Source organism: Epinephelus moara, chromosome 7, assembly GCF_006386435.1.
Source record: "Epinephelus moara isolate mb chromosome 7, YSFRI_EMoa_1.0, whole genome shotgun sequence".
NCBI classification, from domain to species: Eukaryota; Metazoa; Chordata; class Actinopteri; order Perciformes; family Serranidae; genus Epinephelus; species Epinephelus moara.
In genome coordinates, this window is record NC_065512.1 from 26,036,191 (window position 1) to 26,108,279 (window position 72,089).

Sequence of the window (72,089 nt, forward strand, 5' to 3'; positions counted from 1 at the left end):
ATGGGAAATATTCATTCCGAATGAGGGTTTACATGGGAGATCAGTGCAATTGCCTTTATTCAGATCTGCGCAAGGTTTGGAGCAGGGAAGGTTTCTGATTGGATAGGGGGCGGGGCGGATGTTACGTGTTTACGTTTACCGGAAGAAAACACTGTAGTCCTCGCTCCGGATAACAAGATGCTTGACAACGCCGTTCTTAGTGCCTTTTTCGGGCTTGTTTTGCTTATATTCTTGAAGCAGCAGTATGACAACAACCTTGTTCTGCTAATGCTTCATCTGTTGAGCAGGAGAAGGGAGGTAGAAGACCGTGCTGTGGCGAATGGAAACCGGTGAATGCAACAAGTCCGACTGCTCTATCTAGTCTGCCCGTTGCTATGCAGCCCATTGCTATGCGTGCTATATACGTCATCGCGCCAGAAGGTTAAGGAAACGAGCATGCGCAGAAAGACCGGAATGAACTTAAAGAGGAATGAGTGTATACATGCACACAAAATTCTTTCATTCGGAATGACAAACGGAATAAACCACCCCCTTTAATCGGATTTAATTTTCAATCGGAATGACCATTTTTCAATCGGAATGACTGTTTACATGACTACTTTTAATTGGAATGGCCTTTCATTCTGATTAAAAGTGGAATTAAACTGTCCATGTAAACGTACTGATTAAAGCAGTTTCACGTCACAAACCAGTGTTTTTCAGACATTGCCCATTGCAGATAGGCTTCTAACTATGATGGCCGATTGCAAAAACATGAATGGACATATTACTAAGAGCAAGTGTTTGGTTTGTTTGTTCTGGGCTACTGTAGAAACATGGCGGTGCAACATGGCATACCCCCTAAATCTCACACGTTTTATCCACAGATCCATCTGAAAAGAAAATCAACACCTGAGAGGCAAAAAAAAGTTTTGTTAATCGTCGAATTGCTTCATCAGCATCAGAGATATATTTTTCTCTCACTTGCTATTCATTTTTCTCTCCTCATTTCTTACCTTTCATCGGTGTGCATTCCCCTCACTGTGGGATCTAATAAAAGGTAAATATTTAGGAAAGACAACAGGAAGATTTATTATTTATTTCCTGGCCCAAACCCACATGCATAGTTGTCACATACCAGATCTGATTAGCCCTCTGAGACTGTGGCATGTGAGTAACAGTCTCGCCATTTTCCCTCATGTAACATTCACTTTGATTTCACATAGGGAGCGTGAATTATTCACTTGCAAACTGATGATGCGATTAGACATCATGGAAGTGGGGCAGCGTTTTGAAAGAAAAGTACCTCGACAGGAACTGCAAAGGAGTTTTGCTTATTTCAGGTGAGCTCAGCTGTGCTCATCAAGGTCCTTGATAAGAAGATTTTTCACTTAATATTGCCAAAATCTTCTCAGATGACACAGGTGCAAAGCTTGAATTAGTCAGAAGAGTGTATTTTGTGCTCTTTTTTAGATTTTTCTATTGTCAAAATTGCAAGTGCTCAATGTATCTTAACATTGTATTTAAAGAAAATGATCAATTATTCATTGAATATGCAATTAGAAATATGTCACAACAAACTTGGAAAACAGCAACTGGGAAAGTTTTCAATAAACCGTCAGTATCAGCCCCATGAATCATTCAAATCCTACTCCTGCCTGCATGTCTTGACCTGACAGATCGCTCACTGTGACAACACCAGCAGACAAAGAGACTGATTATAAAAATGTGCAGAGATGGCAGAGTTAGTCCGCATCTCCATCTAGTGTTTTCATAGAGGAAATCTCGTCCGTCGCTGCCTTCGCCTGCTGTGGAAGTGGGGCAGTGGAACACTCAGAGTGATGCCTCGAGACGGAGCAGGAAGTATCAGATGTGCAGGTTTATAGTGGTGCCACATACACACACATGCACACACTCATGCAATCATGCACTCTTGATAGTGCATATTACAACAGATAGACACACACGAGCTCTCTGACACAGACGCTGGACCTCAGGGGTTTTCCACCAAACATCTGGAGCAGCCTGTGCCTCTCCTCCTCTGCTTCTTAATGAGGCACAGAGATGATTATTAGTGGGTGTTTTAGAGGGGGAAACGGAGGGAGGAGAAGGGAAGGGACAGAAATTAAAGTGGAGTTGGAGAATTGTTTGCTTATACACCCTTCAAAGAATGAGGGGCACCTCCAGTGCTTTAGATCTAAAGAAATCTCTCATGCCTGATAAACTTCCACAGCTTTAGATCACAGACACATTTCAGAGGAACATTCTTCTCTGGGAGGAAGGCAGTTTTGGGGATACATCCCAAGAAACCAAAAAAGCAGGTCACAAGTGTTGTGTCCCAGATCTGAGTCTCAGAGGTAAAAGAAAGTTCGACCCTCCAAGTTAAGAAGCATTACCGCCAAGTTAAAAACAATCTTACCAAACATAAAGTACAATGCTTTTTGTCAAACTCCCCGTTAGCAGCAAATTGCAGCAAATTAGAAGCTCTACCTGTTTTCGACCTTACACTGCACTCCTGATGAGGCAGGTGTGAGATAACGCTGAGTGCTGTTGATGATGATATCTCACATTAAGCAGACTGCAGCATCATGAGTTTTGCAGTGCGGTTGCTATCATTCTTTTGCCCCGGGGAGGGTCTATAGAAATGCACACCTGCCTGAGCTGACTCTCTGGACGACCTGAAGCTGATGATGATGGTGATGATGCTGATGACACTGATGAGGACGATGAGCAGACTACTGTGCAGGCAAACAAATGAACACTACACATGCAGGTTGCATGCTTGGAAAATCCTAAAAAATACACTTACAGTAGAATTCTCATGACAAAGATGACTTAAATAATTTAGATCCACCGCTTATTCCATATTTCATTGTCATTGTCATATTTTATTGAGATGGATCTCTGAGATATTAACCCAAGAAAAATATGCCTAAAAAGCCAATTTCTGGCTAAATAATAACAGACACTGGTTAAACTTGTCCAATATTTTGCTCTTACACACTTGCTATTTGTTTGCATGTACATTCAGTGGGTAATTTTATGCAGTTATAGTGTGTGTGTGAGCAGTGGGGGAGGATTGCAAACATTAAAGACTAATTAAAGAACCATTAGTGCATCTTCAACTACATGGAGTGATGCAATATCAGAGGATTTTTAATCCACTGCCATATTCAGAACAACTCCACTTACTATATATACAACACAGTTTGCCTCTAATTCAAAACTAGAACATGAGTCTTGATGTATAATTCAGTTAAAATGAGACACCAAACAACATGAGGGGATCATTAGCACTGTAGCACTAGTGTGTTTTCTAATGAGCAAAAGACAGTCATTTGTAAGTTAATGGAAATGGAATTTCCATGTCAAGCCAAAGGAAAAAACTGTTACAAAGGCTTTTTTTTGTCAAACAAAAGCGCCACGGTTTCGCCTTTTCATTATCTCAGTGATCTCACATATTCAGTTTTAATTGCTCTAGCCATTATTGCGCATTTTGCAAATGGAAATGGGAGTTTTAATTGCAAAGACCAGACAAAGGAAAGTAGTTCCTTCACAGCGTGCGTGCGTGTGCGTCTGAAGGCCTGCACCCGTTACTGTCTCTTAAGAGTGACCAGTGGATATTGGGTTCCCTCAGAGCTACCATGCTGACCTTGGTTAAAAAGCAGATAATTACTTAGTCCATCCACCAGTTTTAACTCAAATTCTGCGTGTATAAAGATAAAGAAAACTGCCCAGGCTGCCCGGCACAAGTTAATGAGATGATGGAGACTCAAAGACAGGGTCATGATGATGGAGGGGTAATCCACTCGGCAGATGTGTCTCCCCCTCAGAGGGTCAAACTGGGAGGAATTTCCATTTAAACAAAAGCTGGACATGGATTTAAGTGTTAAATCTGAAAATCCACAGCCAATTGGAAAAAAAATGTTTTGTATATGCACGGTATTTGGCTTCATACCCTGGATAAGATTAAGCACACAGGTTCCCCTCCATATCATTTTTGCTCTATTGCTTTATGGAGCTATATTTTGATGTCTGGTTTAAACACTGACACGGGGAAGAATGCAGATTGGATTCATATTATCTGTGACATTAGTAATATGCTCTCCAGCAGAGGTAAAACGCAGCATGAATGAAAAACAGAGAGACATAAGTGGAGACACAGGAAGCTTCTGGCACCTTTGTGGGACATGACCAGTATTAGCCTTGGGTAAGATTTTACTTTGGGCCTCCCCTTCCATATCTTGGAGGCCCAAGCTTCTTTCCATCTTTACAAAATTACTGATATTACTGCAATATGATAAAATAATGTAAAAGCAGAATGTGTTTTTGCTTCTTTTTTTTAATCAGAGATGAATATTAAATTGAGAACATGCTTCAAAAAAGAATTGCATATTCCCTTGTGTTTCAGTCCTATCAGCTCTTTACTGCAATAAAATGTTGTGTTTGCAATGCTTGTGCTCATATTTTCACACCATAAGCCATTTACAAAGGGCAACAAATATGTGGAAATGAAAGGGTTTGAATTGTGTGTCACCCAATACTCAACATGAATTAATCTCAGACTAAGTATGTTTTCAAGAAGAATAAGGCGACCCATCTTATTTTAACATTTAATTGTTTATTACACAACAAACAAACAAAAAAAATCGACAAACTCACCTTACCTTCCATATGATATTCCACTGCCCTACATGGGCTACATGTCTAGAATGTGATACCTAGAATAATCATTAAAGCTGCATGTGACATTCAGAGGATTTCTACAATCCAGAGTCTAACCTTAGATTGCCTGCACATGGCTCTCAACATGGAGGAGCCTGAGGTGCTAACAACATGTACTGTGCTAACGATGGCAACAGCACTGACATAACTAATGGTGTTAATGGGAGGTGTTACGCTTCTGGGATGAAGTCATTTCGCTTCTGGGATAACGTTATTTCATCACTGTGGGTCAGGATAGCATTGTCAGTGGTAATCGCTGTATGAGAGCTGTACAAAATGGCAGTGATTAGCTAGCCAGCGGGATATGCACGTGTGGCCGAATCATCTTCTACAACGAAGAACAGAGAAGCTGTATCTTTACGTAGTAAATAGTGGTTTGCTGCCATTTGAATGCTCCGAATGTCACATGCAGCTCTATTAAAACACATTATTCTGGCTATTCAGAATATGGCATATGAAATCAGGTCCATTCTAAAAACATCCATGTACTACATATTGGATACATGTCTGACAGGTATCTGATTAATAAAGCTTTCTCCCTCACACAACTTCCCAAACCTCCTGTGCAGAGAGAAGGACTCGTCCTCTGTTGCCCTTCCAGTTGTAATAACTCTAATTCCCTCATGCTAATGGTGTGTCTGTGCCTCGGCCCCTGCTGGGACCACCAGCCTACTTCTTGTGGTCACAGCCTGGCCCCGGGGCGAGGAGGACCACAGACTGGAGAGACGGAACAGAGAGAAAGGAAAAAAGGGCAAAGGAGGGTTCTGGTTTGATGCATGTAGGATCTACCCTCAGACAGATTGGTCTCCTCAGGCAAAAAGGACCTGTGGGTAGAAGAGGGTGTCATTGAACCGTGTGTATGTGTGCGCCTCTGAGTGTGACATCCAAAATTGGCGCCAGCAGCAGATTTAAACAATAACACCTCGCTGTTTGACCTTACTCACAAAACCAACAGCATGTCTGCAAGGTGTGTGTGTATGTATGTGTGTGTGTGTGCAGTTGTTCATATTTACAGTCCACACCTGCATCTACATGCTAAATCTGTCTTGTGTTGGAGGTGTGTGTGTGTGTGTGTGTGCTTCGTGGGAGGCTGGGAAGGTTGTGAGTGGCAATGATGATGAGCAAACACTACAGGGGAGAATAATCCCTCATTGCCCATTATTCCCTGATACTGCACTGTGCCGGTGAGCGCTGCTAGATTCGTCCCACGGGCAGAAATGAGTGGAGTCACTCACTCGATTTATTAGACCGTCTCAAACTCCCTGCCCCCTGCCTCCCCCGCTGCTATCACCCTGTCTTGCTGCTTCCTACCATCCCTCCGTCTCTTCCAGCTCTCTCAGCCACCTGCTGTCTTCCATATGTCCAAAATCCTCTCCACAGCATACTCACTTTGTTTGGAAACTGATCAAAATGTAATGTTCAAGATAATTCCTTGTGGTCCTGATCAAACTGCATCATGTTTGAGCGCATGAACCTGTTTGGCATGTTTCTAATTTTAAATGAGTTCTTGACATTTTGGGGAATAAGCTAATTTGCAGAGAATTAGATGAGAAGATCAGTATGAGGATCATAAAATTTTATGTCTGTCTCTTAAATTTGAAGCTACAGCCTGTTGGCTTACCTTAGCATCAAGACTGGAAACGGGGAAACAGCTAGCTTGGCTTTGTTTAAAGCTAACTAATTAACATGTTCTCTTTTGTTTAATTCATGCCAAAAAAAGTGTAAAAAAAAGAAAGAAAAAAAAGAAGATGCATGTAGATAATGCGCCTATGAAGTGATGTTTCAAACATCAAGAAAAAGAGCATGACGCTCGAAATGTCAAAAATTGCGGATGGTACCAATAGAACCATTCCTATTTTTGGTCACTCCTTTGTTAGGGTACCTAGCACTCTGATCTGAAACCAAAGGGTGGAGCTAGAAACACTGCAGTCAGTTGATTGGTCAACAGAGAACCATCACTCTTGCTCAGGGCTGAGTTGTGGCTGGTTTTGAAGGTTATGTAATCGCTGTTCATACCGTTGCAGGTTTTTCATACATCAACTATTTGATTTGATTTGATTTTTATTTGTCTCAAACAAGCACAAGCATAAAAACAGGCAGTAAATGTGATAAAAAAAAAAAAGGCACACTGTGATAACGTGCAAGTTCGAGAAGGGGCTGAAGGAAGCAGAGCTTATAAAATAGGGGGGTGTTGCTGCCAACCTACTGTATTGGCATTTCGTCATGGACTTTCCACGTCCACATACAATGTGCAAGGCACCCTGGTTGCGTTGGTTGTTGACGTTCTGGGACACTGTGTTAAGTTCTGCTTGTAACATGAATTGTCTTCTTTACCATTTACCATTTACATACAGTCTCTTTCAAAATAAATGCACTATGTTGGTACAACATCACAAATTGACGTTTTTGTTTCCTTCAACAACAAACACACATGGTTGGGTTAAGGCAACAAAATACGTAGCAAGGTTTAGGAAAAAGAACAAGGTTTGGCTTTAGAAACTTACGAGATGCATACACTGCTCGCTCGGATTACAGTCTGTGTTTGTTGGACCCATCCACCACCCCTTCTGCCCACCTGACGTAGACTTTCGCTGCGTTTCCCCCTGACACTGTCGGGCATCATTTAACTATAACGGCCGTGTATCATGCTGATGGTAAAGGACGCCTTTTTTCGTTGGTTTCTGGCGCCGCAAGTCACAGCCCAAGCGCCGTTTTTCGATTACTTCGGAGTGAGACTCCAACTGCTGACTAATATCAGCAACTTTTAAGATGGAATGTTTTCTTGCATGTTACTCAATGCATAAGTTGACATTGTGTATCAATCAGCACACCTTAATTGTCAATATGACAATTTTAACCATTCCATTTGTTTTTACTGTCTCTCTTGGATGACATACACTTTAGTGATGATTGGATCTTTAAGGGTTTAAAAGATGTACATGAGTTTCAGTGAATTTGATTATGTGAACTGCAAAACATTGTTCCAGTGCACCCTGGCAGCACCAAACCCCTGGTATTGCTTGACAAGGACTCAATGCACAAACCCACTATTTTTAAATATCCAATTGAGAGAAACTCTCACTCCAACTTGTTCTTTTTTGTTCTGAAAATGTTGTCGTTCTGTGGACGATGAAGGTGGTGCAGACTTCATCCGGCTGGGCTTCAAATCTAATAGAGAGATATGAGAGTTCGATCTAGAATACATGGCAAGAACACCAATAAATACATGTCATAAAAGGTCCAACTATTCCTTTAAAGGAATACTTCAATCACAAAATGACCATTTTTATATCAGATTTTATATTATATTTTATTTTATTACCCTGAATTCATGAGGAAAGCTTTGTTTTTCTTGCATGCCACTGGTGAACAAAGAATCTAAAAATGGCAAATATTCTTGATGAGCTGAAGTAAAAGGACACTGAAAGTAAAAGCATAGATATGTTTCAATTTTTTACCAGTCAGAGAAGGCTGAACAAAAGGCAAGGCAACATGGTTTGGAAGTACTAATTGGATAAGTGTGTGAGAGTTTGTAAACAGATGTTTTAATATAGTTTTGCTGTTGTTTAATGCAGTCCCTTTTTATTCCAATTAATCAACAATATTTGCCAGATTTGAGGCATCTGAAAAAAAGAAAAAAATCTTTATGATTTCAAGGTAACACGGCATAAATATTTGATATATGAATGGTAATTTTGTGGATGAAGTATTCCTTTAATAAAACAACAATGAACAGCACACATCTGTATAAGCCAATGGTGGCAGAGTGCTTTCCTAGTGATTCCAGACTTTCTGACCATCCTGTGAACTGTAACTTCCCCTGTCCCTCCTCTCCTCTATCACTGATTGTTCCATTGATTCATCCCTCCCCTCCTCTCTGAGAATTTGCCCTCTATTCTCCTCTTCCTTTAATCCCCTGGTACTCTTTGTGTCCTCCCTGCCTCCTTCCATCTATCGCTCTCTCTCTCTCTCCATCTGGGTGGCGGTGAAGTATCCATCCATCAGAGAGAAGTACTGTTGAAATCCCGTGCCTCCCATCACAGCCCCTTGTCTCTCTCTGTGTTTGCATACAAACATATTTCAGCCTGCTTGCATGTCAGGGACTCAGGGAAGAATGCAGCATGTAGTCATATCTTATATCCTATTAGGATTCAGGATTTATGCTTGATAAACATGGGGAATGAGATATACATCCTCAGGAGGCCCGGGGGAGATTTGGGGAAATTCTATTGCAAATGACAAACTAGAAAAAAAATAACGGAATCTGTGGTTTTGTTGACACATGAGGCCAATATTGGCGTCTGTTGCTGTAAAAATGAGATATCATCACGTCAGAATTGTCTGTCTGTGATGAATGTGAAGTTGTTTTCTGTGATTTTTCAAGGTAAAATAGAGCAAAAGGGAGGCAGAACTCCAAGTGAGAGTTTCTGTGTTACTGTAAGTTATGTCTACATTACAGCATATTACAGCTGCAAGACCAAAAGATGGCTTGAAACACAGAACACTTGCCACTTTTGTGTGGTTGTGAGGAGTGAGGTATGAATTTTGGTGAAAAATATCAGTCATCTCTTGGCTGTTTCAACAATGAAAAAATAAAATAAAAAAACATCGCTGGACCCAACATTTGACTTCATCTTTGGATGTCCACGAATGGGTTTATCTGTGAAGAGGACAGAAAGCACAGTTGTTACAACTCCACAGTCATCAACTAAAAGGATCTGTGCGATTTGTTCGATGATACCTTAAAGCTGAAAAGCCTGATGTGCTTTATGGCTGCGACTCCCACTGATTGTGCAGAGATCTCATTTCACACATGAACGTCTCTCTCTGCTGCGTGTGTGTGTGTGTCCATACACTCTGTAGTTAGTGCCTTAACATTACATGTCTGCTTCCCCCAGGCCAGATTACAGAGAAGAGGAGGAGGAGAATGGGAGAGATAGAGAGTTGGAGAAAGTGGAGAAAAAGAGAAAGTCAGGCTGAAAGAGAAGAGAGACATTTCTTTGCATTTTATTTATTGGTTGTTTAAGTTTTATTTTCATTCATAAATGTCCTTAGTTGCACCTGCTACCAGTATTCATCTGTAAACTGGACAAGTTTTGCCAAAATATTAAATTCCCAATAAATCCATCACAGGTAAAACAAGTCCCATATGTGAGCCCTGTGTATTGATTTACATCACTGCTACTTTGTAGCCTGAGACAGATACAGGCTTGGTACCTGCAGGCCCTCTGGGTGCTTGGGGCTAGATTTATCACCACTGGGGCCCTCTGATGATGAGGCCGTTTAGTGGGGGTCCCTGTAGTCCTCCACTGATTAGCGCCAAACATCTTCCCTAATAACCTTAACAAGAACAACGCCTCAGGACGACATGCTGATGCACACAGGCAAGTGCACATGTGCTCACCCACGCACACACACATGCAGACACACACCTCCTTGGAGATAGAGAAAAGAGCTAAGGGCTACCCATCCTCCTCTCCGTCTCCTCAAAGTCACCCCTCTCTCCTCTGCTCCAGCCATAACTTGGCATCTCCCACTATTTCTGGGCAAAGACACCCACTCCCCTCCCCACTTTGAATCTTCGGTGCTACCTCCCGCTGCCACCTCCAGCCCAGACACACATGCACCAAATTGAGTTGGTTATGGTTCAAGAGTCCCACCAACGCACATAAAGTTGCTCTCAGCATCAACATGAAATAGGACAATAGGAATACATGAATATATGCTGGAGTGCATGAAAACCCTCGCCTCTTGGGATAAGGAGGAAGGAAATTGAGAAGAACAGAATTTATGATGCTGAGAGGAGCCGTGGGGGTTATTTTATAGACAGGAACTGCCTTTGTGGATTGTTTCCGTACAACATTTTGCATGTCTGTGTGCTATGAGCAGTGTGTAGTACTGATAACATGTCCAGATGCAGACTGCTTGCTACACGCAAAAACCCACTTGAAGGACTGAAAGGAAGGGACATCCAATCAAGACATCAGTTGGATTAAATATCCTGTAAATGTAAAAAAAAAAAAAAAAGTAAAATCCATGCATACTTTATATGACTTAATTTGCTTGCTTAGCCTTATCATTAAGCAATAATAGGAAATGTCTTTGTTGCCAATTAGTTTCCCTGCCTTTATGTTGCATTCACTTACTGCATGGAATATATCAGTAATATGTTCACTCGACAGGAATGAACCTGCATAGACAGCCTACACAGGAGTCCAAACATACACGTTGGCAGAAGGATGAAATGTTTCTGTAGTCCACACATTACTAGGGCTTAAGTCCAACAGAAGGTAGACGCCACAGACAGCACTGTGTTGACATTTGTTGCCAATTAGCATTGTTTTGACGAGTGAGACACGTTTTTCTAATCTTGATGGGACATTTTACGAGGTACAAGTGAAGGCAGCATGAGAGTCCCGCCGTGACGTCATGCGGAGCCACTGAGTCAGTCAGCTGAGGGAGGAACTCCGACAACAGAAAGTCAACCAGGAAACGAAGCTGCTAAACTGACCCGCCGCCCCGGTGTGAAGGCTAAACGGCGGTATTAACGGCAGGAATCACACCGAATAAAAGCCCAGGACTTGTATTTAATATTTAAGTTAATACAAAGCGGCGACATGGCTTCCCTTTTCAAGAAGAAGACTGTCGACGGTAAGTTTGCTCTGTGTGGAAAAAGCTAGCTAACTTGTTTGTAGCCCCGGCTGTACAGACTGCTGTGTTGTTCCCTTCTTAAATTAGCTATCACCATTCAACGCCAACTTGTTAAACCTGTTCTGGGTCTAGTTGAGTCACAGCTCACACGGCTGACAGAAGCCTAAAAACAGCGTTGAGGCGCTGCCAAAGTTAATGCAGCTTAGGGGAACATGCTATTTGTAACGTTAAAGGATAGCTTAACGTTACAGTGCAGCTGTGAACACAAATATGTGGTGTTACTTGTCACGAGGACAGTTTAGGTTTGTTTCCACTGACTGATCCAGTCATTAGCTAAGTGGTGACGTTATGTCCATGTAGGAAGAAAGTGTCTGTTTTGCCACACTAGAGCTAAGGTAACATTAAGGTATTGTGTCACAATGACTGAACAAAAACCGGAAACACAAGACCCAGGTATCATAAAATGTGTGCCAAAACTTTACTGTCATATACAATTAAGAATATATTATAATTATTTTCACTTTTATATTCTATCATTGGTATTTGTTTATTCAAATGAACCCTTGGACTACTTTATCTCAGTCCCATCCCTCACATTGTCTGTCTTTGAAAGCTACATTATTGTCTATTTGTGTTAGACAGTGACTCCCTTGTTGTGCTGTAATAAAATAACTATATCAGTGAAATAAAAGTCTGTGATGTCAAGGAAAGGCTGTTGAAATATGACCCATAAAGCTGTCTTTGTATTGTAATTTTAATCTGTATTACACAGTGATGTCAAAATTCAGAAAAGCCTTTCAATCTGAATCTTTCAGTACTTGTCTCCAGGCTAGGTAATCAACCCCACAAGGTCAAAATGGAAAACCAGCCTCTCTTTTATCAAATTAATGAATCAATTATTCTATTTCAAATACTTATATTGACTCAGAGGGCTGGATTTCAAGAGGGAAGGCACATTAACATTGACCTCCTCTGGACCCCAAACTTATTTATGTTGAGAATTCCATAAAAAAATATTTAAGTATATTAGCCACAGGCTTAAAAATAGGCTCTTTTGATGTAGGCAGATCTTTCCCCAGCACCGCCTTCCTTCTCCTCCCATCATTGTCATTCCAGTTTCACCCATGCAATCATCTACATACTGTACTCACTGCGCCCTGTGCCGTGTTACCTCCACTCCATGCCAAGCCATCGTCAGGTCCTCTCAGCTGTGACCTTACACAGTCTCCATCTGCTATTTAGAAATATTCTCATCTGTCGCTCTCTGGGCGCAGTTTTTTCATAGTTGCCCAGGGTAGGGTCGCTGAAGTAGTTTCTGGTTATTTGGCGAATGGAGGGGGGGGTTAGATCACACATATTTGTAGGACGATATCCCTCCCACTTTGAGACGTTGGCGGCACGTCACCTTATACGTGTACACGGGTAGTTCCCACAAGTGGTCCAACGTACTGACGTGTCTTGACCAAGGTCATGAGCGTTGAACTTTTCAGAGAAAAAAGCATTTTTGCCAGTGGTTTGCTTTTTTAAAAAAAGTGATATTTCCTTTTATATATTATATAGCAACTAATGAATATAGAGCTGAATCTGTTGTTTAGAGATGTATTGTACAATTCTTCATTTTTCTTTTATTTTATTTTTACAATTTAATTTGATTTAATTTAATTTTTATTTTATTTCATTTTATTTTACTTTATTTTGCTTTACTTTTCTTTTTTTTTTTTTTCTATTATAATCTTTAAACTTCATGTCTTCATAGAGAACCTATTTATTATTGTGTAATTTTGGGCTCATCTATTGACATCTGTTTTTCCTGGAAGGGAGATTCCTCCCCTTTCCCTTTTTTTGAGGTTTCTTCCTTTATTTCCCCTGTTGCTCTGTTTATTTGGGAGAATATTTACCCTGGAACTTCATTATTGCTTGAAGATTTGTTAGAAATGTCTACAAAGATGTGTGTATTGTGCTGTATATTGCAACGTTCAAACATCTGGAGGTCTTAAAGGTGTATGAGTGTGACACTGATTGCTCGGGTTGTCCCACACTCAGAAGTCATGGATAAATGTGTGACTTCGGGGTCATACATTATCTCACATGATGCCACTCTGTGTTGTGTGGGTGGTTTAGAGCTGACTCAGTATTGGTGTGAGCTGTCCAAGCACTTCCACAGTTGGCAGTGTCGGTATGCATTCTCAACGTGCTCCTTATTACTTTGTGGTATTCCGCGTGCATGTGGGCGCACACTCAAACATCACCACTCACTAGTAAGCCACTGAATAGATGTTTTAGATTTCTCCCAAAACTGTGCAGCTGACGTTGAGCGTGCCCTTTCAAAAGACACAGTGACCTCCTTTTTGAACGGATAATCACCACAACATAGTTTTCAGTCCATTTTTTTTAACCACTTCACTTATGCTGCACTGAAAATAAAAAAAGAGGAAATTATAGAGGGTGGGTTATAATTAAACCACACAGAAAACACAAAAGAACTGTACCCTACATTCTCTCTGCTCTTAGTTCAAATCAAAGGTCTCATTATGTCAGCTATGCAAGTCATGAGTGATGCCAGATTACATGACTGGAGTTTTCTCACCACAGCTACACATAGCTGTATTTTTTTTTTTTTTTTTTTTTTTTTTTTGAGGTTATAGGGGGTCACCACAGGGCAGAATTTTGAATAAGCCAGATGTTTTAGCTCGACTTTCCTGTTTTAATACAACTGATGCGAAGTCATACATTCATCATACATTTCACGTAAATTCAGAGAGAGTGCATCTGCATTTTGGTGTGTGAAAAATGTGCTTGGGTGTTATAAATGTGTAAATGTTTAGGTATTGTAGCTTTTACAAAGTATGAACTGACCTTCCCCTCTCTGTCTCCCTCCGAAAGATGTTATCAAGGAACAGACTCGGGAGCTGCGATCAACTCAGAGAGGGATCGCCAGGGACAGAACAGCGCTGGAGAAACAAGAGAAACAATTGGTGGGACCACACACACACACACACACACACACACATACACACAGTTTGGGGAACAAAATTATCTCTACGCAAGGCATTTTTCATAGATTTCAACACATTGCATCAATGCTTTATTAAGACCCCCCCGCTCTCCCAACACACACGTAGCTGGAGACGCTTATTACATCCACTTCCTACAATCTGGGATTGATCCTGATTGGCTAATGGGTCTAAATGAATAGACAAGACTGATCTGGAGTGGTGGCTTTGCTTCAGGCAAGTCAGACTACTCCTTCTCTCTTACACACACACACGCACAATAAGGCCATATTCACATACACACATAACATTTCCCCTCTGTGAAAGATGAAAGAAGCCGGCTGTGTCCTCTCCCCTCTGTTGTATTAAGTAAATATCATACAGGACATAATTACCTCCCTGGGGAACCAGATTTTTATTCCTCATTAATGCTTTCCGCTAATTAGTCTGCTCTGTTTTTTTTTAAAGCTTTGTTGCACGTTTTGAATAAAAGATACAATCGCTAAGAAATGGAAATGACCTATATTAGCAGTTTAGCACCATCATGACTGTCTGTTGCAGCCCCCCCACTGTGCTCACTTTAAATGTGGGTGTAAGCACACACATGCATATGCATATGCAGATGCAACATAAAAATGGCTAGAGGATAGAGGTTGTCACCCAGAAATGAAAGTGCATTTTAAGTCAGATTTCCATGTAGTCTATAAGACTAACAAGTAAATTGGGTTTCAAAAAAGTATCTACTTTGTTTGGCTTCAATTTTTTTGTTTAACTGGTTTTAGGTACATTTTAAACAATGCACAAAGCATAGTAATTGTGTCAAATTTGACTTCCTGAAACAAAATTAAATGTAAAACTCAGTCTGGGTTTTAAAAACTGAAGCAACATGGAGTTGAAGCTGCTGCTGCAACACATTGTACATCTGTTGTTCAGGAAAATCTGTGTCCCTTGTTTGTACATAATGATTCCCAGTTCCTACCAGGCAAAGTCTAACAGCCACACATTTGTGTGCTGCATTCCTTCACGTCGTATAGGAGCACTATCTATCCATCACATCCCTTCATCCCCCTCCCTCACCCCCTTTGACAGGCCAGTAAATAAGACATTATAGGCTTCACATCAGCAGAACTCCCACTGCTCTCATCCGCATCTTTTCCTTGTTAAAGCATTCATAGCTTTTCTGATGACAATGCAGTTGACATTATTATTGTCACTATGTGCCTTTTTTTCTCACACAGCTCTACATTTGTTCTCTGTGGCATTAATCTGAAAATTTTCTGCTCACAAAACCAAGCAAATGCAGACTGAACCTAATGCACCTGTTTTGTGTGTGTGTGTGTGTGTGTGTGTGTGTGTGAGAGAGAGAAACAGAGAGACACTGAGCTGAGTGGGGATGTCTATTGCTTCATCAAACATTAATAATTGATTCTTGTTTCCTGAAGATGCTTTTAGCTCACACACACACACAAGAAATAAACAACACATGCTGAGGCTGTCGTACAGACTGTAGCAGTGCTGAGAGGCCTGCCTCGCTTACTGTAACCTGCAGCTCCACTCCTGTCTCCTGGGAGGCTCACAAACACTCATGCCCACACACAGGATCCCTGTGGGCATCAGTGTATTTTCAGATGTTTACCAAAGCTAAAAGCATCTAGTGGCTTGCCAGTATGCTCGGCCTGATCCAGAGATCTATATTTGCAAACACATTGGTCTCTCGGGAGCATTGTGGATATATTTCTGTTTGTTTATCAATGCATAGCGTGTGTATGTAAGCATGAGTACTTTGGTGTGTGTGTGTTCTCTGTTATACAGTACAGTGAGAGGAAATCACAGTAGCGCTTTGCAGGTCATAAGATTTGTAGCAGCACAGCAAGGTTATTCAAATAATTACATAATATACTCAGTGACACTGACATTGCAGCTACTAAAACTGACACACTACCCCACACCCCCCCCTGCAGGAGGCTGAGATCAAGAAAATGGCCAAGAGTGGAAACAAGGAGGCATGTAAGATTCTCGCCAAGCAGCTGGTCCAGGTGAGGAGGCAGAAGGGCCGCACATACGCAGTCAGCTCCAAGGTCACCTCCATGTCAACGCAGACAAGGCTCATGAACTCACAAATGAAGATGGCCGGCGCCATGTCCACCACAGCTAAGGTAAGATCCCAGACTCTGTCCTTCAATTCAACTGGTCTGAGGTCAGGTTTAGATCCACTACATTCAACTCACTGTTAGAAAAGTTAGGTGTATTTCTGTTTCGCATATAAACTAGTTTCAGCGTTTACTCGCATCAATATTTTAGCGTTGTAATTAAAGTATTAATGTGGGATCTGTTCATGTTTAAAGCCAAGCCTGGTGGCGTCTTTGTTAATGAAGTGTGAGAGGTGGTAATTGGCCAGGAGCGATGTACTGCACAGAGTCAGACTTTGCTAACATACACAGGTCAAACATAATTAGTCTTCAGATTAATGGAGTGTGATCAGATGGGTGTGGCTGTTTCAGAGAGAGGGAGAGAATGTATAAATTATTTTATGTCATACGTACACAGTTTGTTTATACACAGATGCACACACACAGATTTTCCTAGAAAAAAATTGCACCTTGCTTTTAGTTTATTACATTAACAGTTCAGCGTTTTCCTCTTATAACATTGGGAGCTATGGTTTAGGGTGGTTTAACAGTGGAAGAGTATGTCAGCGACAGTAAATCCTATCTCTTTTGTCAGGCTCAGCTGTGACAGTAAGCTACAATTGTGCTGATCTTTCACAGGAAGGAGGAAGATGCATAACAGCACGCTACTTCTCCTCAGTACCAGCTTTAACCCACAAGATTAATTCTTTCCCTTTTTTTAAATAATGTCTACAGACAATGCAAGCAGTGAACAAAAAGATGGATCCACAGAAGACCCTGAAGACCATGCAGGACTTCCAGAAGGAGAACATGAAGATGGGCATGACCGAGGACATGAGTAAGGACTCATAGTACAAACATGCGCACACAAAGAGCTCTGGTATTAACAGGCTTGCCAAAACCAGATTGTCAGGATATGTGTGAAAGGTGTACGGAGTGACGTGTGTTGCAGCGTGTGCTTTGATGAGGAAAAGCGTAATATGAAAGTATGATTGTGACAACGATGCAGAGAGAGGCTTTGATATTTCAAGTGCAAATGCTAACACACAAGCATCCAGACATACATGCCAGTCTGAGTACAAATTGTTTAGTTATCTCACTCTAAAGTCCAAACTGTGACTGAAAATCAATGTGTTAGATTTAATTGACCTGTCTGTCCTTATCTCCTCTCTCCCTGTCGACAATCTGTCCAGTCAACGACACTTTGGATGAGATCTTTGAGGAGTCTGGGGATGAAGAGGAATCTCAGGACATTGTCAACCAGGTTCTTGATGAGATCGGCATTGAGATCTCAGGAAAGGTAAGAAGTTCAAAACAACCTACAAACTACCTTCTGTTGGAAAACATTTAACCCTATGGGGAAATGCCTATTTTATTGACTTTTATCTAAGTCTTATCGCTATTAATGTAAGAATGAGAAAATGCTATAGTTAAAACACAAGGTTTTACCACACATTTCCTTATGGGAATCATCCCCCAGCAACATGATCTAAACAGCAAGTGCTCCACATGGTTATACTCGACTGTTAAAATGTATTCCAGCTGCCACATGGTGGGGCTAGCCTTCAGCTCTTCTAACTCTTATGTACTGTAGTGGTTTTAACTGCCAGGCTGCCCATCTGCTGTGTGTCTGGCTCCCCCTGGGGGGCTTCATGAGTTATTACCTCTCATAACACAATGTACAACCCCACAAATTGTCCCATAAACAAGCCCACAGCTGGAGAGAACAAACAGGGGAGATTCATAAAAACCTGCAAAACTTGGGGGGGGGGTAATTGTTTGCTGCTCAATCACAATAAAAGACCGAGCAGAGAATTCTCCGAATGCTCTCGTTTTGTGCACTTTTCTTAGAAAAGCAAAACAATAAAACCTCTCTCAATCAACCCTAAAGCTGGAAGGAAGTTACAAGACTCTTAAACAATGGTTGGTTGGGGGAAGCTGATATGAGTAAATAAGCAGACATATGTGTTATTGTGTTATTGTCATTGTCAGTGGAGTTATCATTCAATGGTTTTTAGTATGAGGGGAAAAAAGGCTGCAAAATGGCTTCAGTGTTGCAGCAAAGACAAAAGTAATTTAATAAAAGTTTGAATTAAGATCCACATCATTTAATTATGCCTTTTGGCTGTGAGTGCCTGATTGTTGCAAACACTTGTATAATACCAGTTGAAAAGTCTGCAACATTCAGAGCATTAATATAACAGCACACAACTATTTGCCATGAAAAGGGGGAGTGGAGTAATGGCGTCCTGAGTAATAGTAATGATAATAAATTTATTTGATGTAGCACCTTTCACAGAAATGAAATTTGCAAAGTGCTTCACAAAATACAATCAAGCAATCAAACAGACAATAAAACATGCAATCAATAAAAACAAAGGCAATAAACAAATAAAGCAAGGCAACAAGAACAAAGTAAAACACAGAGCAAATACAGACTTCTGAGGACCCAAACAGAAACATACTAGGGAAGAAGCAGTGGACAATTTAGGGTGGGACAAAGGTGATTTTGAAAAGATGGGTCTTCAAAATTTCTAAAGACACTGCAGACCGTAAACTTAAAGGAAGAGAGTTCCTTAGACACTTCGTTAAAGGCGCTATCACCTGTTTTGATTCCGGAGCAGAGGTCCTGTAGGTCCTGTTCTGTAGACCTAAGGGACCTACTGACAATATATTGATACCGACTGACAATATATTGATGGGAGAGATTCAGGTGCCTGACAGTGGAGGGTTCTATACGTGAGAACAAGTATCCTAAAGTGAATCCTGAACCTTATGGGAAACCAGTGTAAAGAAACTTTATTGGGAGTGATGTGGGTTGACCTGTTGGACCTGGTTAACAGCCCAGCAGCAGAGTAGTGAATAAAGTCCCCCTCCCTCTGTGTGTGTGTTGTAGTACGAGCTTCTCTGTTCATTGTTTTGGTAGTCGAACCGGTGGTGTGCATGCTAGTGCATGTGAGTCCCAGTGTGGATCATCCCACTGCTTAGCTTATTACCCCCGCCCTGCACTAGGTTCGTACGGTGGTCACTGGTGATAATACTGTCCCAACCAATGGTTGCGGGACCCTCCAACATTAACACCGTTAGTTCTGTTGCTGTTGTTAACACTGTTTGCGCTGTCAGCACCATGAGCTATATCAGCCACCTCCATGTTAAGAGCCGATACATATAGATTCTGAATATTTGAAACAGTTTCAATACTCATTTTCCACAGTATCGAAACAACTGTACGAGCTGTGCTATCTCATTTGCTCTTACTGTGAATGTTTACTACAGTCATTCTGTAGATTTCTGCTACTAACCAAGAAAAGTATAGTTGTAGCTGACATTTTGCAGCCTCGTTGTATTTATGGTTTCATAAAAACTTAAAATATTCTGCCCTCAATGTCATTTGTTCCCACTGGTATAGAAAATAGTATTTAATATCACTAATGCTCTGAATGTTGCAGCTCAAAAAATATTGGACCTATCAACCAACAAATCTGGGAGGCAAAACTTTGAAGGGAGAGTTTATAGAAAGTTGAGAAGTGATTTTGCACTACTGTTTTACAGATGAAGGATGATTGATGCTGTAAACATAATGTTTAGAGATTGGATAAAGTAATTGAAAGAGACATCACAAAATATTTTTGCAGTATGAATTGTTATGTGGAGTAAATAGCTTTCCAAAATAACAGACAATTATTGTCATCCAATTTGAACAGGTCTTTTACATTTGGCTGCTGAGCAGCACAGTCCGCAGCAGCCAATCTTACAACAAGCACCAAGCTTTGTGATTGCGTGTGTGTTAAGTTTGAATCGAGCGTGCTTGCTAATGGGATTTTTCTGCCCATGTGTGTTTCCAGATGGTGAGAGCTCCAGCTGCAGGAAAGAGCGTCCCCAGCGCCGCCAGCTCCAAACAGGCCACCATCTCTGATGACGAGATCGAGAGGCAGCTCAAAGCTCTGGGAGTGGACTAATTGTCTTCTCTGTATTAATGTTCACATTACAAACATGTGCAACATTAATACTGATTGATACAGACTCTTTTAGACACATTGGTTTTCTCATTGTTGAAATGCTACAGGTGTAACAAATGGTGCACACCAACACACACATTAAGACATTCAAAGGCATGCAGGCAGACATGTATACTAACACGCAGATAGTCACACATTCTTTGGCAGGTTGCCTTACAGGTCATGAGGGCAGAACATCTGATCTATTTCTGCGAAAAATAATATTTATTATGACACTGAAGTGGCGTAAATAACAGATGTTTGACCTTAAGAGCTCAGAACCACCTACGCTGTTGTTTACCACCCATCTCTGTCTTTATAAGGGCTACAGTATATGAGACCATGGAACTGGCTTTTTCTCATCTGATGTTTTGGCCTAACTTTAGTTATTCATGTAATATATCAGCTTTTGGCTGGCTGAAGATGGATGGTCCTTCTCCAGCATGTTCTAATGAGTAAAACATGCTAATTAAAAAGAGCTTAGGGGTCTTTGGTAACCAGATGGAACTTGTATTTTTCCTACTCACACCGTTTACGTGATTCACTCCCTCTGAGGCAAACTATCCTCTACTCCATGTGCATGTTTCATAACTATATGCGTAAAATATTCCAGTGTGTCAGAAATGGGACACAGTTACTTTACGGTGCAGGTGGAAAGGAAAAGGAGTGGTCAAGGAGCTCGTTAATGATCATGTTTTTTAAATCCTTCGGTACGCTAATGTAGTTACAAGAGATGATGTAACTCAGACAAACATGCATGTGAAATGTATAAATAACCAGGCCTTCACTTTACTTCAACATAATGCATGAGATTGGGAGACGGGTTGATCTGAGGGCAAGCATTTAATTTGTGGGACTTCCTAAAAACATGGGGTTTCACCCAGTTGGACGCAGTTCAGCAAACTAATGTTCACACTTTAGATGATAACCTGCGAGCACCTTTGTAAGACTGCAGAACAAAAATCCAGAATAATTTCAGTTTGATGAAAATTAGAAGCAGGACTGAGTGTCAAAGTATGGGCTAATTTTATTTATAATGCTTGGAAAATTAGACAAACTAGACTGAATAATACGTGCTACAAATATGAAGGCATACAGAATATACAATTCATGGTGTCCTATAGCCTGTATATTTGGTCTCATACCTATATTGACTACATGAAAACTGGCGAGACTCCCCATGACCCAATGTGAGCTTACAATAACGTGCATCAGGCATGTGCGTCACAGAAGGTAACACGCCACCGCCGAATGAAGCCCAATGTTTTTAGGGAGTCCCTTTAATTTGCACCACCGAAGATGCTTTGCTGTACAGATTGTGTGAGGAAACTGTACCAAACACAATGAGGACTAATGTAAGACTGGCATATCAAAGAGTTTTGAGTCAATTGTTTGATGCTACTGAGTAATCATTTAGGTTTTTCTTGGTTGAACTGATTGTGTATCTTATATCGGACATGGGTTTTACAGTGATTGTAGGATGGCACTGTTCCTGCAGTCCCTCCTCTCTTTCAGCTGCTGTGCAGTTACTGTCATATGTTATTTTAAACTGCCTCACTCACAAACACACACACGTACACACACACACTACAGCAACAAATTGATGGAAGTGTTTGCTAAAATTACACTGTGATCCAAGAGATGTTTTCTCTTCAGAGCTGAAGCTGGCTCTTATATACAGTGATTTGTCAATGTCAGCCGGCTTCGTAAGAGCGACAGGGATATATTAAGTCATATTAAGTCTTTGTCTTTCTCTCTGGCCTTTTGTTCCCCACATTTATTCCTGTTGCCAAAACAGAGTGAATATGTTTTCATTCTTGCATGTATCTAACAAAACACAGTCCAGTGAATTTCCCTAAATCATCCTTTCCTTTACCTTTTAACAGTCTGTCGTGATAGTCAGTGGAAACAATGCTTTAACAGATTTCGGCATTGTTTGAGTGCAGTTCCATAATAAGGAAATTTCCACACTTTTTAAAAGGTGTACGTATACTCGTCTTTATTTGTTTAGTCATTGTAAAGTGACTCTGTAAAGGGTTTAAGGCTTTTATAATGAATAAAGTTTCTTCAGGTACAGGTTGGTGAGCCTTGTGTTTCTCCATTTTAATGACTAACTACAAACTGTTTACACTTGTACACACTGTTTTTCAATCCTATAATTCTTAGACATTTAGATGTATTTTTACTACCATTTCAGAAAGGTATTGGTTTCCTTATATTTCCATGTAAGTTCCATTACAACAAGCATTGAGTGTGCTCATTCAGAAATACATAGAAGTCAATAGATGGATCCAAATGTGTAAGAAATGCCAGTATGGTCGAAAGCAAAAGCAGCAGCTGTGATGTTAAGTGTATATACTCACCTACACCGATCAGCCAAAACATTAAAACCACTGACAGGTGAATTGAATAGCTGATTATCTTGTTACAATGCAGTGTTCTGCTGGGAAACCTTGGGTCCTGGCCTATATGTGGATGTTACTTGACACACTCCACTCACCCAAACACCGCTACAGATCGAGCAAACCCCCTCATGGCAACAACACTCCCTAACCCTAACCCCAGCAGAACAATGCAGCACACCACACTGCGAAAACTGCTCAGGAATGACCCAAGGAACTTGACAAAGAGCTCAAGGCATTGACCTGGCCTCCAAATTCCCCAGTTCCCAATTCGACTGAACATCTGTGGGACGTGCCAATACCCCAGATGTACAGCCCATCCACAGTGGGGCCTCTAGGGATTGGACAGGAAGTCTGGGGATGCCCCTTGGTGTCTAGCACCAGGGTCTTCACGGCAGATCCTTTCAATCCCATGGGTTGCGAGATGACGTACCAGCATGTCCCAAAGATGCTCAATCAGATTTGGATCTAGGGAATTCGGAGGCCAGGTCAAGGCCTTGACTACTGCCATTGGGGAGTGTTGTTGCCATGAGGAGGTTTGTTTGGTCCGCAGTGGTATTGGGGTGGGTGGTGCGTGTCAAGTGGCATCCACATGAATGCCAGGACCCCAAGTTTCCCAGCAGAACACTAGATTGCAATAAGATTTACTTCACCTTTCAGTGGTTTTAATGTTTTGGCTGATCGGTGTATATAATCCTTTAAGCACGAAACACTGCAATACAAACATTCTGAGTTAAGGTATATGCATTCAGATGTACTGAATGTACTGAACTGTGGTAAGCCCACAGTGTTCTTTGAATACATGCCAAGTGAGGACAAATTCCAGGAGTCAGTCTTAAGAGGTGTACTTTAAAGCGTCGGTGAGACCATCATTAAGAAATTTCTTAGTAGCTTTATCCCATTCAGCATATTGTACCTATAACTTTCCACCATACAGCCTCAGAAATGTGTCGGCAGTCGATGGACCTGCTGCATTTATTTCCCCCGACGGCACTCCAGTGAGACAGCTGCTCATGGATCACAGTGGAAACTGCTTGTTCCTGAATTAAGATGTCTCCTAGCTTTATTTATGAATCCCCAGCGACACACTCGTAAATTGTACAATTCGTGGTGTACACATAACCAGACTCTGTCTCCTAATGTATGCATTCATAGGGCAATATAATGACATTAGTAAAAATGAGAGATGGAACATGTAGCTCTGAATTAGTTCTCCTTTATTGTCAGAAAAGAATTAAACTGATTTACTTTCCAGTGGCTGGGATGTGAAAGACAATAGCTCAGCACAAGTGCAAGTTTTTGCACTAACCAGCTGTGACGTATTTACTGGATCTTTTCAATCAAGTTGAATGACACCATTTCATCTAAAATACATTCTTACAATGCTTATCATTCTTTGCACTATAACATCATGGCAGTCTAATTTCCATCTGTCACCAGGCCTGCAGAGCTAACATTAAGGCTTATAGTACATTTTGTCTGAGAGAGAAGTTGTGGCATGTCTGCTTGTTTCTTCACTTCATTAAGACATTTCACATCAGTCATCCCAACCAGGTCAGAGTCGTGACTGGCTGATGTTCTTCACTGTGTGACACTTTGTCAAGGCAGCAACAACAGAAGCCTAACATTAACAAATATGAAAGATTAAATCTATCTTACACCAAGGAAACGACAGCCCTCACATCCATTTGTTGACAAGAATGTCAAAGTTTCACACATATCCCTGACTTCAAACCATAAATCAGAGGTGGAACTCAGCAAAGTAGATCAACATAATACATTAGATATCAAATAAATAGGTTGTTGTGAAACTTTAAATATATTACTTTTTTGACCACGGCTAAATTAATTTAAACAACACAAACAGTTTTTATAGGACAGGTAATTATTGAGAGAGCATCAGCTCTAACCTCAAACACACAAACATACAAATACGACACAAAGAGACCTGCTGTTAAATGCAGATGTAAATGTAGAGCATTTCAGAGACAAAATTATGAAAGCTAACATCTGTTGTTAGAAAGGCACAGGGCTGATGCATGAGCACTCATCTGCACTCTAAAGCTGATTAATTACATTTTATTTGGTCTGTGTAATTAATATCATTTCAGTATGCATACATTATAGCAAAGAAGGTACAGCCAAGATTCAATGCATTTAAATGCAGAGGTGAGACCAAGTCATTGTTTTGCAAGTCACAAATAAGTCTCAAGTCTTTGCACTAGTGTCTCAAGTCAAGGCTTATAAGTCTCCTGGTCAAGTCCCAAGTCAAGTCCTAATTTTGAGGTCCTAAACTTTGCATTACACATCTTAAATCAGTCACAATGTGCTTTTCACCAAATGTAATTTTAAGAATAAGTTGACGGTGGTGAACCAATCACCAGGTTTAGCCATTTCCAGTAACTGCCTGCTGGTTAGCATATGGAACATCTTGTGAGCAAAGCATTGGTTTACGGTGGGTCTGAACACTCCCACCATCTTGGGAACCAGGAAGTACGTGGAGTAAAACCACTTCTGTCTTTCGTAAGTGGAAACGACAGACACAGCCTGGTTCTGTAACAGGTCCTGGATCTCTGCTGAGAGCTAAGACGTATTCATAAACTCATTATTCATTATTGCCTTAAATTGTAATAAAACATATTTTTCGCTTTAACTTGTTTGTTAATTATATTTGTGGTGTTGCAAAGATGTAAACAGAATGGAAACAGCATCCTTACAACTAAATGTGGGTGAAAAATGTGTGTTTAAATTATTTTTTGGGGGGATAGCGGCCATATTGGTATTATGCAAATTAGAGGACATAGTAAAAATATAATATGATTATAAAATAAATCATGAATCTGAGTATTCCAATGTGTTTCTCATGGTCAAAAACCATAAAATAGACACCAAGTTTGCATTTGTAGCTAATCTGATAAAAAAAATTATAACCAAAATGGTGGGTGGCGGCCATATTGGATTTTACAGCCATAGTCATCAGAAAGCCAGTCTGCAACACCCCGACATTCAGATGTCTTCTACATATATCAAGATATATATGTACCAAATTTGGCGCTTTTATCACAATTAAAAATTTACAAAAATCAGGAATGCTTTTGGAATTTATCTTTTTTTGTAAAACAAGTGTGTCGGCAGTTGTTGCATCGCCGTCTGTAATTTGCTACTGCAGTTTGTTTTTTGTTGACCACCACATCGTTTTTGAATGCAAACAAAATTATCTTTGGTATCATTTTTTTTTTTACAACTGGTGGTCAGTACCCTAACATTAGTTCTTCATGGTTCGCTCCTGCACCTTGATTGGACGCTGTAGAATTGGTTGAAACAATGTGAATCTGGGGATTTATGTGTCGACTTGCTGGAAGTGAACTGTATTAATGTTGATTCAGGAAATGAAGGGAAATAAAATTATTAATGGCACACAGATCTTTTGGCTTTGGGGAAGGTATCAAGTATTTTCAAGTAAGGCTCAAGTCCAAGTGAACTCACCAGTCTTTAGTGTTAAGTCCAAGTAAAGTTGCAAGTTTTATTTTTTGATTTTGTCAAGTTGAGTCTAAAACAGTCAGATCTGTGACTCCTGTCTGACTCAAGTCCAAGTCATGCGACCCAAGTCCATCTGTGTAAATGTCAGGTCATGGTAGCTGCAGCATCAAACCAGCAGGTCACATGTTGATGACAACCTTTCATCGTCACAGTTTGAACTTCAAGAAAACTATTGCTGGCTCCCTGGGCTGCTCTGTGATGTTTATATATATTGACATACTGCTAGAAACATTTCTATTCAAGTAGATAAGAAATGAACAACAACATAAAAATGGCATTTAGAAAGAACATTGTAGTAAGGGATGTCTCTTTAAATTAAACAAACATTTGCTGTGCTGGAGTCGAGTTACACACCGACAATGACTCATGTTCTTATAGCTGGAGTGTTTTTCAGCTGTTGTTTTTTAGTCAGGCTGACCTTCACAGGATATAAATTATCATCTGAATGTTAAATCAATGACATTGTTTCAAGTGCGTCAGCAGCTGCTTAATGCAGGGTGAGGGCAGGTTTTTATTACTGTGTTTTTCTGTTTCCTGTTGAGTTAAACTCTCCCACTTCATGATGGAATGATTTCTGTCAGACCCTTAATTTAAAATAATAAAATATTTTCAGCAGCTGTGGACATGAAGGCACCTCCACTACTCTCTCCAGCTGAACCCAACACTACGTCATTGGTCTTTGTGTTTTACTCATCTGTGCGATGCAGTGTGGGGTGAGTTTGGTAAAACAGGAGCTGAGGTTGAGGCTGGTTTTGACCCGTTTCTCTCTTTGGCGTCGGTTGCAGAACCAGACTCTGACAACCTCCTTCTCCAGATGGAGGCCCTTAGCTATCCGGGCTATTTCCTGAGAGGAGGGCTTACTTTTCTCCACAAAGCTGCGCTCCAGAGCCTCCTTCGCTCCCAGGCTGCAGCGGGGAACAAGGGAAAGAGAAGAGAGGATAAACTCTAAGAAACAAAATGTCATTGTATGGTATGCATTGTATCTTTGTTCCTGTTTATCAGTGATACCTGATAGTTGTTCTCCGTTTCCTCTTCCGCTCATTCATTCCTATTTTATCATTGTACAACGCTGCAGGAAGGGGAAAAAGGTGTTGTTATTAAGAAGAGAGAATCACTTCACAGCTCACTCATGTATGTATCATCTGATGAGGAGGCATGAGTAAATAATGGGTAACTTTTCAAGAGGTCATAAAGCAAAAATGTTGGGACAGACCTTTGTCTTTTTCTATCATGAAGTAAACTAATGACCCCTAAATAAGAGACATATTTTATGGATGTTTCGCATTATATTCAATGCACAACAGAACAGCTGATAAACCCAGATAGTGAACTCAATAACTGCAGGAGGTTTGTGTAAAACAAGTGATTCTGATGAATTTTGAGTAGCTTATTTTCAACAAAACAAATTCAGTGTTCCCTGACACTTGACTGTTGTTCTGCCCTTTTCAGTTGTTTTAAATGTGCGGTTTTTTCATTCAGGATGAGGCTGTTTAGCAGAGAGTGAAGGCTCTGTGAAAATAGCGAGTGTTCAGGTCCTCACCCTGACCTTATCCTGTGAGATGTTTTTTTTGATATGAATAATAATATAAACTTAGAAATTACAATTAGTTTTTTTTTCACAAATGAATGATTTCTTTTTTAAGATTATTTTTTCAGGCTTTTTGCCTTTATTGTACAGGACAGAGAGCAGGGGGGTGACATGCAGAGATGGCCGCAAACCGGAGTTGAACCTGCGACCGCTGCAGCAAGGCATCGCCTCTGTACATGGGGCACCGGCACTATACACTACGCTACCGACGCCCCAGAAATGAATGATTTCTTTGTGATCTTTTGCCGTGATGCCAATCCAGGTGTGCCGTGGGATTTTGTGATAACCATACATTATTACTGCAATATTCAACTGAGCCTATACAAAAAGTTATGAATACATTTTCAATTGAGTGTTTCAATATGTTCTGCACACCTATTTCCTAATAAAAAGGGAATCCTTAGCTAAAAATTTCAAACACCCTCACGGGGAACCTATTTGTCACCGGTCGTGCATGGGAATTATTAGTGTGTGATACATCAGAAGCCCTGATTGGCAGCCAGTGTGAGGGATGATAACATTTAAAAGGAGAAAGGCGTGAGTGGGACAATGGATCGCTTTATTGTACAGAGCAAATTACAACAAAACACCAGTGAAGACGACCTACCACCAAAAGAAAAGAAAAAAAACTGTCAGTATACAGTTTTTTAATTGTCTTATGTCATGATACGAGTGATAACACATGTTATAGAAGCTATTGTTCACAGATATAAATATATATTTTGCCCTTTGGTGTGCCATGGGCTCAAAAAGTTTGATAACCAGTGTCCTGGATAATGTGCAAGCCAGTGTTAGACCTTCAAAGCCATGCAAGAAAAGCATGGCATTAATAGAGTTATTTCCAGCTGACCCTATCATCACTCAAAAGTGCAATTTTCAATTCACATTGACACAAATTTCAGCTCACAGAGATGAGCTATCCAGGTAAAGATTACCTTGGGATAAATGCTATAAATGGGGCTTGATGGAGTGGATGTGTGTGACTCACCGCCGGCCAGCTCGGCTTCGTCAAGCCATTTAGCCAGAATAGCCTTCAGTTTGCAGGCGTTCTTGAAGCTCAGCTGCAGATTTTCAAAGCGGCAGATCGTGGTCTGGCTGAACTCTGAGCCGTGCACCGCAGCAAGAGCCTCGCCTACGTTGGTCTGTGTGTAGCCTGGAGGTCAAAATGAAATACTTTACAGAAAACCCATGAGCAGAGAAGCAGCAAGGCGAGCACACACATACAAACATTTGTGGTAAGATCTGTAATTGGTGCAGCTGGATGGCAGGGTCATTTTCAGTTGTTATTATTATCATCCTTTTAGTCAGAGTACCCACCAAGTTTGATTCTTCGTATTTTGAAGTCATTGGCAAACATCTCCAGCTCTCGGATCTGCGGGGAGTCCATGGCAGGGGCATCTTCTGGGTCCCGCATGCTTTTCCTTTGGCCGTCAGTTTTCATCTCGCCGATACTCGGGCCCCCGGGGGCCTCATCAGTGGAGAGGAGTGCCGGGGGCAGTGAAGAGAAACTATGGCTTAATGCACAGGAACCACTACTAAGACCGTGATCCGGAAACTTGTACAAGCAAGGAGTAAGAGACCCTGGAGAGACAGAGAGAGCTTTTAGGTGGACAATTAGGTGGTTGGAGTCTCCGGGGAGACCCTCAGACTGTCAGGAGGGTGCTGAAAGCAGCATGGCCGCTATCCCCACACATATCCTGACAGCCTTTATTTCCACAGCACAAAAAAAGTTTTGACATGCCCCTGTGAGAACTACTAAGAATAAAAACTGCTGGAACCTGCAGGGTATAATTTTACTATCGTCATAATTCTACTATGATAGTCAATATAGAGTGTTTTTGAAATGTGACAGTGTCCATCCCCTCCTGAAACAAAGGGGTGCCTACTGAGATATTCCACCCTAGTTTTTTATTTTGTAAGCAAGAAATACACTTGTGACACCATGTAGACCATGTAACACACACCTGAACCAGCTCCATTGACTGATGAAGACAGTTTCCCCATGATTTATAAAGCAAATTCAAATTTCTTGATGGATTACTCTTATCCTCAGGTTCAGTGTTGCCCCACAAAGTCCCCCATTTGTTTTTACAGGTCTCTATTCAGCAGAGCAAAACACCACTCAGCCCTTTTAAACAGGTTGACCGTTTACAGGCTAATGTTCAAGATTCATTATTTATCTGCCAATCACTCCTTTCCTCCTTTTGTTAGTATTAATGACAGATTACTGCCAGAGGAACAGATGGACGGAGGACTAATTGTGTTTTGGAATATGAGGCTGCTTACTGCATCAACATTCTGCACAGCTGCAGGGGGAAAAAGCAACTGCATTGATCAGTTTTAGTAAAAAGTTAAATCAATCACATTATCATACTGTAGGAACAGACGGTAGGCGACACCTAGTTTGTGTAGGCTTCCATCCACTCTGAGCTGCCCTGTGTACAGTAAATGGCTTGTTTTTTTACAGTGTCAACATTGCTGGAAGTGTATCTATAATGAGCAATACAACACTCCCCTCTTGTGTCAGTGGGATTGTAGTGCAGTGCAAACTATATCATATATCATATGCAACTGAATTTACAGAGGAGGTGATTGGAAAGATAGATAATAGAAGGTTGTGATGTAGTGGTCATACGCTGCCAGTTAATCATGTACACTTGGCTGAAGCGACAAATCCTACCTTCATGAAGGCTGGTATTGTTGTACTGTGCTGTTGACATTGCGCTGTGTTTCTAACATTTTGTCCACCCTATAAATGGTTACATCTATCTACACAGCCAATCAGGACGAGCCAGTGCAATCCTACAACTCCTTCCAGTGTGCGAACTGTACCATGACTTTCAGGGGAGCTCACTTTTTTTTTCGCTTATTCAATGCTCATACAAATGTATGAGCATTAAATCCTTAAGCTTCTTTGTTTTGTTTTGGACATATCTGTATGCTGACTACAAAACAGAGACAGGAATAATGGTAATCTGGTGTGCAGACTGAGGGGGACAAAAATAAAGTTTGTTCTTTTCTGACCTTTCGGTTGAAGTGAGTAAAGTTTGTGATTCTGTGCAGTAGCTGCAGTTGTGATGGCAAGAATAGCATGCATGCCTGTATCTTTAAAATGAATAAACCTCACGCATGAATTGTGCATCAATAATTATGCATGATCCATGATGATGAAAATACAGTACAATAGGAATGCATGACAAAAACAGCTTACTGTCAGTATTTTAGAGACCCTCCCCATGTCTTATGAAGAAGAACCGAAGAACCAAGCTTCCCCTGGTTCCCCTTTGTTTCACACCCTGACTCCCTCTTTAAATCGAGCATATGAAGCACATATTCTGTAATCTACAATACACAGACATATCAACATGGCCATAAAAGCTTCATCTGAAACTCAGACATAGCGAAATATTGCCTGCAATGACAGCAGCAGAGTTGAAGCCATTGTGGACTGTCTCTGAAGGAACACAATGGCAGAAATCCCCCCCACCCAATACAAAATGATTGGTTTTCCAAAAGTGGAGTGACAAAAAGGATTGTGTCATTGACCGGCTGAATTGTTCAGATCTATACACCAGCTGGAGAGCAATGTAGCAGATTCTGCACTAAAACTGTATCAGTGGTTTTCTCTTGTACTGAAGGTGTTAGGGAGAGGTTGGATTCTCTTAAAACCTCCTCTCACGTCTAGGGGGTAATATCTAGCTACAGTCGCCTATAGTTTTCAAAGCCCTTTCCATTATCCTTAATTGACCTATAGATAAGCCCCGCCCTCAAACGCAATGAGCCAATCACAGTGCGTATAGAGATTCTCATACACTTGGACATTCTCTGCCTGGACATCCATTGAAATGCACTACAGAAAGTGAGTTTTGTTCGGTTTTATGAGCTTTTTCTGAGATTTGAAGTTTAAAAATGGTCAAACGGTGTGCATGGGGTACATGCAACTCCGACACAAGGTATCCTGAGAGGCTGGGCGACGAGGTGTATGTTTTTCCAATTTAAACCACATCTCAACCGAGAAAAGTGTCTCCTTTGGATAAAGTTGTGTGGTAACGTTAGACCACAACATCAACTCAACGTGAATAAGATTAACAATGATGTCTACATCTGTTCTAAGGTAAGTCAACGTTGTGTTTGAGGCAACATATTGTCACTTTGCTGGAAAGAAATATAAAGTTATCTTTAACATCTCTAGCTAACGTTAGCTAAAGTTAGCCTAACGTTAGCTCCTAGCTGCGTTGTTCATCATGTTGGGAACTGCCCATTGGTTCGACAGCCCATTGTTTCAACCATATTAAACTCATTGTTCCGAAGTCCGTTCCGAAATCATCATGATGCCCTGTGGTTAAGGTCTGGTTAGGTTTAGGCACAAAAACCACTTGGTTAGGGTCAGGAAAAGATCATGGTGTGGGTTAAAATGAAAAAGAAAGTGACAAACACATAAGCCGTGAGCCTGCTCTGCCTCAAGCCGGTCGTGGCGCACCATATGCGTGCCGCGAGCCATTCAGCACCGTTTTTGTACTTTGGTGATTGTACATCATTGTTAGCTGTTGTCCAAAGGGCTCTAGTTAAAGCTATAGTGCGTAACTTCTACAGGTCCGTAAATGTCCGTTTCACCCAAGCCACTACTAGAGGAGATGACACAATGCTGATTAAGCCGATCGGCTCCTCTAACATCTCGCAGTATTTTTCAATATCATTTTTAGTTTGCGTGTCGACCGGCGACATTCCCGCACTGGCGCACAGGAAATGCTTCCTCACAACAAGAAGGGAGGGGGAGGAAGAGCGGAGAGTGTCACAGCAAGAGGTAGAGTGCAGGTAGAAAGAGAAAGCAACATGGCGGAGAAGTGGCCGAGACACGGTTCAGAAGTGGATCCTACCACAAAGAAAAAGCCTGGACGTTCGGCTGAAGGTCTATTAGCAAAGAAGGAAAGTGACCGACGGAGAAGGCAAACAAGGATTTGTATTGGCGTCGCTTTTCCTCGGTGGAGAGCCCTGAAGGAAGAAATTGGGCTGAGGGCAGACACGGATGTTGCCTTGCTGCTGTTGGATAAGTAAGTGACTTGGTTTATAATTATATTATGAGTAGTATGTGTTGCTGTTACATGTACTGGACCTAGTACTTTATTATTTTCTTGGAAATGGTGCTATGAACGTTATGTAATGTTAGCAGCCTGGTGTTGTGTAGCATTGTGTACATGGTGTGAAGCGAGTGTTACTCTGTTTACACGGTGTGTGGCAACTGGCGAGTGTTACTCTGTGTACGGTGTGTGGCGACTGGCGAGTGTTACTCTGTGTATGGTGTATGGCAAGTGTTACTCTGTGTACATGGAAGTGCTGCCAGCTTATTAGTTGTAATAACGCATTATCCGCTGGGAGGCGACAGAAGTTAAGCACTATAGCATTAAGCTAACGTTAACTTCTGGAGCTTAGCTTCATTAACTTATCTTTAATCGCAGAGATAACAAAGGTTGGCAAACGTTATGCTGAGTGATTCAATGTAAATACTGTAGCACCAAATTAACGGAGAGACACTCTTGGTAAAGATGGTAAAAAGGCCGTTATCCTTTTCTCATATTCTGAGCCAAAAACCTTAACTTCAGTGGCGCTTTAACTTGTTGTTTTTGATGGCGACGGCAACGAGATGCGGTTCACAAGCGTGCACTGTGACCTGTAAATTCTGGCTTGTAATTTAAGCTTTTCACCGACCTTCTCAACAATAAAATGATTAATATATCCCTCCAATGCGTAGTTTAGGCCCTTTTGGTTACTTCTCAATGACATCTGATCGTTATGTCACCAAAAAGCATCAATTGCCTCCTGCGATATGCCGTGTACTGTGACACCTGCCATGGCGCCGGTCACTGAATGTTGATAGTTTGTCCGAGTGAGTGGAGGGGGGCGTGGCTTAGCCATAGGTCAATTGTCCAATGTCTCTTAATTGAGAAATCAATATGAGAAAATAGAGTGAGCATCTGTGATATATCCCTCTATACCTCATTTTTTGAGGAAGGGTTTCAGCAAAAACTCTTTACGCCTGAGGACATCAACTGTTCTTTTAGGTCGTGGATGACTCAGCAAGAGGCATTCTGTTCATCCTGACCACGTTGGAGGAAAGAGAGAAGACTTTTCCTCGTTTGTGCCTGATGCCTGCACTGAAGTTCCCTGGAGAGCGTACATACAGCTATGCTGCGGTGCACACAGCAGTTTTTGTTTGTGGTATGGAGACAGATTGGACAACAAGCCCTTTTGAAAACATGTGTTGGCTCAGTGGGTTTGCGAAAGCACCTCACAAGCCTTTGTGTACATGGCCATGGACCCTCCAGCTGCTATATGTGCACACCATCCGCAGAGTGAGGCAGCATCAGCTGCTTCATGCTGAGCAAAGATAGAAAGCAAACAGACTGACAAATGTAGCTTTGTCACTAATTCATTTTTTGCCCACTAAACGAGCTGAAAACACAACACGACACCTTGCACATTATATCTAGTCATTTAAGCCATTAATATAAAAAAGAGTAGATTAGTACAGCTTTAAAAATGAAAAATAAAAGGGCCAGCTTCATCTGTGACCTCGTCTCGTCCAGTTCACATTACAGAGTTTTTGTTTAATGCTACGTATTAACACTGTGACTGCCCTTTCCTCTCAAATATCCCTCTGCTGAGTGCCGCCGTTGCCCACTTTGAACAAGTTTCATTTTGTGAATTATCAGGGGCAATTTCTCACCACGCGCACACTTGATATGCCTCCTACTGAATTTCATAACAAAGTTTTTATTGCAGTTGGTTTGGTCGTCTTTTAGTTATTAATACTTCCCCTATTTCAATCTATCAAACATCCCTTTGTCCTTAACAATTATCTTTCCATATTAACATTTGCCTTTCTTTTCTAAGGATGTAGACAAAAGCTGCAAACTAATGAGTTATAATTGTGAAACCTTCAATCCGTCCCCTGATAGTCCAGAAACTGAGTTCATTAAAGTGACAAATGACCTCCTGATGGTAATAAATGTGGCCAGCTGTTTCATTTTAATCTTAATGTATTTCAGTACAGGCTGTGACACAGTGGACCATACAATTTCATTAGACCATTTACAGAAGCGGGTTGATGTCGTCAAGTCTATGCTCCAGTGGTTAAAATCCTACTTTTTAACAATCCTGTATTTTAAAAGAAGCAACCTCATTTCCTCTGCAAATGTTAATTGTTCTGTACCACAAGGGCTACACTTCAGATCCTGCTCTGTTTGATCTGCTTGGTCATATCAAACAAACCTGATGTACTTTCTTCAACAGAGCATGCATCATCTTTTTTTTTTTTTTAATCTAACAAAGAAGGTTATTTATGTTTTACTGTGCGTACAGTAAGAATGACTACTTTAAAGACATTTCGGAAAAGAAAGGACAATAGTGTTAATTTGTCTCGCATAGTGTAATCGTTATATCACAACATTTTACCAGGGTTCCCACAGTCATGGAAAACCAATAAGTCATTATTCCGAATTCCGAATTCCGAATTCCACTATCAAATTTTCCAGGTCTGGAAAAGTCACGGAATAAAAAAATAAAAATAAAATAAAATAAAATAAAATTAAATTAAATTAAATTAAATTAAATTAAATTAAATTATTGGATGTTTTGGAAAAGTCATGGAATTTCATTGTGTGTAATAAAATTGTTACAGTAATCTTCCATTGATAACCTTCCAAGTCACGTAACATAATGGCAAACAAAATCACATATGTTTGTTCTGTCTCTCCCTCTTGAATCTGATATGTTTCAAAAAGGCTGAGCAAATGGGGCAAGGAAAAAAAAAAGTCTTTTAAAAGTCATGGAAAAGTTTTGAAATTTTGTCCATAAAATCGTGCGAGAACCCTCTTTTAAATGGAAATGTCAGTTACAGTAACTATTTTTATTTTTATCCCAAGATATTATGATTTGGTGTTAAATGTACAGGTCTGACTTAAAGTCCCTTGAAACTTATATATTTAACCATAACTCTAAGTTACAGTTAAAAATATATAACAAAAAATAATGTTTGTGTGTTTAACACTCAAAAACTCAGCTATTCTGTTATGTCAGGGTTGTGTGGGTGTGATTTGACCAGGTTTGATTGACAGTGGCCTGGCAACAACCTGTCATCAAATTTTGATTCAAGTATTACTAATTAGTCTCGCTCACCAGACCTTTCTCAAGAAAAGAAAGGTCTGGCTGGGCCGACTCTCACTGTGAGATTGGAGAAAAAAACGCCCCGGCTGCTTGTACTTCTTTCAACCAATCACAATCGTTCTTGGCGGTGCCACAGCAACGGTGCGCTTGCAAAAATATTGCCGGGGGGAAACAGGTTTTGGTGTAACACGCCCACAAAAATATCACCTACAGGACGCGAACCATGACAGAAAAATGGCTACATCCCCGCAAGATCAAACACCGCAAAAGTTAGTAAAGGACGTGTTGAAAACGGTTGAAAACTGGTACACAACCGGAGGTGGTAGGGCGGGACTTCAGCAGGTGGCTCGTTCCGCCCAATGAGAGGCTGATCTCTGAAGCAAACTTCCGCCCACTCAGACTAATTACTAATTGGTGCTTCGAACTACTTGACATCACCTTTTTACACTGAACCCTGACCCACTTCAAACCAGTGAGAAATGAATAACCAAAACTGCTCCAACTTTGTCAGAAAATGTTGTGTAATGCAGGACGATATCAAGAAGCTGATGGAGAACATATGTTTTCAGGGCCTTTCAAATTCAGTACAACCTAGCTAAATTGGCAATATCAATACATGCTCTGGCCTGACAGCTTTCATATGAAATGCTGCAAACTTAAAAACGCAATAATACCAATATAGAAGCAGCAGAATCTTGTGAAATACAAAAAAAAGGGAAGAAAATCTCTCCACACCAATACCATTCCCCCTGACAGTTTTCACCACTGCTATTTTCATGTTTCTGCTCTCTCTGCAGGATTTGGAGGAAGTGGCAAGTCGTCTTTGACAGTCATGTTTAACAAGTGCGCTAAAGAGCTCAAGCGTTTGGCGGAGTAATCATGTCTGAAATTGATTTTAACTGGAAGCAAATTTGAAATTAAACGGGAATAAACAAATTGTCTGCTCAATTTACTGGATTTATCTGCAGGCCAGGAGTGGGAATGATTATGTATGCGTATGTGCATGTGTGTGTGTGTGTGTGTGTGCGCATGAGAGAGAGAGAGGGAGACTGACAGTGAGAGTGTGTACCCGATCATTACCTTGCAATGGGTTTGTGCTGCCTACCATGTTGGGGTGAGGGACACCACATGTCTGCAGAATACGAGTCTGAGAAATACTGGCAGAGAGCATCTCCTGAGCTGCAGAGAGAGACAGAGGCCTTTATTATAATCTGCATAATAATCCTCAAATCATAATCACTGTCAGCATAGGTCTTATCAGTAAGATCATCATCAGATTAGTACCACCCTCACAATTACTGCTGTCATCATCAGCACTATTTGCTTAATGAATTAATTTCATAATTAATTGACTATCAACATTATTGACGAGCAGCTTAATTACAGCCTTGTAATAGTTGTCACAAATACCATCACCACCACTCACCTGCCATCATGCCATAGGTGGCCTGCTGGTTGCTGTAGTGACAGGGGGTGACTGGGTAATGTAGGCCCGGGGGACCGTTGCTGAGAGCGTTGCCAAGGGAGGAGGTGGACAGGTGCATGTGGGAGCGCTTGGAGGGCTGACCCAGGGACAGCCCTGACGACACTGATGGAAACAAACGTGGTTAGAATTTGACTGGAGAACAAAAGATCAGCAGACTAAGAACGGGAATGCATTAGCTAGGATGAGAACAGGGCAAGTTTTAAAGAGGAACTTTGCCTTTTTTCAAAATGGATACATTTTATTCCTTTGGTCTAAAACAGTCCAAAAATATTAGTAAAAATGAACAAGTCTCTCCCAAATTAAAAAGCTTGAGTGATAAAACCCAAGTTTGTGATGTCATCGGGTACAAATTCTGGAGCTGCTCCACAGACAATGAATTAGGAAAGATGTTATAGATGACACTGAGAGCACCCAAGGCAATGTTCTGAGTATATGGGTACATTTTCCATTTCAGAACTGAGAACGTTACAATAGAATAAAGCTCATTTGGGTATAAAAAAGAAAAGAAACAAAATCAGGCTCCCATTCATTGTCTATGGAGCAGCTTCAGACTTTATACCCAATGACATCACATGTCTGCTTTCACCTCTCTTGTTTCTGGCTTTCTTAAAGAGTAGCTCATGTTCACAAATATTGATTGTGCTTTCCTCTGCCATGGAAATAACATATTGGAATTTTTAATTTAGGTGGTGGTCCCCCTTTAAGTCAGTTCAGATTAGAGTTCCCATAGACTAACATGGGATTTTGAAAATTATTATATTATATTTTCAAATGTAATCAGCTGCTATGTGTCGACACAATACACAAAAATATCTTCAAATCTGATTTTGAGTGGCTTCTTGTGAATGATGAGAAATACAATACAATTAATTTCAACTCTCTTAGTTTGCTCATGAGGAGAGCTCCATCATATGAGACAGAAAGAGAGAAAATAACTGCTAATATCTGAGTTTTTAAGGCAAATATCAATGTGTTAGTCTGGTGCTGGTGCAGAAAGAAAAGTGAGCGACATGAGCACAGTTTGAGTCGAACACATTTATTCTCCAACTAGACACTGGAGAGAAATGTCTGCTACCGTAGAATTGGATGCTGGTAGAGCTTTAGACTGCGCTGTGAATCCAGTCAAACACATACCCTCACACAACCTTCCAGAAAAAGTAGTCTGAAATGAACCCATGAAAGGAAGTTTTTCTGACGCTGTTTCAAAGCTAAAGATTCCTCTTTAAAACCTTTCCTTTTGCAGAAGCTCTTCCCTGCTAAGTGTATTTAAATATAGTTGAACATTGCCCTGGTCATGTCCTCTGCTAATTACATAATTATTCATGTATTCATCTTTTTATGCAGCTTAGCGTTCTCTTGAAGCACTAATGTGTTGCACTCTGAGTTAGCTCCACCAACACTCATGTAGAGGCCGTTTCTGTGTTCTCGGTGTCACGTATGATGATATGAAAGAGGCTGATGAGGTTGTGTTAAACCAATAAAAATAATGTGCCACTGAGGATGATCCTGCTATAATTATGAATTTTATGTCTTCAGTTATTACAAATTGTACTTATTTTTCCACTTATTCAAAATGGCCACTCAACAGAAAACAAACATAGACCAGCAAAATTCCAGTACAGTGCTGTCGAAGCAGAAAAATCCATTTGCAAGATATGTTTGACCTGCTGCTGCATGAATGTATTGTATGACCATTAATGTTTTGCATGATCTAATCCAGTCTATTCTAAGATATAACAAGCAGGCACTAAAAACCCACAGGAAGTTTTTTCCACAATGCTCCATCGTGAAAAAGACCTTGGGGAGTTTGCCATGCTGATAACATATCCTCAAAGCAATTATCCACTGAGTAGAGACAGCTGGGCCAAACCAGCTGATTAGATACATTTACATAATTTGGGTTGGCTTTGAATAAATGTATTTTTCTATCCGATTCATCCTCCCTATTCCCTGAAAACACAACTTTGCCTTCGTGAGGAAGCATCAGCATGGGTGGTGCCGAGCACGGTCGGGTCAATTAGAGGTCTATAGGAGCAACCTGTACACGAGACATCACTCACCGGCAGCACCCATGGGACTTCCGTTAAAATCAATAGTGTGAGTCAGTGTCAATGGGAGCAAATCTTATTTTGTCACAGCAGTGCGCTCTCATCGTATAGCCTCACGAGGCTGCAGTGAAAGATTGAAGTAGTTGTTTGAGGCCTGGCTTCCTGCAGCTGGGATTTAACACTGCGACACTATGTGGGTCATAGCGCATGGCATTCAGGCACTATCAATGTCTGCTTTCTCTTACTTTCTGAACATGAAAGAACAAATTCGGCTAAGGTAAAGCTCAAAAGAGGAAGGGAATTATGCAAACTGAAACATATGTAGGATAGAAGGCCGTTTGAGCCCAGTTTACCTGCAGAAACCATGCTGTGAGCATGGGAGCTGGCTGGCAGGCAGTCACCAGTAGAGGCATGGTGCATGAGGATTGGCAGGGGTGAGTCTCCTGCAAGTGGGGTGAAAGAGTCGGCACTGAATGCCTGGCATGCCATTCTTCTCCAGCCTCTCTTCAAATGGTCCCAGTGGTGCACTGAAGATTGACGTGATCCCTTAACTGGTTTCTTTTCTTTGCTCTGCCCTGTCTTGCTTTAATTGGTCTTGTCTCCCATTCTTGCTTTCCTTGTCTTGCGTCTCTTTCTCGTCCTCTTGAAATCTCTTCCTTCCCCTTCTTGTGTCTTGTTACGTATTGTCTCCCGTCGTCTTGCCTTTTGTCTTCGTCTTGTCTTCTTTGGCCTTTTCTTGTTCTGCCTCGTCTCGTCTTCTTTCACTTCTTGTATTGTCTTCTTTTCCTATCCTTTTCTCCTAATTCAGTCAAGCAGAGTTCTAACTTTGCTCACTTGGGAATATGCAGGTAGAAAACTGCAAACGGTTACCTTTTTCTTTTTTTTTCTCAAAGGGAAATGGATGTCAGCACTTCAGCCAGAACTCTTCACAGTTTATGGCACACCTGTACCCTCAGCCAAGGCTCTCCGAGATGAATAGTGATGAGCTTCAGGTTCAAGTCACTATCACTGATATATCTGCTCAAAGGTGTTTCTCAACTCTCGAGCTCTGTCTCACTGAGGCCTCTGCAGTGCATGTCCCTGTCTCTTTTTCTGTATTATAGATGCAGGTAAGCCAGTATCTGTCATACCCTCTGCATTTTGACGCCCTTGTCTACTGCAGGTATTTATATCCCACCCACCCACAACCAACCACCTCTCTCGACCTATGAGGCCCCCTATTTCCCATCGAGCCGCTCACCCCCCACCTACCAATCCCATGTCAGTGCTGTTATTACTTGTGTTTGTCCTTACCTGCATCCTCCTCATCCCGTTTCCAAATCCAGGATTAGGGTACAGAGCGGCTGAGAAACCCGATCCCCTCCTCTCCTCTCGCCGTCTCGCTGTCCCTCTCCCTGATTGCAGGGTTGTTTTGTAGTTGCAACAGGAGAATAAAGTGAGCGCTCATTAAAATAACAAAGACTTAGTTTTATGTGAGAATACTGCAGATAATATGGTGTGGCATGAAGCGTTACCACAAATTGTCTCAAACCAATTGCTTTGTTTTGTGTACGTGTACCCTCAACCAACGCTAAACCCAACTTGGAAAAACACACTTGTTTCACCACAGACATTTAATTTTCATTGCAGGAGCTTTTAGGTGTGATCATGTTGCATTATCTCAGAGTGAGCGGAAAAAGAGGTTGGTATTGTTGCCGTATGGTGTCCATATTGTGTTGAACGCAGATTGCTCCGGATAAAGACCAGAGGTCTCATCAGGGAGGATAAAGGTTAATCTGACGAGCGTGGCCACCATGTGCACTCTGTTGTGTCTGTTAGTGTTTGTGTTTGTCCTGGGCTCTGCTTCACTATTGTTGATGTAGGTGGGCAGCAGGTGGAAAATAGCTTGTGGGTGGCAGGCACGATTCGACTTGCTTAAGCATGCAGTGTAAATTTGGACTGGGTGCACTCAGTCCTTTTGACAATGCCTCTCTCTCAGAGCAGATTTTGAGCAAAACATTTTCAGTGTGGTTGCTGAGTTTATTCATTCACTCAAAAATGCACAAGATAACTGTGCTAAAAAGCCCAAGTTGAAAAGGTCTATGTCCACATTCCCATATTGAAATAATCTTAAAAGAAATGTCTGTTAATTGTGGCTAGCATGTTTAGGCATCAAAATCCAAATCTAAATGCTGACGGCGTGGAGTTACTTCTTCCGTCTCCCCTTCAATCTGCAGCCTCGATCGATGTAAGTCTCAAATCAGCTGTTTGATTAAACAAAACACAATGAGACTGAGCACTGATAAAGAAAGCCTTTGTGACAAATTGCAAAGCAAATCAAAATGGACTTTGACAAATCTCATTTTCACCCACAGGTTTGAAATAAACAGACACCAAATTCCCAACATTAAGAGGAAAACTGAATGTAATGGTGTGTGACAATAGAGAAAAAAACCCACCACCAGCACCAATATCAACCTTAAAATACTTCTCTCTCTTCTTTCATTTCAGCCAACAACTCCCACTCAGGGTAAAGACCATCTTCCCAGCTGGCGAATGCAGGCTTATTTTTGCACATAGAGACTGAACCACCTCTGTTTTATATCAATCTGCACACTGGTGTAAGTCTCCCAAAAATTTGCAGCAGATAATTAAAACAATTCTCCAGCTTTTTGACTTCACATAAAAGGATCATACTAATAGTTCATATATAACTACTAAATTTGCAGATCAGCCTTACATGAAAAAAAAAAAAAAAAAAAGATGGTGTAACAGAAAAATAAACATCACCTTTAGTTTCAGTATTTGGCTAATTAGTCATGTTCCAATCAGTGTTGTCTCCATCTGATTTGACTAATATAGTGAAATTGTTTGATACACAGGTTGATTTTGGGTCAGCCTGTTCTCATGTACTGTTTGCAGTCATGGGCATTACGTGTAACGCCTTGCAGTAATAATATTACTTTTTCCAGTAAGGAGTAGTGTAACTAATTACTAATAAAATGTCAGCAATAATATTACAGTTACTCCAAAACCAAACAACTCCTTACAACCTTACTTTTGTTATCACATTATTTCTGACTTGAAATGCAACATCACGTCAAAGCAGCAAGCTAGTTGGAGACACTTACCTTAGCAGCTGGAAATATTCCCATGGTTTCGATTGTGTCTGGAGGAATGATGAAAAGAACACTGTTGCTGCAGGTAGTCGGACTAAAACTCTTTCCATTGCAAAAAACACGTCCCCAAATTTCCGGCGTGAAACACCTCAGCTACTACGACAGACAACACAACAACATGAAGCTCCAGGAAATACACCATACGAAAGGTGAGCCGTCCTTGGCCACGGAAGTCGGCTGTAGCCCTACACTCGCTAAACAACCAAAACTAGATTTTAATCATGGACAGCTGCAGCTACAAAAAAATAATGAAGCTTGTGGATATATTGTTGCTCAATGAGTGACTCTCCATCTTTCGCGCAGAGCTGTAGGAAAATACCGCTCACAGGTAAAAGAAAATCCCAGGTAAAAAGAAGCTATCTAGCATTCGCTACACTTAACGTCGATTACCCTGACATTTATGCAGAGGCATACATCTTAATTTTGGGAGGATACGCAATTACTAATTTTATGGGGTGTAACAGAAAAGGAATATAGTGCACAAAATTCATATAAATTCCACATAATCATCAGCCAGTAATTTGTGTAAGAGCCCTGTTTTTTGGAAGGCTGCAACCACGTGACCCATGTGCTGACAGGAGTAAAGAGCCAGTTGGGGTGGGGGATGGGTCACATAACAGAGAACTGTCTGACAAAGGACTTTCCCCGAAGAGACTGGTGTTTGGAACCGTGTGAAACCAAGTTAACATTGGGTTATTTAGGGTATGTCCTCACCATGTTTCATTTCCTATATCTAACCTCAGTAACTTTACATTATAGATGTAACATCATTTGTGGGGCGCTAATTCTAAGGATATCATACAAACCCTTGTATGAGGATACCTTCCGTCGCCATGTTTCTTTCTCTCAATCTAACCTATGTAACTTTACTTGACTAAATCTAAAGGTGCCCAACCATGTTTCTTTCCCTAAACCTAACCAAAGTAATGTCACGTCATTTGTGGGGTGCAAATTTGTTAGATATCAAACCATTGTAGGAAGATACTTTTCATGGGTATATCTTATCCTGAATTGGTTCCACTGTGATATTTTGAATTGCTGCAGACAAGCACAAAGATGCTTTATTGTTATTGCCACAAATATTGATTTATTGCAGATTGCTAAAATTCAGAAAGAAACATTTGCACATGTTGCGGAAAGAAATGGCCAAATGTTATGATATACTGAATTTCATTTTTAATTACAAATGCCAGCAAATGGAAGGTTAAGAGACTTGAAAGGACTGAATGTGATTTGTGATGAGTAAAAAATAGACAATCAAAGGGTGAGGGAGTGGAAAAGGCAAACCTTTCCCATGGATAGATAAGCTACACGCACACACACACACACACACACACACACACACACACACACACACACACACACACACACACACACACATATGCACATAAAGAGCCTAAACTTAATTAGTGAAGAGACCATGAGTCAAAGGTTTTTTTTTTTAAAAAAGCACCTGTCCTAGATCTCCCTTCTCCCCTTCCCCTCACACACATGCAAGCACACACACACACACACACACACACACACACATGTAAATACAATGTTGCAATGTTGCCAAATGGACTATTACGCTAATCTCTTATACACACAAATAAAAACAACAACAACTAAAAATTTAACAAGCCGAAAAACATAAGTAGGCAAGTAAACACAGATTTATTCCCCTTCCCACCATACACACACACACACACACACACACACACACACACTCCAAAGACCACTGATCCACCCACCAATGCAGTGGGAACAGAGTGTGGTGACACATTCTCACAGGTATCACATCCGTACATACAGTGTACCAGGTGGACTGTGTGTGTTTGTGTGCATGTGTGACAACAAGATGGCACATTTCAGGGGGTAATAATGCAACTTGTCGAACTTGTGTATGCATGTGTGTGCGTGCTTGCAGACAATGTCATGACCCTTTTCGCCACATAAAGCTGCAATAAACAAAGCACCCAGACACGTTTTGTCTGGAACTTAATTGTCTGCTCATTAGCAATTTAGCAGCCTTTATTGTAATGGAAAGTCAATGTGAGTGTGTGTGTGTGCATGTGTGTGTTTCTACGCAACATCGTACAATAACACCCAGTGAACAATGTGAACAATGTTAGCAAACATCAAGAACAATGTGTTTACAGTCACCTTGAGTACTTGTGTTTACCAGACATACAGTATGTATGGCAAAAATAGAAAATGACATGCACACAGTAATCATTTAATTTCAGTGAGGATTGAATTCCCTGTGCTGGAAAACAATTGTCTACACAAACATAACTCAGTAATTGATCATTAAGAGTCTATTACACAGTGTTACATTATAATTTCACAAATGACACAGGCTGACGATGCTCATTAATCATTATGAGTAATGATACAGTCATTTTTCAAACCAACCTTAATATTCAATATATTTTCATAGTAAAAGTTTGGACTTGGCATTTTTGGCTGATTTGCACCAAAACTATTCACAAACTGGTGAATATGAAAGTTATTTTTTTTTCCAAACAGCCTAATGCAGTGTGAAGAGAAAAAAAGTGTTTTCCAGATGTCAAAGATCGCTCTCAGCCAACAAAACCAAACTGACTGCAGCTTTGCGCTGCTGCCTGTTCTCTGAGGTTTTTGCTTGAGAAAGAATTTCATGGCTGAGTGTGGGTGTGTGCATTTTCTTTTAATAATGCACCTTGAACTTTGTTGATTGACCCTACGCCACTTCAGCAAATTCTTCAAATAACCAGCCTTGAATAAAACGATCAACACTCGTTCTCCAAACCTGCATAAAACTGAATTTTGTCCAAATGTCCCTGTTTTTACCCAACTGAACGGTCAGCGAGTGAAAGTGAGAGCTGAAAATGGCTTTTGTCATGTGTTTTGAATTTCTGCACCCATTCATTATGCAGGGGTGAACTCTGAGTGAGGTTTGTTGGATGCTTGAATACATCATGGCAGAGGTCAGCACTCCTTATGAATATCAAGCGTACCTTGTGCACCACTCCGACCACCATCTGCCCAGAGCTCGGCCTGAATCACAGACCGTGGCACAAACACTGCCCGAACGCATCTGAAAAGGCTAATTTCATCAACATATTCAACAAACCCTGTTCGAACAGCAAAGGTTAACCATCCATAGGAGGAAACAAGAGCGGGTTGTGGATCTGCTCTCCTCGTCTCACGCAGATTACCATCTCTCTTCATTAAGTAAATGTCACATCAAATATCTGGTTCAATGACATTATCCTCGGGTTAATTTACAGCTTGCAGTTTAGTATAAAAGCACCACTTCACCTTATTGTCAAGTGTTTTAAGCAATCTTCTGAGATCCTGTTTTTTAGGAAATGTCTTTGATTTCTTTTCTGAGCAGACATGCAGAATCAAGTGACATCTGTCTGTCAAAAGTCATGCAGAGCAAAGGAATTATATTATGCTTTCTACATCTCCTTTCAACATGTTCTCATTTACTGTTACAGTACAAGAAGAAATAAGATGTGAAGAGCTTTCAGTCACACAAAGTCATCATTACCTTAACCATCAGCCCTATTGAAACAGGGCTGATGGAAGGCATTTTAAATTGGCAACTAACCTTTGATTCACAGAAAGTGCAGCAAGTCTTATCTCCTCACCACTCATCCTACATGGTTTGCATGAAAGGTTCCATACAAGGTAATAAAAGTGAATAAACCATACAATTTACCATCACAGGGTCTCAAATGACCTTGCAAACACCACCATAGGAGTGCAAAATCAAATACATGCATCACATAACATTTCCAGTACTAATCGTAAGGAGTGAATAATGACTGCAGTAAACGGAAATAAAACGATAGAATAAACCTACTGTGAAGTTCCAGGTGGGAATTCAGTTTCCTCTCTTTCTCTTGAACCCAACAGCAACATTTCAGCCGCTGAGCCTCAGCTGTGAGCACACACTGTCCCTTTGTTCCTTCTGAGAAACACACAAACATTATTGGACTTGCTAAATATATTTATTGCACAGCATGCTGAATGTTTAAAGAGACTTTTATTTTACAATCCATATACAATTGTGGCACCGGGCAAGCTTCGCCCTCTGTCTTTACATAGTCAACACTGCCGCTGGCATACTGCTCTTTGTGACTCTGTTCTTGTCATTTTTTCTCCTCTGCTCTTTGCAGCGTTTGCAGTCTGAAGGACAAATCAACTGAATAACAAGATGTTGCAGAAGGATAAGTAAATCTAACGGATAGATGACTTTGTTGAAAAGCAGTGAGAGATAAAAAGTGACACATGGGTCTATGGTGGACCAGATATGATAAAATAATAAAAATAAAAAGACACTGAATGTGGTGGCTATATGAGGGTAACTTCAAGACATTTGAAAATAGTACTTGTTGGCATGTCAGCTCTGAAGTGGCAGTCCTCACAAAATCTGTCTTCCCAGGCTGCTGTATACTTGGATTGTTCTCCTCTTTGAGAAACTGTCTCAATACATGAAGTTCAACATCATTAGCCTTATGAGCTGTGCATCATGCAGTAATCTTTTAAATACTAGCTTGTTCCTGATGCACAGTACCATATTTTTCTAAGGGTTGTGACGCAAAACATTTAAGTAAAGTACAGAGAGTGGGACAGAGAATTAAGAGGGAGAGCCTGTTATAGAAGGGACACAACAGAAGAACAAGACATAAAGACGTGCAGTACATGTAGTGCACACTTATATGTATGTGATGTAATCGGCTTCATTAAATCTTCTCTCTGCACTGGAAAAAAAAAAAGAGAGCAAAAAAGGAACTAAATAGAATAAAAATCATACAGGATGGATGTAGGCGGTAGCTAGGCAACAAGCACCAAGGCAGGGCAGTTTACTCGTGTGTTAGTCGACAAGCTTTACGAGTTTCCATCTATCTCATTTGCTGAATGAGGGTTGCGCCCTATGGGTGTGCACAAATGAAAGCTGCTAGGGGTGGAAAACCTCACACTGCATGTCATGCCTGGTTACTGTTGGTGGGAGCTGCATGAAAGAAAAAAAAAAGCATTACTGTTAAAATGTAACAATTGCTTTTGGTTAAGTCGGTTCAGGGGCGTAAATATAGACAGTGCAGGCAGTGTGGTTGCACTGGGGCCCATGGGGTGGAGGGGCCCGACTGCCACCTGGAAATACGCCCATGTTCAAAGAAGAACTCACATTAAAACAAAAATGGTGCTATTTTCCATACATGCCCTAAATAAAGCAAACCCATCTCCATCATGGTTTTCTGGTTTTGTTAAATAGTGTCAATCTATGACAAATTATTAACTTATTCTACATAAACTATTTAAAAAACTATAATTTACCAATAAAAAACTATCAAGTTAAACTAATAATTTCCTATTTTCTTTTGTAGATTTGTCTTATACAGATATGTAATGATGATTGCTGTGTAATATGTATGTTAATGTGTCCAATATCAAGTATCTGCAAGTGGATGTAACGTAAAAGTGGCAGTAAGACACACTGTTGCTAAAATATATATACACCTAAAACTGTGTGTGTGTGTGTGTGTGTGTGTGTGTGTGTGCTTCATAACTTGTAACTAGGGTGTAATAGGGCCCCTCATAATAGCGTGCACTGGGGCCCATTGTCACTACCTTGCGCCACTGAGTCGGTTTATTTATAAAGTATATCACATTTACAAAAACAACAGGTGTTGAGCCAAAGTGCTTTCCAGTGGAGCCAGATATCTGCCTCACTACAGGTATACATTTCTAAAGAAATAGGTGCATAAAAGGCAATAATTTTGACTGTGATAACCACTGACAAACCAAATCAAATGTAATTGAAACATTTTAGCTATGATCTTTATTTTACTTGGAACAAGCAAATTTGCCTGCCAGTGCAGGAAGTGATCTTCACCTGATAAGATTTCTTAAATTAAATCAGGGTGTCCAGCTACCAGAAGTTTGGATTAAATCTCTTGCTCTCTTGCTTAAAGATTAACCCAAATTGCGACACACCAGGAGCAATTTGGGGCTCATTATCTTGCCTAAGGATACTTTGACATGTGGCCTGGAGGAGCCGCGGATCAAACGACCAATCTTTCCATTAGTAGACATCCCGCTCTACCTCCTGAGCCACAGCTACCCTATCACTGGTGCAAACCATTCTCACGCCAAAGTCCTCAAAATCCAATGCATGGGCAGTGACTTGCACCATCAGACGCTAATGAAAAAAGCTATCCTTTAACGTAAGCATGATACGTGGCCAGTTGCTGTTGTAGTTTAACGGCACTCAAAATGGCAAAAGTCTGACTGGGGTGGGCAGGAGGGGTTTTGGATGGGTCCAACAAACATTGACTTTCACCCAGGAGAGCGGTGTTTGTGTCCCGTAAGATTGTAAAGCCAAATCCTGTTATTTTTTCCCGAACCCAAGCACGTGCTTTTGTTGCCTAAACCCAACCACATTCATTAGTTGTTGAAGGAAAAAAACGTCAATTTGCGGTGCTGTACCAACGTAGTGCCTTTCTTTTGAAAGACAGTAAATTTCCTGTGAAAACAGAAGTGTGTTTTGAAAGAAGACAATGCAAATATCAGGCAGAACTTGACACGGCATCCCAGAACATCAACAACCAACGCACCCAGGGTATCTTTCACGTCGTATCTGGATGTAGAAAGAGCATGACCAAACATCGATATGTATGAGAATGTGTAGACTAGCCATGACAGTGTCCACCAGTTTGTTCCAGAATGAAATATCCAACAAGTTATTCAATGCATACGACCACATAAGTTACATTTTACGCTCTGAATACAACCCACAGGAGTGTTTCCTAAATTAGCACTCCTTCCTATGGACGATGGAATAGCTTGTATATAGCCATTAACAGTCGCAGCTGTAAACACACAAATAATGAGGTGCAACAGTCTCAGTTGCACCAAAACTAAGTAGTTAGGTTTAGACAACAAATCTCTTTGGTTAGGGTTAGAAAAAATATCATGGTTTAGCTTAAAATAAGTACCAACGTCACATTATGTTACGTTAGTTACGTTTCACATGGGACACAACACTTCTCCTAGATCAAAGTCCTGTGTTTGTTTGATCCATCCACCTCCCCTCCCTCCCACACTGAGATTTTGGCGCTCTCTCCTCATGGGAACAATTTAAAAAAGATGCTGGTCCTCAGGAAAAAGATGCTATGTGGACACAGGCCAAACAAGGTTAAATTTGGGCTCATCTCGACTAACATATGGTCAGTTTCATGGAATTAAATGAACCATGTGCATTTAGCTTTAAAACTGTATTTCAATGTCTGCTTCCCTCATGTGTGTATGTGCTTTTGCCTCACCTGACCACACGGAGGCTACAGAACAAGCACTGGGAGAATCACCCAACAAGGGAAAAAAAATAGACGGAGACCCTGAATCTTTAACCTCAGTTTCATGTTTTGTTCATGGCCACAGCTGCAAATTGAGCAGGGACATCATCTCCCTGACGTCCTCCTGTCGACAAGCTCGTCTGTGTACAGTTCATTACGCAGAGAAATTACAGTTGGTGTTAGAGGGAAAAATCATTACATGGGATCAGGGTATTTGTTGTTGGCAGGCTGAAGCTAAATGCATTACAGATGATGACAGGCTCCCAGCGGTCTGACTGATAAGCTGGTTAACTTCATGTTGGATTATTTATTTATCTGGATCCACTCAGGCTTGTAACTTACTGACAGCTGTTCACATACAATAAAATACTATGTAATATGGACAGGTACAAGCATTAAAGTCAATGTGTAGACAAAGGCTTAACAAGCTCTCAGGCGGGCTCATCCCTCCCTGGCAGAAAACATCTCATACTATACAGTCTGATGCAGTTGTAAAAAGTTGTTTACTCGTTCCATTCTGCTGAGCTACAAAGCAATGAGTGAATGTGTGAAAGACAGCGCTGGAGTGGCGGACGTGTTACTATGCTTTCACACAACTTTTTTAAAAATGCAAGACATCAATTTTTAAGGGTTATTTTGAACATTTTTGCTTTTTGAGGACATAGTCTACACTGCAGGCAGAGAGGGCAAAAGCAACTGAGTCACCGATTCATCCTTTTTCACAGCCTCCAAATTGTGTGTAACGCAATTACTGTGATATAACAGAATTATGAACACAACATTAACATATCATCCACCTTTTAAGATGATATGGACTAATTGAAGTTACTTATTTACACATCCAGCAGATATGGAGCAGCATTGTAATTTATTTAGAGTCACTTTTCTGACCACCTGGCAATTGTAAGTGTGATTTGGTCTTCACCAAGTCCTGAGGAAAATATCTGACTCTCTGGGTGCTAAATGCTCTACAGTGTTCACCAGCTAATCTCTTCGGTAATCAGTCCTGCTGCAGCCAGAAAAAACACTGAGAGCTGTGAGAGTAAAACAAAATAGTGAAGTTGTGGGACAGACAGCTAAACAATGAGCTGAAACCCACTGTGAAGCTCTGTAAAGCCGAGGAGAGCTGCAAGTTTAAGTGATAATTCTCTGTATGTTCATTACAAAGAGTAACCCCACACACATTGTCACACTGTTTTCACATTGTAATTTGTTACATTGATATTCAAAAAAAAAAAAACATTAATAGCTGCTTTAATGCTGCACTTATCAATATTTCTTAGTATCCATCAGAGAATTATCATGTATAATGTATAAGAACTGGATAGCAGACTCACTCCCATTCACCTGAATGAAAATTACTAACCAAATCTATAAGTCAAAACATTTTTCAACCTCCTTTGCTCCTTTTGACATCATGCAAAAATGCAGCTTTTCTTGTTTCTTTTGACAATATGGAAATTTGATGGATTAGAAGACCACAAAACAAAGGTTACTACATTGTAACTCTAGTTCTATTAGCACAGGCAGAGCCCTCTAGTGAACTCTATGGCTAACGCTCTAGTCCAGTCACGAGCAAGCATTCGCCCACTGAGATTTACATAAACATAGCAGCCAATCAGGACATGCCTACCTGAATACATGCGGACCCCACAGTGTATGAGGCAGTACATGACTCTGTCTGCCATCCCACGCCTCCTTCAGCAAGCAGTGTGGGAGTGACAGGGCCCCTGGAAAGGGGGCTTTGCATGTGCTAATAGAACTAGGGTTACAAAACTGTAACCTTTGTTCTAACTCACACTCAATTCGTACAGTGGGTGGAGCCCAGGCCCCCAGGCAAGCTGTTCAGCCTTGCAGCCAGTATTTCCCAGTGGCCACTTGCGGTATTGCAGTGAGAAATTCCCCTGAAGCCCAGAAAGCATTTTTCCATATAGGTTACCATTGTAAAAGAAATGAGTGTAAAACTGTTGACAGAACACCTCAAACTGTAAACAAGGTCATTTATAAATCGTTCTATTCTGAATTTTTGAGCCATGGTGGTTTTATAATTGTAAAACTTTCCTGGAGCAGAAAAAGCCATTTAAAAATCTGTGATGTCATCACAATGTAAAGTCTATCAGATGAGCAGGAACTCGCGGACTGTGCCAGCGTAGGAAACACTGCTGTGCATATGCAGTGGACCGCATACCATGGAAGTAAACCCAGCAGCTAGAATACAATTGCAATGATAAGGCTGGGACATGATTGGTATTGGCAAGGTTTTAAAAGGACTCCATCTGTGAAATGGTCAGTGGGCAAAGCGACGATCGCTGAAGAGAAAGAGGTTAGCGGACAGCATCATGTACTGCCTTATATACTGTGGGGTCTGCATGTATTTGGGTAGGCACGTCCGGACTGGCCCGCTACGTTTATGCAAATCTCATTGGGCAAATGTGTGCTTGTGATTGGAGGAGAGAATTACCCACAGAGTCCAGTAGAGGTAGTAAGACAGAACAGAAAGGTGTGCAGTTCATGGTGTTGTGTCAACATTTTTACAGATATCTTTTTAATAATGGTGGTCTATCAGAAAAACACTGCAGGGGATTTATTTCCTTGCAATACTGTGAGTGCTCACTGGGACAAATTAGCGTCAAGGCTGAGAGGTGGTGACATCCAGCTCTTTTAATGTATCCATGCGGTACCCTCAGCTCTACGGAGTGTATTGCGTTATTGAGCCAGAAGTTTTGCGCTTTTGGCTGCAGTTCAGTCTCTCCAGTCTCATCAACCCTGATACACCAACAGGCAGCGCTTTTCAGCCAAGATGTTCTAAAAACTCAATTTACGCTACCTTTGCAGCGCCAGACGGCAGACAGACAGAGTCAGCACCTGGCTGGTGAATATAAAGAGCCACATATTTCCTCTGGAATTGATGTAGAACAAAACAAAGCTAAAAGGAGAATAAATATTGGACTTGCAGTTCAATCGGCAGGTTGCCAGAAACATGACTCCAAAGATGAGTGCCAGTGTTGCTCTGTGTCTGCTGGGTGTATAAATAGGCAACTACCTAGTGCTTCTTCAAAGCCAGGGGATCACCTAGGTTCTCCGTTTCCATTTTGGAAGGTGATATCATGTCAGTATTGTGTTTACGCTATATCTCTTTCTGATGCCCCAAACTGTCAGAAACAAAAAAAGATTAATATTGCTTTAACTTCGGCTTTTGTGCCTTTTATGTTTTACTTCTTAAAAGGTTTAGTTTTCATCTAAAGTTTGAGACAGTTCTTTTTAACCTATAGACCTACAGAACTCTCAAATCCCTCTAAATCCACAATGATTCTTGAATTCAAAAGTTAATCCTCGCTGAGTAATAAACCCAGCCAGTTCCTTAAAAGTAGAACTTTTGAGATTCAAGCTTTTTTAACTGACAGCGTCAATAAAAGAACCGGCTAAGGATTTAGAAAGAAAAATGGTTCACTCTGGCCACATGGCATTAATTGATCCAGTGTGGCTATAGGCCATCTATGCCCCCTGCTGTCTTTGACGGTGCCATGGGGGCAGATTAAACATGAAAGGATGACACTGACAGCACTGGGTCTGCCACTGGTATATTGATAAGCACCAGACAAGGCAGTGTGGTAGGACAGCTCTTGGTTTAATATGCAGGCCAGGTCTTGTCTCTAGTGACAGGAAGACAGAGAGCATGAGAAAGCATTACATTTCAGTGTGCCTGTGGCCTTTCTCTCCTAAATTCAAAGAGCTGCTATGATAAAAGCAACATGGCAAGTAAATTAAAAGGAGCGATAATTACACAAATATCAGTAGAAAATGGGCACCACAATAAAATTTGAAAACAATGAGTCTTCTTTATTTGTCAGGCTCTTTCTGCATTGTAAAGACCAGAGCTCAGAGGCTCACATCAAACGGTTGTGGTGATAAAAAGAGCAGGTCTCAGAGGGCTGATAGAGAAAGGAAGGGACGAGATGCACAGATCAGAGAGAAGGACCAAATGAAGGCTAATTTGTCCTGATGATCCCGACTGTAACTAAAAAGCTTCAAAGAGTAGCAGCACGAACTCAAGATCATTGGTCAGATTATGTGATCGCGCACAGATCATCTCAACGCCCCAGGAGGAGCCTGTACAGTGGAATGCATATTATTCCCGATCAATTTACCTTTGAAACTGATTTCATATTAGTCACAAGCTTACATATTTCAATTCTGCTGCTTTCTGTTGTCGTCTTGAAGGCCACCTCCGCAAAACTGTATTTGAAAGCTGAAAGCTGAGTGATCGGTATGCACTCAAGCTGCTGACAGCAAACAGTTTTGATATTTATGAGGACCCTTCAGAACTTTAATATAATGAATATGTGGCTGTGTAAATGGAAAGATTAATCCCACGATTAGTATGCTTTCATTATGTATTTACCCTCATGCCAGCCTTTACCTCCACATAACGCACCTGCAAGTTTTCTTATTGCCAGTCTTCTTCAAGGCAATTTAAGTGGAGGTAAACAAGTGATTTAGAGTATGTTGCTGTTAAAAGTTGCACACTAAGAATATCAAGTCTTGACATGCTGGATGACACTGATGTAACAACTGCAATGTTACTGCAGTAGCAGTTATAGATTTGCTCAGGCAGGCTCTACCTTGTGATTCTCCAACAGCATTTGACTCTGCAGTTACTGTTTGTGCTGTGAAGAACACATACAAAGAATTTAAAGTCATCTAAGGGAGCTATTGGACTTTTCATCAATAGTGCAATCATGTATATTCAGAGGATTAATGCTGCACTTACTGTCATGGACATGATTTATCCTTGCTGCATCTCAAAAGGACATGTCCACATCTACTTTAGTCCTCCTCTAAGAAAGATGACAGTATGGGGATGAGCAATACGCTTTATGACTTGCTAAAAAATACTAATGGTTGTAAAAATTGTAGAAGAGTTAATTAACTTTTATGTCACAACAACCGACAGCAAACACAAGGGCTTTCCTCCTACACACACATTTGTGCAGTGCATGCCAGAACTGTAAATACACAAATATGAAGGCAATGGAAGGAGAAAACAGTTTTTTGGCAGACACAGCAAAAGACACAGTGGAAGAAGTTGGGTATTTAATGTTGGGAAAATTAAGATTTATAAGCCTTTTTCATCTACAGTAATTATTTTTCACACCAAATAGTGCAAAGGAAGTTTATTGACATTTAAGTCTGTTTTCAAGATTGTGATTTTGCTGCTGTAGCTGTCATGTGATTTTATTCAGGGTCCAGTGCACTTTAAACCAACAGCATTTTTTTCAGCATGGCAAGTCTCCATAAAAATTGATTTTTTTTGCAAGTGCCCTCATAAAATACATGTTTTCTTAACTGCCACCTCTATGCTCCCAGCTCTACTTACTATTTTCACATGAAGAAATGACCATATGTGGTATGAAAGGTGTCGCTGGTAGTGATTAACCCACAGTGAATGGTTACCCAGCCCTGCAGTTCCATTCAACTCTCCTGACTGATTCAGGTTTTTGGTTGCAATCCACTTTAATCTGTGTTTCCAGACAAAGCAGACACCAAGGCTATCAAGGGTCCAGTTTGTAGGATTTGGGGGCATCCATTGGCAGAAATGGAATATAATATTAAAGTTCTGATTAGTTTATAATCACCTGGAAATTAGAAGAGCTGTGTTTTTGTTACCTTAGAATGAGCTATTTATTCCAGCATATGGAGCAGGTCCTCTTCCACGGAGTCTGCCATGTTGTTCTACAGTAGCCTTGAATGGACAAACAAAACACCTTTACCTCTGGAGGCACAGCCCGGAGTTTTTCGACTAACTGGAAGTGCAGGGGCCTCACGCCCTTCACTTCCGGCGGTGCCCCCAGGGAATCACCGTGTTGTTTACAAATACTTCGGGTAGAAAACCAGCAGAGTTTAGCTATATATCACATTTTTCACGTCACTATATCACCATGTATAGACTAATCTGATGTTTGTTAAGTCTATAAACACAATGACTGAACAAACGTTACTATTTCTGTGTCTATTTCTGTGTGCACGTAATTAATATGGTTATCGTAGATTAGCTGGGCTAACCGTTAGCTGTTAATTTTAGCCGTTAGCTGTTAACGTTAGCCGTTAGCATTGTCTATAACCATAGACTATAAAAATAAGGTAATAACTCAATAAACAGTCAGTGAATAAAATATTTTTTCCAGCGAATATCTTAGTTACAACATGGTTGAGCTAGCAAAGCAGTTTTGTGTTGCTGTGTGTGGTATTTATTCAGTTATGGGAAATCACGATGTCTAGAAAGCATCAGTGGCTGCAGCTGACAGGGACAGTTAGCAAAGCTAATATCAGGACGTCATCTGTTAAAAGCCTCCCGTTGCCAGATATGATATGAAACTACTTCAGTTAGCTCAATCATGTTGTAACTCAGACATCCGCTGGAAAAAATAAAAATTTTCACGTTGATGAGATGGCATTACTGGAGCCGTCGCTATGGACACGCTATGGACGCGGAGCTTGCTGTTTCTGTAGGTACACATTTCCTGGGGACACCTGCACGTCTCGGCTGCGCCCCCTCCATTGTGATTGGCTAAAGCGCAGCATCGTTCAAACTCACCCCGTTGGGTGAAACGGACATTTACGGACCTGTAGAAGTTACGCACTATAGCTTTAATGGTCTTTTTTACTAAGCACCTTTTTAATAACTGAAGAATTGTTATTCTCACCCATGCAATTTTTTGAATACCCTAAAACTTCAATTAAATGCCTACTCCCAAATAGCCCAATGTGGCTACAAATTTTGACAAATAAAGCCCTGTCTCAGTTAGACGCCTGGTCTGGTTGCCAAGCAGCTAATTTTTTTAATAGAAGTTCTTCCATCCATCCATCCATCCATCCATCCATTTCCTAACCGCTTATCCTCTTGAGGGTTGCGGGGGTGCTGGAGCCTATCCCAGCTGACATTGGGCGAGGGGCAGGGTACACCCTGGACAGGTTGCCAGACTATAGAGGGCAGGGTAGAAGGTCTTCCGATGTATAAAACCGGGTTGTTGGCTACCTCAATCTATGTGTCCATTCCTCAGTTATCCTGTAAATTATTCATATTCTTTTAGTCTGTAAGGGTCCTCAGATCAAAAGAATCAAAAGGGTTTTTCATTAAAAATTATCCAAGGTGTGAGTATTGTTTTAACAGGATAAAGTGGTGTTGTGTTGGTATGCTGGGTGCCATAATCCTCAAGTGGCCTGACTCTCTGTCTCAGATGTGTTGTCTTTCGGAGCTAGATCAAATGAATGATTCATAATTAATGTATGATCTCAAGCGTAATTTTTATACAAGTAATATCTATACAGGTTTAAAGTAACAATTTGATCGTATTTCCCATCTTTGCTGAGCAACAGTTTTGTGTCAAAGGAATTAAAGACCTGTCCCAAACATAGGTCTGTTGATCTCAGTGATTTAAGCAAATAATAACCTTGGCTAAGGCTCAAGGCCACCTGTGGATGCATCAGTTGAACAAATAAATCATCCCCATGTCCTATGATAGTGTGCCAGCTACTGAGCTGTTAATCAAGTGCAGACCAGACTCTACTGCGCAAGTGTTGTACCCCAGTGATATGACGCAATATGACACCATGACCTCGTCTCTTTTTAGACAAAATTTACCATTAGCTGGTTATCATAGTAGAGGTTTTAGCAGGTCAAGAGCCAGATATTCCCCTGGAGGAGAGCAACACACAGCTAAATGGAGAGTGAATACTGGATTGGCCAGAGACATGACTCCAAATCAGTGTTGCCCCATGTCTGCTGGATGTGTTTGCTAACACATTAGCCACATTAACTTTACTACGTAATAATATATCAGTTTACAGCTTGGCTATGGTTAGGTTGTGGTCATATTAAACAGGTGGCATGCTTTATGTCACATGCTGTAGACACACTCCCAACATCCGGCCATACCTTGACCTCCTCCTTAAAAGGTCTTGCAGTAAAAGGTCACTTGTCAGGAAAACATGATCAAACAATACTGCGTTCTTTCAAACCTTTCTACAAAGACCACTGCTGTAGATTTCCTTTCAAGGGCAGTGTAATTCTTTCAGCTTGTCCAACATTATGAGTAGCAGTCACCTACCTACACACATGGTGGTGGCTCCCTGTCATATTTTGTATGGCATGTATACAAAAACCATCAGCTGATTGGCCTGAATTACAGCTCGTGTTCTGCCATCACACCTCTGTGCAGGCTCTTCCCTGATGTCTCATCGCATTTGCCAAATTGACTAATAAAATGCTCCACCGGGGTGAAATAAGACTATGCCAAAAGTTACTTAGTCACCATGGCAACAACAGATAGCACAGCAGCAGATCACTTGTCAATCAAAACATCTCATGGAGAGAGGCTTGTCGATCTAAAGGAAAGCTCTGTGAGCATCTGTGTGCCAAAAAAAGTGAGTGATTTAATAAATCAGTGAAATTACATTAATTTTAAGAGACACCTGGATGTAACACAAGGGGATATTTATTCAGTGCAGTACAATGCAGCACAATGCAGCCAAGCCCGAGCCAGAATCTTAAGGCTGTATTCACATCCACAGTGGTCTGAGCTGCACTTTCCACTGGCTTGGGTGCAGAGTCTGTGCCAAGACCTCAGCTCAACACATAAGATCATGATTTAATTTATTACAAAAGAGATTTAAATTCATACTAGAGAAAAATCACACATTTACTTTTAAAAAATGCTTCATCACACCATGTGTAGGAAGCATAATGCTCCTTGAGTGCCGTCCTTAGCTTTAACAGCAAGGTTCCAGATCAATAGGAAAACTGTTATCATCTCCACTGGCAACACTTAACCACATAATTAGATTTTTTCCAATATTCTGTTTTGAACTCACTTCCTGAGTCTGCCTGACATCATGTTCATGTTCGCCATTTGAGGCTGTTAACATTAACACAACAGGTTTCAGTCCACATAGAAGCTGCATTTCAGGTTGCTAGAAGCAGTTGTCCATATGCAAATATAAGAGTTGTTATTTCTGTGAGTGGACTAACAACAACCACTTTCATGGCATTTTTTGTTACCAATTTCCTGGCTCCAGCTGTGAACAGCTGTCAGTGAGCACAACACCAGATCTTGCTGATAAATCTTGCAGGGATGAGCAGTTATTCAGAGCTGTGGAGCAAAGTTATTGTCAGATATTTTGCCGTAAACATTTGTGTATTCACCATATTACCTATGGTGATGTATAAGGATGGTTATAACCATATTTGATATTTGTGAGATAAGCAGGCTCTGTATGGTACAAGTAAATGATTGAAAAAAAAAAAAGAAGTTAGTTATAGGAGAGGGCAACAAGAGAACTGTGTGATTCACCACAAACACCACATAAAATGGTCTAACTTAACAGTTTTGCAGGATCATTTAAAGGGACATCTTTCTTTTTTTATGCACTGATAAGGATCTGTCCAATCCAACATCCCAACTCATCTAATACTGCCGCTTTGTCAATGGACCTAAAAGTCAAAATATGACGCGCTACGTAGCCTCCTGCATTGTTTTTGGATGTTTACAGACAGCGTTAGAAAATTGGCGCTTGTTACGTACATTGTGTCTTTTCAAAATACATTTTCTTTTTCACAGGAAATGTACAGTTTCTGCTCATTACATGCATACAGTCAAAATAAACCTACTATGTAGGTAAAACATTTCATTTTTACATTTATTTCCATTAATTTAGGCAACAAAAGCACATGATTAGATTAAGAAAAAAACATCATGGATTGGCCTCAAGTAAGTACGGTTCTCACTAACATGACATACGGCAGAATCCTGTACAGGGTTGGGTACCCGTGGGTCTGCTGTGTAACCCGTGCAATGGTCAATTTATTGGTTTGTTTTTCAGATTAAAACAAATGAAATAGATATGCAGTATATGTGTAATATTTTGACATGTCAATCCCTGCTATCAAGCCGCAATTTCTTTTATTTTGACAGTCAATGACACAAGTTGAACCTTTAACCCTGTCGTCAACTTTGTCACTGAGTTGGAGGACTCCAGCGATGACACTTTGCAGCCCGAGGATGAGGTGGCAGTCTACATCGAGTTCAAGTCACCGCAGGAGGACACTTTTGAGGTTTTATAGTGGTGAAAGGAGCATGATAAAATGTTTCCTAACCTGGCAGTTATTGTGCAGAGAAAGAGAAAGAGACTTTTTCTCCGCTGGATTTGTAATTCAAGAATGTAGAACCTAGCTGAGTGATTGTAGCCTGTGGGTGTTTAATCATGGGTGCAGGTCGGGTCGCGGGACTTATATTATCGGGTGCAGGCAGGTGTTAACCTGGAAATCCAGATGCCCCGCCCCTAGCAAATTCAAATTTGCACTGCACGGGGATCTGGCCCTGACGAGCAGAGCCCAGTGAATCGTCATCGGACCAATCACATCAGTCTATCTGACAGAGGCGGGCTCTGGGCGGGCGTAACATGATGACAACAGCGCCGCGCCGTTGGAGTCGAAAAGTAAACAGCCAAGATGGCAGCTGCTGAAGGACCGCGTCCATTCAATTTAGCTTTGGAAGAAACGCTAAGTCAACTACACTTATCTTTTTCCTTGAGAGAGGAACAGAAGACTGCCCTAGAAGCCTTCGCTTCCAGGAAGGACGTTTTTGCCATTTTGCCGACGGGATACGGCAAAAGCTTAATATATCAGTTAGCCCACTGTTCGGCAAACAAATGAGGCTTAGTGCAATGAATACGTCACCTTGTTTTTTGCTCTGATTGGCTATCGTGCTATCCAATTGTGTGCGGTGGCATTTAATATGCCTCAGTTAATGCCGCCCCTTGGTTAGGAAGGGTGTATCAGTGAGGGCCAGACTCAAAATCTATCCAGATTTGAGTTTGGATTTCCAGGCTAGGTGGGTGTGGCTTTGACTTTGATATGATGACTGGTAATAGGTTGGTTCTGATACTGAGCTTTACAGGTGTGGACAGGTGTTGGTTTTCCAATATGGACTTTTGCAAGACACTGACATAAACCATGTGACATATGTTATTAGTGTAGCGTGCTACACATACTAGCACACTACGTTGTTATCAAAATAACTCACTGACTTGTGGTTTCACACGAGAAAAATGGGCTCCAGGGTGAAAGTCCTGTGTTTGTTTGACCCATCCACCACCCGTCCCACACACCCCATGGGGACATTCTTGCTCTTTATACTAGAGTAGTTGCAGACGGTGTCAGAAATAGCCACTGTTTGGTGTATATCACACCGCAGTAAAGAGTGTCTCTGTCCATCAGTATCTGATTCCAAAATCATCGACAAAGCAGCAGTATTTGATGAGTTGGGAGTGAGAACAGTTGGTCCAGTTGGTCCAATGAGGAAGAGTAATTCCAAATGACACTAATAGTCAAATTTCCCAAGCAGCATTTTAACATCTTGTTCCTGTTGCATCGCTTTGCCCCTAGTCGTGTCTATTACCTATCAATTAAGTGCACCAGCCTGGAAGCACAGTTTGCCTGTTGAGGTAAACTGCACATGCTGCTCCTCTTTCCTAATGTATTCGCATGTGAGGAAGATTAGTGGGATGGGATGTAATGATGGTAGTTTAAGCATTCCACTGGCTTTACTAAGGTTCATCAGATTTATGAGGTGCAGCTTTGTGTGTAAAATGTTCTGCTTCTGCAGAGCAGGTGGGATCACAGGTGTATTAAACATTATGACTAACAAGCTGCATGAATTAAAAAAAAAAACTGCAATAAATTAACACAATGTCTGACTCTTTAACAGCAAACAAAACAAGGAGCTGCAGAGTTGCTTTTATGAAATTCCTTTTAATACTCAGTGGAAAGTGGTTTTACTATAAGCTCGCACCTGTTTAAAATATTTCAAACAAGCATTTGGTTCAGTCAATAAAAAGTGGTGACAGGTTCCAATCCTGCATTTTTTTTTATAGTTAGATCACAGAGTGTGCATTTTGACTCTGTATACCTTTGATATGTTCACATATTTCCTCCAACAAATCATGAGACTGTCAATACATTCCAGTAAAATGACATTAGATCCTCAAAGGCAGGTTTATCAAATACCAAGCTGACCTTGACGCTTTCACTACCATGGAAGAGTCCTGACAGCCTGGCACAACGTTTTGGTTCAAAGATTCAATGTCTTTTCTTCACTTCGAAAAAAAGTCTCCACTTGGAACTCTCTAGCTTCAATTGACATTTAAATTGATCAATTCTCTTTTGTTCTTTGTCCTTTTTTCTCCCTTTTTTCTTTCTCTCATCTGTCACTTAAGAAAGTGTGTTATGTGCCCACTGGGACATGTGGGAGGGTGATTCCTGGGTGATGGTGCGTACTGTGTTATTTGTCTCTATCTTCGTTTAAGGGTTGAAACAGTTTAACATTTCAGAAAACTGTCAGACGTCTGATTTGCAATTAATTCCTGTATTGTCTTTAATAAACCTATACATATATACCTTAAAGACATTAGATCACATGAGAGGAAATGTGATATGTAACTTTGGTCGATTCAAATATGGTCAATTGTCTAATCCACTTAAGTGACCTGATGTAGGACTGTGCCCAGGCATCACTGTGTCCAGCTTATCTGTGGCTCTAACAAGGAACAGAAACACTTGACAGCACTTGATTTACAAAATGAGAATAAGCTCATGGCTAAGAGTGTGGCAGACTTTGAAGTGTAAACGAGCAGTGGGAGGGGAAGGGGAAAGAGATTTGGAAGTCGAAACGAAATTGTAACAGAAAGGGAACGAGGAGAGGTGAGATGATGCAACACTGGGAGGAAGTGAGCCAGTAAAAGGAAGGAATCTAGTAGCAAATAATGAGAACAATGAACTGATGAAAGTGGGAGAAGAAATGACCGAAGCAGATTGCAAAAATACGTTCCAATATCTTGTACCATATTTATGCCAAAAAGTGAATACCACCAGGGTTTTGGTTGCCAAAGAAACCAAGGATGACAATTAAAAGTAGCGAAAACATTATGATTAATTATCCACTCCAACAAGTGTCTTGCTGAGTTGAAAGCAAACAACACCACAGCTGAAAAATGAAGACGCCATGAGCTTTAAGACTATATTTGGGGCTCTAAGTGTTTAGTTGACAGGTAAGTTTAGTGATTACACCTCGAGGCTATCTGGGCGTCCCACCATCAGACTTTCTGGATCCAAAAAGCAGCCTCTCTGTAGGACTTGGTGAGCTAGTGTGCTTGTACTAGTGAACCCAGTCCCACTCCGAACTCGTCGAAATCCGGTGTTTGGGCAGTGACTTGCAGCATCAGAAACCAACAAAAAAGGCGTCCTTTTTTGTCTGCAAGATACGTGGCCGGTTGCACCTATAGTATTACAGCACCTGGCGGCGTCAGGGGGAAACACGGCGGGACGAGGACCAACGTTAAAGTGGTGAAAGTCCAACTGCGGTGGGCGGGATTGGTGGTGGATGGGTCCAACAAACACCAGCTTTCAGCCGACAGAGTGGTGTTCGCATTCCAGAAGATTGTAAAGCCAAAGCCCTGTTCTTTTTTCCTAAACCTTTTTGTTGCCTATACCCAACCATGTATGTTTGCTGTTGACAGAAAAACAATGTCAATTCGCAGTGTTGGACCAACGTAGTACAGTTATTTTGAAAGAGACTGTATATAAACATTAAATTTCCTGTGAAAACATAAGTGTATCTTGAAAGAAGATAATGCACGTAACAGGCAGAACTTGACATGGTGTCCACGAACTAGGGTTGTCATGACAACCGATACTTCGGTACCAAGTCGATGCCAACAAGCAAAAAATACATCGGTACCTGTTTTGTTTTTTTTCGGAACTGTAAGTACCGGATACAACTTAGCCCTCAGCGGGCCATGCCATGGAAATTCACTGGTATTGGTATCGACTACTGAAATTCTGGTATCGTGACAAGCCTACCCAGAACATCAACATTCAACCCAGGGTACCTTGCACGTCGTATGTGGACGTGGAAAGTCCAAGACCAAACGTCAATATCTGATAAGGTTGGAGTGAGAATGTGTTGAACTAGTCAGTTTATCTTCTAGCTTCAGCTCTGCTGCCATTTATGGTCATCCCAAAACCCCAAGTGTGGTTTGGTGTTTTTCTACCCCATGTGGATTTATAACCAGTGGTGCACACTGTGAACTGATGCAGAATTTGATTGACTGTTGCATTTTTCAGCCTGTCCTCTACCTGACATAGCAACATCCTTCAAAGCTCACAGAGAATAAAAAAAGCAACATTTGTTTGAACACTGCAACAAAACAGCAGGCAGAATGAGAGCGTGCACAAGGTTACAAGGCTTTCAAGCTGCTGGTCCATGACAAAGCATCTACCTTTAATGTTATAAAACTTGAAAGATATAAATATTTGAGAAAGTCCTCTTAAGATAAAGGACAAGGATCAATTGTTTTATCAAGGGCCCCAAAAGGGCATGTTCATAGCAAGGGCTTAGGTAGGGTAGGGATGACAGGGACATGTCTCTACCAATATCCAATGACTACTGAATATTCCCGAACAATAATTTTGATTAAAAAAACAATTAAAATAGTCTAGTCAATGTATTTGGTAGACAAACTGTTAACAGATCTCACTCTCTATTAGTCCTCCCTCTCTAATCCAGTATCACTACTAGTGTGGCATCTTTCCTCTGACCTGTAGCTCTGTGTTGCTGTCTCTGCACCTCCCTCACTTATAGCCATCATTGCTCTGTCTGCACTGTCTCCCTCCAGGATGCTGAGGGAAGCGGATGTGAGCTGCACCTTATCGGAGGTTGTAAAGTTAATATTTGTATGGACAATAAGCCACACAATGGTGAGATTTATGGCTGATCAGAAGTGTTTTCAGTTTTAACTTTCCACCTCCACCTCCAGCGCACAGCCACTCCCCTAAATCTTGTCTCACCCAGAGACAATTGCACATGAGGTTCTGTGTCTGTCAGATGGTCTTGATGAAATACTACCATATCAGCAAAGCAATAACGTAATGCACGGCAGACTATAGGGCAGGTAGATTTTTTTTTTCTTAAAATATTACAGCTTTATTCTGGACTTCTCCGAGAACACAGATATGTATGATATGTTTTGAAGACAGTTTTGAACATGAACGGAAATATTTTACTGATTGATATTTTAAATTGCCACCTGTCGACTGAATTTTGGATTTTCCTTTACCAGAATCAAGACTCTTCCACCATAAATTGGTGCATAACATGTTTGATGCTCAAAATTTCTTGCGAGAGGACATCCCAACCCATGTTAGAATGAAACCAATGCCTTTGGTTTACAGTGACAAAGCCCTCTAGCGGTTGTAGAACTAATCACAGAGAGCAAAGGAGGGTCAGGTGACAGTAGAGTGACACGGGATGAGGGTGGGGTGGATGCATGAGTCCATTGTCCATACAGAAATATTGATGAATGCAGCTTTAGTGAAAACAACACAATGACAAGTTTTAAAGTTTTCATTTTCAAAGTAACTGTCAAACAAATGTATTGGAGTAGTAAGTAAAACCTCAGAGCTGCTGAGTACTCAAGTAGATGTACTTTGTTACAATCCACCACCAGGTGTAATCCATGTGATGTAACTCTACCAGGGCTATCACCTCCCCTGTAGCAGCCACTACAGTACGTGGATGACAATTGCTGTTTCCCGAGGTGTTGCTGGTTCGATGCTGAAATGCGTCAGCAAGGAGAGGAAATAAGAAAGCAGCTGTCTTTCTTAGCAACACTTGCACACTCCCCATCAGATCTGATCTTGAGATGTGGTTAGCCTGGTGTCGTGCTGCGACACAATGTCACTCATCCACCTGGTTATCATCTTTAAAGTAGAAAGAGGACGGGCGGACAGACAGGGATCAAGATGAATTAAGGCTTTCTTTATTTGGTGCTGCTGTGAAATGCCTCAAGTTATAATCTGCAGAAATACCTAGTATTGCATTCTGATGGTTTTAATACACATAATTTAGTCCAGCTTGATTTTGAATATGGCACTGTTGAATATATTTCACACTGACACTGAATATACAGTGTGATTCCTGCAGCTTGTTCCCACTGAGATCTACTAAGCACTTTGTGGATCTGAGAGGAAATAACAAATACTAATGTGTTTGGTCTTCTATTACCTCTTTCTCTGTATTCAGTCACTGTCAGCAGGACAATTCTTCTCATTCTCTGGTTATTTATTTGGTCTAATGTTGGTCTTACCACTCAGTCTATAGCTGGTAAGCTTCAGACAAAATTTGGCATGTAGCAATCAAGGAGTATGTATTTACCTGATCAAATTATTAAAGTGTGTTGATTAATGTATATGTGTGACTGCTATGCATTCACCATTAATAATTATTATAATTAGTATTAATCTTTTTTTGTAATATGATGAGTATTGCGATAACATATATTGTGATATACTGCAATTCATTAGCTTTTTTTCACCTGCAGATGATGTCCCCAAAGGAAAACTTATGTCAACATCTGCTTTATCTAATTACATTACAAAGAAATTAGAAAGTTTTTAGTATCTTTATCTCATTTCAGTAATGTTTTTGAGTGCTCAATAATGTTTTTTTATAGAAGATCTTTGGTTGTATAAACTAGGTTACTGGCAATCCACTTTAACTAACGTTAAATGTTTGAACTTTTGTCAGTATGGAGTATGGAGATGCTACACACCGTTAACTCGGTTAGATTCTTCATAATTCAATCATTCAATTCATTTTACTGGAACCATGAGCACCAGAGAAGACCATAATTTGTTCAGATTTACCGCCATGAGGAAAGAAGTGGTGACTCCCTAACTCAGCTGTCATAAAGTGTCCATTCCTTGATTTCCTGGTAAGCTATTCATATTTTTGGTCTGGCAATCAAATTATCAAAAAGGGTTTTTCTTAAAAATTAAACCAAGTTATGAATATAGTTTTGACAGGATAAAGTGGTGTTGGGTCGGTATGTCGTAATCCTTGTGCTCTCTAATACTCTCTCCCTGATGCACTGTCTGTTGAACCTAGATCAAATGAATGATTCATAATTCATATGTTATTCGAAGCCTTATTTTTATACAAGTAGCATTTATACTCGTTCAAATGAACAATTTGATCATGTTTCCAATCTTTGCTGAGAAACGGTTTTGTTTAAAAGGAATTAAAGGCTAGTCTCGCGTGACCAGCCTCCCTTACTTCGGAATGGGAGCCTGGGGACATTCGTCTTTCGTTTTGTAATAGAAATGGGCGGAAATATCCAGACCACGTGATGGCGTTGCTATAGGTGCGGCACGTGTGTTACATGTAACAGAGACGTTGCAGCTCTGCAATATAGCTGAATCAAATGAAATCATATCCATTTTAATCTCTTCTTGCGATGCACTGAACACTTCCTTTTCTGTTGTACTACGGACAACAATTCGGGGAACAGCAATTCCGGTGTAGGCGGGTGTAAGGCAAAGCTAATCAGCCGTTGGTCGAGGAAGTACGGAAGTACACAGATTTGGATCCAATCACATCACTGCCGCTGGGAGGCAGCGCTAGTTCTATTACAACTTTCCTATGGGAATGTCCACAGATGACAGAGTCAGCCAACGTGCTGACGTCATCGGCGTCTGTGTAAGAGACTAGTTAAAGGCCTGTTCCAAATATAAGCTTGTTGAGTTCAATGATTTAAACAGATAATGACCAGGCTACAAATTGAAGCTTTATGGTATGTCAATATATAACGATCATAAAAATTCAACTCCAGCACTTTGTTCCAGACTGAAATATCTCGGCAACTATTGGATGGATCGGCTTGAACTTTTAATTATTCACTTCCCAACATTCACTGTCACAAAAAGGTACATCTTTATAACTTTGGTGATCCGCTGATTTTTCCCCTAGTGCCACCAGCAGGTTAAAAGTTTGACTTGTTTAAATACTTAAACTTATGACTAAATACCTGCTCAACTCATGGCATTCCTTTAGACTCAGCAATTGTGTTTAGTGCTAATTAGCAAATGCTAACGCACTACAATGCTAAACTGAGATTATGAACATGGTTAACATTGAACCTGCTCAAAATTAGCGTGTCTGAAATGACAGACCAAACACAGTGTGTGTTCTTGAGGCTTAACAAATTTCTTATATGCATTTCATTCCTCATAAAACAGCTGTAGAGGTTATTTATTTTGAATTGTTTACTTCCACATTTCCTAACTTGCAGTCTTCTTCTCCACTGCTGGTGTGGCACATTGCAGCCCATTACCACCACCAGCAACTGTCAGTCAGCAGAATAGTGTGAAATGGCGGCAGTAATGCGTGTCCTTGTGCATGCACTCGATACAAACCGGATACCTTAAATCTCACAATCTCAAAGGTAAGGGTGGGAAAACTAAAGAAAAAAAAACTCCTTTCCTGGTGGTTTGACCTCTTGCTGGTGTCACACAACAGAAAATGATCACAGTTGGTGTTTGAAATAGAGTCAGTTGGTGTTGAGCTCCAGCAGTGCAGATACAGTACACAGCAACCCGCCTCTATTCCCGGCCCAGCTTGATGATGAACACACAGGTACACACACAAACACACACTGACTGTGGTGTTTGTTGCTTCCGCAGAAACAGAGCGTGAGAATGAGCAAATAAGTCCGCAGTGTACTCTCCTCTACTACGGCGGACAAATTTCCAAAGCATTCGTGTCTCCTCCTTTTGGCATCTCCCATCTTTTCCTCACTATATCACATGATCAAACGCTTCCACCATCTGCTTAGGTCCATCTGTAAGTAGCCTGGATGACTACAACACATCTCATTCACATTTGGGACTGAAAATCCACATGCAATCCTGATTATCCCACAGAGATACTCCCAATATCCCCTTAAGTTCCTCTAAATTTAGAAGAGATTCACTCAATCTTTCTGACAGTATCACAGATTTAAACTCTTAATGTCTTGGTGTTTAACACAGTTTTAAGCTGTATTCTTTCACTAAGCCACATTGTGATTTCTATGTCATCATTATTAAACGTTTATAGATATTTCATATAGTTTCATACACATTTTTGTCCAACATATTGAGTATCTTTTGCAGCTTGGGGATTTGCACTACCGTGCTTTGGATTGAAAGTTAAGTTAATCTTGTGTTACCATCTGTTTGGTGATTACTTTATCAGGTGGGTGCCTCCCCTCACTGCTGTTACAGCGAAACAGGCCAAGAGGAAGTTTGGTGTCCCACAAAGGCAGCACAACCCTTTACACCTGCTACGTTACATTACATTTAACAGACCTGCACAATTCATTGTATCACTCAAGTTGTGATATAGAGCTATTGCCAGTCGTGTGTTGTGGTTACAGAAGGACGATAGAGTGTGACACTTTAGTCATATGGTGTCATTATATTGATACTGCACGCAGCATGTGCCTGGTTTGCACCTGGGATTTGAAATATTTAAATAAAAAGAAGCATCTGGTATTTTTATAATACATGATCTTGAAACATATGGTCTGGAGACCACATATTGCAGCAGGTTTTCTCAGCCACCTATATATTCACACATTTCTCAAGACCCTAAACTGGGTCTGTTTAGGTTATAAATCAATCCTCCAGCTGATGTCATGATGCTTGACTAATTTATGTTCATTAAAGAATGACTTAACTAGGCTTGCAACCTGTGCAATTCACCGTTCTTTGAATTCACGTGGCAACTCTCTGATTGCTGGGAAAATGAGAATTTTGAGGGCTAAAAACGAGGTCATGAACCAGAAAAGGCTGGGAAACTGTTCAAGTGTTAATATGGAGTCTTTGAGCCAGCGTCTTCTGGGAGATTCTGATGTTTACGTGACACTGAAGTGTAAAAATCACAGTTCTCTACACATAGTAAATAGGACATAGTGTGTACTGTGTTTCATAATGTATCACTTCAGTGTTTTTTGTCAGGAGCCATATTTACATGTTTTGGATTTCACGTGTCCTCTTCTGAAAGCCGGAGCTACCGACTGTTTTTTTTGGCTGCTGCAGAAGTTGTAATCCCGACTATGAATCCCCAAACTCCCTGAGTAAACCGGTGGTGCATGAGGCTGCAAATCCATGGCAACAAGCAAGGTTCGCACAAGCAGCACAGCCTCAGCCCCAACTGCTCGTTCTGTGCATCTGAAGTCCATATGCCTCATCTGCTGCACCCTTGTGTCACAGTTAGTTAGAAATAGTAATCAGTCCATAGAGTATTGGATCAAAATACCACATCGGGTCAGAGTGGTGCTGACTTTCTCTGACAGGAAGCTGCTGCTCTGTGTCTGATTACAGTTTTTAAGCCACCAACTCCACCAACGTGAGGAAACAAAATAAAGGGTTTTCTCTAAGAATGTGGTGTTGAATATCAACAATGACCAGACTGCACATGTCCGACACTCTGCAATTTTACTGAAACTGATGCCATATCGTACAGTCCATTTAGGTAGTTCATAAAATAGTTAGGCAATCAGGAATCCTTTACAGCTTGACCTCATTCTCCAAGGGTGCAGCCACAATGAGCAACATGAGTCAACAGGTTTTCATCTGTCTCCAATGGAGCTGAACAACCTGGTGACCTCGATTCTTAACAAGCTTGATAGGTTGACAGGTGTTAACAGCTTCTATTTTTTTTTTCAGATGTATTTTGAGTTTTTTTACTTCAGCCTCTCAAGTACAAAATGCACAAAAGAAGCTGATACGTGTAGCCATTTAAAGCTTCTGAGTTTTTCTACAACTTTTATTTGAAAGCAAATTCCTCGGAAACTTGTACAAAATGTTGCATTCAAATTCAGCAGAACTTTATTAATGAGGTTCCCAAGGTTTTTGGTTTTTGCGGCGCAGAGAGACAGAGAGAAAAGAATAGAAGGACTAATGAGTGGTTTTAAGGAAGCTGGGCTTCTAATGTAAAATCAAGAAGGAAAGTTAAAATGAAGGCCCACCTTATCTTTGCAAGTGCTCATGCCTTTATTTTGCAGCACAGCTAACTGACAAATGAGACACTAAATTTTACCACTGCAAGACTGTGACCACACAAATGAGCACCTTAGGTATCCTACTTCCATATGAGTGAGGCAAGTCTATGAATAAGACATTTACATGCAAGCAAACAGTGGCTTTATCACACATCCAGCAGTTTCAGAGCAAAATTTAATTCCTGTTTCTGGATATCTGATGAATGTAAATCCAATATTTGCTCTCTTTTAACTCTACTAACTCTTGAGACAAATCTCTGGATGTTTAGCTGCTAAGTGCTCCACTGTCTTCACCAGATGGTCTTTAACTGTGTCTGTCTGCTGCGTGGTGCTGAGCAGGTGGTGTACTGTACAGTGGATTTTTACAACTTTCTCCACTGAAAACAGGTGCCTGGAAAAAGACGGCTGGAAAAAAACAATGCCACATTAGGAGAATGGTGATACTGAACCAAAACAGTTAAGTTGCAAGCCGGAGGGTCAAACAATGAGCAGAAACAAAAGCAAGGGAAGCCATAGATTCGGGTGTAGATTCATACTTGCTTTAGGTTAAAGGGACAGTTCACCACATATTTTTCCTCTTACCTGTAGTATTACTTTTCAATCAGAGTGTTGGAGATATGAGCCTTAGAGATGTCTGCCCTCTCTTGAATATAATTGAACTAGATGACATGGCGCTCAAAGTGCCCAAAAAATACATTTGAAGAACTCAGCAACAATATCTCTTTCCAAAAACCATGACCCAGTTACTCAAGAGATCCATTCCACAGACCTTGTTGTGAGCAGTTTCATGGAAGAACTATTTTGTTAAACCTTAATGGCTTCCTACTTGACTGAGCTGCAATATTCACCAGCTCAGGTGAGCTAGCAGTGTCAAACTACTAGTTAGAAAAAAGAGTGGATGCAGGCTTCCTTCTGCATGGTGTAAGAAAGGTGTAAGAAAGAAAATAGATCCTACATGAAACTG

General features: G+C 40.8%; 2 protein-coding genes across 2 annotated transcripts; one reads left to right on the forward strand and one right to left on the reverse strand.

Annotated features, from left to right (window-relative positions):
- The first annotated feature begins 11,157 nt into the window (after nucleotides 1–11,157).
- chmp2ba (charged multivesicular body protein 2Ba) lies at nucleotides 11,158–22,549 on the forward strand. The gene is made up of 6 exons (XM_050049010.1): nucleotides 11,158–11,355; nucleotides 14,239–14,330; nucleotides 16,310–16,504; nucleotides 17,213–17,315; nucleotides 17,671–17,777; nucleotides 20,323–22,549. The coding sequence occupies exons 1-6, from the start codon at nucleotides 11,322–11,324 to the stop codon at nucleotides 20,434–20,436; spliced, it is 645 nt and encodes a 214-aa protein (XP_049904967.1). The 5' UTR covers nucleotides 11,158–11,321; the 3' UTR covers nucleotides 20,437–22,549.
- Nucleotides 22,550–26,470: 3,921 nt separating this feature from the next.
- pou1f1 (POU class 1 homeobox 1) lies at nucleotides 26,471–40,838 on the reverse strand. Its single transcript, XM_050048887.1, has 7 exons — nucleotides 40,056–40,838; nucleotides 37,595–37,756; nucleotides 37,249–37,347; nucleotides 29,323–29,586; nucleotides 28,994–29,158; nucleotides 27,426–27,486; nucleotides 26,471–27,322 (listed from the first exon to the last, which is right to left on the reverse strand). The coding sequence occupies exons 1-7, from the start codon at nucleotides 40,189–40,191 to the stop codon at nucleotides 27,082–27,084; spliced, it is 1,128 nt and encodes a 375-aa protein (XP_049904844.1). The 5' UTR covers nucleotides 40,192–40,838; the 3' UTR covers nucleotides 26,471–27,081.
- Between the last annotated feature and the right edge of the window lie 31,251 nt (nucleotides 40,839–72,089).

What these genes read in the sequence shown, in the direction of transcription:
- chmp2ba (XM_050049010.1), top strand. Translation starts at nt 11,322, where the DNA reads ATGGCTTCCCTTTTCAAGAAGAAGACTGTCGACG. An exon ending in CAAGAAGAAGACTGTCGACG is followed by an intron (nt 11,356 to 14,238) that starts GTAAGTTTGCTC and finishes TCCCTCCGAAAG; the next exon opens with ATGTTATCAAGGAACAGACT. An exon ending in GCATTGAGATCTCAGGAAAG is followed by an intron (nt 17,778 to 20,322) that starts GTAAGAAGTTCA and finishes GTGTGTTTCCAG; the next exon opens with ATGGTGAGAGCTCCAGCTGC.
- pou1f1 (XM_050048887.1), bottom strand. Translation starts at nt 40,191, where the DNA reads ATGGCATGCCAGGCATTCAGTGCCGACTCTTTCACCCCACTTGCAGGA. An exon ending in TCACAGCATGGTTTCTGCAG is followed by an intron (nt 37,757 to 40,055) that starts GTAAACTGGGCT and finishes TGTTTCCATCAG; the next exon opens with TGTCGTCAGGGCTGTCCCTG. An exon ending in CAGCACAAACCCATTGCAAG is followed by an intron (nt 29,587 to 37,248) that starts GTAATGATCGGG and finishes CTGTCTCTCCAG; the next exon opens with GGTCTCTTACTCCTTGCTTG.